Below are 60,948 nucleotides of genomic sequence, written 5' to 3' on the forward strand. Positions count from 1 at the left end.
CACCACAATACTGTAATACTGGTGAATTAAAGGAATTGATCCTCTCAGCTTGCTTTACAGCTCTATGGTCCATCCACACTATGATGTTTCTTCGTGTATCACCACTCCAGGAAACAGTAACAGGTGAGCCATCAGAATCCACAGCAACTGCACACAAAATTCAATTCGTGTGCATTATAATTGGCTACATGTTCCATGCTAAATTGTTTAAGCAACCAAAGTGATAAAGTTCCCCTAGTAGAGTAATGCTTGTAAAGATGGGAGAAATTTCGAACCAAGGGAACAAGTAGCTGCAAATCCCAAACCCTTTACTTCTTCGCCAGAAACATTTGCAATGGAGCATGCTGCCTTAACAGCAGCACAGATTGCATGCCAAATATCGGTTGAAGATTGCTGGATTGGGGGGGGGGGGGGGGGGGGGGGGGGAAGGGAATTTAAGAACAAAATCAAACGATATGTCAATAATCATCAAAACAAAATTTTCAAACAGCTTTTCTTGCTTGACAACTATAACGTATGACGCATGCTATAAGCATGTTAGATGCCAAAGGTTCCCGTAGCGTAAGAATAATGTAATTTTATGAGGCATGGCCACCAAACAATAGATTTTACTGCCTAAGTTAATATTTGAAGGCCAAAATATTTAGATTGCCCTTTGATGATGTAATTTTAGCACTAACAATGTTCTAATTTTTTCACCTCAACACAGTCACCTTCCTTCCAAATCTGTATTGGGCTACTGGCAGAACCTACAAGTTTCCCATTCTCATCAAAAAGACCTGCATAAAGCAGCAATATGTAAGGACAATTTGCAGCATCTAATGAGTTTGTATGAACATGGGTGCGGATATCTGTACATGCAAGTAAAGAACAATCCAAATAACCAAATGCAAGTGCGTGAACATAGCAAGTGTTAATTGCAGTATCTTTGAAATACTATATTTAGGAAAACTGATGCAAAAAATTGAACCAGATTCACATACAGTACTGACAAAACACTTCCAATGAGTTACAGATTGACTCTCTAGGTGCACTTAACAGAGAAAAATAACGGCCAATTTAGCAAAAACTCTCATTCAATATTAGAGGAATAAAAATAAAAACACATATTTAGGAAAAATTAAAAATAAAAACACATAGCAACGCATGCTGGAGAGTGGAGAAATTAAAAAAAAACTGAGCAATTTACATAAAGAAAATAAGATAAATAGAACAGAGGGAAATTCCTTCTCACTGTTTTGGAGTCGAGTATTGTCATTACCGTTCTTCTGCTGAAATGAATTGATATTTCAAACTTACAAGGCGTTATATACAGCATATGAAACATAATGCATAAGCACAATGAACTAAACCGAAAAAATCTTGAAAAAAAAAAAAAGAACGAAAAACTAAGAAAAGCAATAATAACCTCTCAAAAATGTAACAGCAACACCATCCAGAAACACAAAACAGTGTCATCGACGTACATCAATCAATCAATCATTTCGATAAAATCAATAGCAGACCAACAGAAAAAATCGAAGTCATGAATCACACTGGCATAGCAAAAACCCTTATTCATGTACAAAAAAACATACTCATATAGATATATATAGAGAGAGGGGAGGATAAAATTGACCGAACCTGCACGAGCGCTGCCAGTGCCAACATCGACGCCGAGAAAAACAGAACGGAGGGAGGCCGGGGCGGTCGTCATTTCGACGGACGAGAGTCGATTGGAGTCTAGCGAAAAGCGGTGTGGTGGTTGTTGGTGGTGGTGGGCCAGGAGTGGTGTTGTATCGGACCACGGTCTTTGGACGCCAGACATTCTCTCTTCCAAAATCTCTTTTTGGCTGATCCAATAATGATTATACATACAGTAATCAGTTTTATTTGTGCTAATAACTATATTATGCTCTGATTTTGAGTCTTTGACACCTCATTAATAAAGCATGATGACTGTCTGCTCCAATTAGGCCTGTTTGGCTGGGCATTACGTCGTCTCAAAACAGGCTTCTAAGTTTAGAAAGTCTTTTTAAGCTTAGAAAGCCCTTTGCCACTAATAAAGAGCAGATAAATTTTTTAAAAACGGACTTTTAAAAAGTCTTATGTGGTGTTTGGGGGAGCTTTTTAACACCAAAAGCCTTTTCATTGATAATTCCTTCCTACAAGCAATTTTGTCAAAAGGAATTTAGCACAAAAGATGTTTGGTACTTTCTAAAAGTCATTTAACTATTTAGTAATTTTTTATTTGACAATATTATCCATCTCCTTTGTAACCATTTTCATTCAAACCATCTCCTTTATACCCCATTCAAACCCATTTCCGTCATGACCGTGTGCAACTTGAAGTATCAATCTCCATCAACACTGTTAGCCACGCCATACCAAATAAAAAATTTTTGAAAAAAATTATACTCCTCCCTCTCCTTACCCATTAATCGGCTGATTTCCTCCAAATTCTGTGTCTTTCTAAACCAATAACGGCTGCATATCTATATATATATAATTATAGATTGGTGTTTATTTTTCATCAACTAGAAGCTCCAAGATAGTCCACTGCTACAGTTCCGGCGAACGTTGTTGTAGTTGTTAGGCCAGAAAATTTGTCAAATTCGTTGTCTTCCTCCTCCGCCTACAAATTTTCATCCCCACCCAAGATATAAATTTCATCTTAAACACATGTGCAAATAGATTCACCATTACTACCCAATGAAGGGACACATTTGAAGCCCCTTCCCACTCTCTCCTCTCCCCTCTTTTCTCTTCTAATTTTTAGATCTATCGCACTTTTGAAGAACAAATCAAAAGCAAAAACACCGTACACAATTGATATTGGGGGTTTATGCAGTTGCGTTGCCAGCAATGAGGCAACGGAGGAAGGAGTGGTGGCGGTGGCCATCTGGTGGTGCTGGGTCGCTGGTGGGTAGTGATAGGGAAAAATAACCCTAACTTATCTTGACCTAATGACAGAGGTAATTAAGTATTGACTAGCCGCCAGACCTCTTCAACTTTCAAGCGAATATCTCGTTATCAAAGATAACCATTTCTATTGGATGAGAATGATGACAAATCGTATCAAGGATAAGATTTGTCATGGGGTAAGTTCAAATTTTATCAAGGATAAGATTTCTATGGGATAAACTCTATGGGCTAAGGACGATGAAATTCCCTTATCAAGAATAAGGTAAGTGGCTATAAATACGAAGACGACTCGGGAATAAGGTACATATAAAAAGATCTCCCTACTAGGGAAATTACGATAAAAAATTATTTCTCTCCTACTAACTTGATCGTCGGAGGGTCAACGGTCGGCACCACACCGGTGTTTGACTTTACCGTTTTGGTTTTGCAGAAAACGGTGTCGTACCGGGTCGCGGCGAATTTCAGTCTCAACAGTTGGTGCCGTCTATGGGAACGACAATTCCCTTATATTAATACTTAGTTGGGTAAATACGTTTGCGATCCGGTATAGTCACCGAAGGAACATCGTTACAGGGATCTGGTCAAAGGGAAGAGTCGGGTGAAAACCTAGACATCCCAAATGACTAGGAGCGGCTTGCAACGTTGGAACAACAGGTCCTAACTCTTAATCAGGGTATGTACCAGTTGATCCAGCAAAATGCTGCAATCCTGCAACACCTTGTTCCACCGGTTCAACAGAATTTGCCACGACAAGATCTTTCGAACTCGAATAGAGGTAATGGGAATCCTGAAGGGTAGGATAATCATCCTCCTCGACATGAGACCGAAGTGGAACAAAGCCAGGTAGGGAACCGACATAGAGAAGTGATCCACCCATCTCTTCCACAGAGTTCCCGACCTCATGAAAACACAACTGTCGTTGAAAAGATAGAGGAGATTTCCCATGTTGACCCAGAGATACAAGATCTCATGGCAAAGATGGAGGATATGATGCAGGCCATATTACAGTCATAGATAGTTTGGTGCAGAAGACCAACTTGCCGTTCAGCCCCTCGGTTATGAAATGCCCCTTGCCGAGCAAATTTAGAATGCTCTCAATTGAGAGTTTCGACGGAACTAAAGATCCCATCGACAACTTGGAAACTTTTCAAATGCTAATGCATTTGCACGCGATGCCAGATGAGATCATGTGCAGGGCTTTCCCAACAACTCTTAAAGGATCAGCACGAGTGTGGTTTAACAAGCTGAAGCCAGGGACCATCGAAACCTTTTAAGAATTAAGTAAGCATTTCGTGGGACACTTCATTACTGGCCAGAAGCATAGAAGGCCGGCTACCTACCTTCTTACTGTAAAGCAGCAGAAAGGAGAGTCACCGCGAGACTACATTAGTTGTTTCAATACGGAAATATTGCAGGTGGAGGAAGCGGATGACAAGGTGGCTTTAGCCGCTTTTATGGGAAGACTCCAAACCTCGAGATTTCTCTTCTCTTTATCAGAAGAACCCCCTACCAGTATGGCCGAGTTACTGGTTCGAGCTAAAAACATATGAATGCTGAAGATGCAATGATGGCAAGAAAGGGGAAAGAAGGGGATAATAAGAAGGCAGACAAGAAAAGGCCGGCTCTGATAACCAAAGATGAAAAGGAAACCAAGTATAAGAAACCTATGATCAACCAGAATGAAAGGGCGTCTCGCTATGATCAAGTTTTTCTGCAGATCCAGGATGAACCATATCTAAAGTGGCCACCAAAATTGAAGTCAGACCCGGCAAGGAGACCTCGTGATAAGTACTGTAGGTTCCATAAAGACTATGGGCATGCCACAGAGGATTGTTTTGACCTCAAGGATCAGATTAAGACTTTGATCCGAAAGGGGCACATGCGAAAATTTATTGTGGGGAATGACAGAACCGACGTTAAGCTACCAAGAGCAGGCCAAGATAACCGCCTCCCTGATCAACAACCAAGAGGAGAAATCAGGGTCATAGTCGGGGGATGCTGTGATAACCCTCGATTCTAGAGCCACGGGTGATCAAGTCCGAGCACAGATTTGAAGGATATCAAACAATTAATATTTAATCGAACACAGAATACAAAATGAATTTAAAAAATAATAATAAGCTGAAGGAATACTAAATTAAAAATCCTCAAATATAAATATTTAAACTCTGACAATCCAAACTTCATAAGTTTACAACTCGGGAATCCATCTCCAGTGGACCCCTAATAAAAATCCAAACCGAGCGAAAATAAATAACTGAAGATAAAAGCCCAAATCGAATATCAGGAAAGAAGTCCTACATCGTCGGTAGAATGAAAGTTCGTCTCTGCTCAGCTCGAACAAGCTCTAAGACCTCAACCATCCAACACTTGAAAATTAATAAGTGGGTCAGGCCAACTAGCAAGTTCTATACTACTACTACCCAAGCAGAGACCCGATACGCATGTACATCCTAACCAATCCAACAATAGCTAGTAGTCCGTAGATAAATATATATATATATATAATCACACTACAGGACTCTCACTGGACTACAGGCCTGTCTCAACCTGACTAGTAGGCACCATGCGAAAACGCACCCAATGGTAGGCATGACTACCTAGCCCTAGCAGGGTACACATCCAACCATCATAGCCAGTTATGCATCCCAATGCATATACGCTCCCTAACCAACGACTCTGAGTCTCAGGCTCATATCGTGGCATCATAAAAATATATTTAAATTCCATTCCAAACCAAAGTGTCACTCAACTATTCATTGATTTGACACAGAAGACAGGTAGGACTTAACTTTTGTAGTTAATCCATCCCTTAATCCAGAGTAGGTAGCACTTAGCATTTTTTTGAGCTAATCCCCCTAGTATGACACCGTCCCATACCGGTGCATACAAACCATCCATCCAGTATTGAAAATATATATATAATGGCATAGCATATCAATATCAACATATCCAATCACAAGCTTAACAAGAATGTTTAACTAGCATGCTTGTTCAATACATCCAATACCTGATTCTCTAACAAGTTTTAAATACAGAGAATAAATATAATCACCCTGTAACTCACAACAAGCATAATAATAATAACAGAATTAACATGCTTATTGATACCAACTCCACAACATCCAATAAGTTGATATAAAGAACTCTTTGTAAACATCAACTAACTTCTGATTATATGATAACAGAATTTATATAAACTGACCTGTTTAAACCCATACCATTGTTACATGATTTAACCATAAACCCCTAATTCAATTGCTAACTTAGAATTTAACAACTTGAATCGTCTGCAAAATCTTAACCATGTAAACTTCTTTAAAAGTGACTTACTGACACTTATTCCGATTATAATCATTCTGTAATCTAATATGCTTAATTTAAATCACAGAAACATGCTTAAACAATATTCTCATTCCCAGACAAAATTGCAACTCATAGGGTTATGCACTTAAAATCCTCTGCCTCCAAAACAGTCCACAAGTTCACTTGAAAATACAACGGTTTAAAACTACCGACCTCTTTGTAATTTATTATGTATTAACACACCCTCAAAATTTTAATAGGACTTAGATGCTACTGGAACATCCCTGCATAGTTCCTAATAGCATCTGAAAACACCAAATTCTGAAACCTGTAGCCAAAACCACCACTGAAAAGGCCAAAAACTGAAAACCGTTGAAGGAGCCGGCTCCACACAAAGTGGAGCCGCCTCCACTACCAAGTAGAGCCGGCTCTACTACAAAGTAGAGCCTGCTCCACTTTTTAGTTGAGCCTGCTCTACTTGAAATAGAGCAAGCTCCTTCCCCTGTGCGTCGTTTTTCCAATCCCGGCGGTGTCCGGCTGTGTTGATCCTCCAAACCAAATTTCTTGCTGATTAAAATTAAGTCCTTGGGTGTTCAAAAGTTAATTAACTTCCCTGATTAAGAATCACATTCAGTGGAAACAAGAATTAAACAAAATAATCTAAAAACGCTTAACATGTACCTAAAAGAAAACATACTGTTCAACTTCTTCTCCAACTCCGGCAACTTGGTTCCTCCAACCCACGTTTCCTATGGATTAAAACTAAGTCCCAAAGGGCTCTAAAGTTGTTTAAGTTCATTACTTATTATTCAAAACCATATGAAACAAGAATTTCGCAAAACCGTTTCTAAGTGGATTAAAACCCCTACAAGAACACATACTGTTCAAATTTGTTTAATCTTTCAAACCCACTTTCTTTCCAGTTTAAAACTAAAACCCAAGATGCTCCCGAGTAATTTCAATTCATTATTCATTAATTAAATTCAATTTGAAATAAGAATTAAACACAAACAATTTAAAAACGAACAAAACACACATACAGGAAAACATACTGTTATGAAGCAATTTACGTGTAAAGCAATTTAATTTAATCTTGATTTCATCCTGAGACTGTATTAGGGATGCAAAGAACACAGGTCAAAGAGATAGAGTTAGTTATAGAACTTGCCTTACACCGACGGTTCTTCACAAGTTCTCCGGTAACCTCTCTGTTTGCTCTTTCTTTCTCTGTCCCTCTATGCCTCCTTACGTTTTTGTTTAATTGTTTCTCTAAACCCTAAACTACCGTAATGAGCCTATTTATAAACTTAAACTTTAAACCCTAATCCATGTATAATACAGCCCATAAGCAAACCCAGGTTATACACTGTCGGCTGTCAATGCAAACTATAAACCCCGTGAAACTATATTCACGTGAAAACCAATTTAAATTTAATTTAACTTAAAACAATTTAATTACACCACATTAATTCCTCATTTATATTAAATGTCATAAATTCAAAGTAACATAAACAAAGAAGTAAATTAAGTCAAATTATCATAAGCAAAGAAGTAAGTAAATTAAAACCATTAGAGAAAATAGAACAATTAACTTAAAGTAAATCCCTAATTAAATAAAGTAAATCAATTAAACTTAAAAATGCAATTAAATAAATTCCAAAACTATCCTTCTAAAAATTAGGGGTATTACATTCTTCCCCCCTAACAAAAGGAATTCCGTCCTCGGAATTCACTCTTATTTTCTTCCAAAAATTCAGGAAACTGCGAGCGAATGACGTCCCCTTGTTCCCATGTAGACTCAGCCTCATTGTGACGGCTCTATTATTATGAAAGATTTAATCCCGACAATCGACGATACGACACAATAGCTCCAAATAAGTTGCATCCGGCTGCAACTCAGCCTCCCCAACATCGATATACTGATACCGATCTGTATCTCGCAGGAATTTCCACAACATGGAAACATGAAACACGTTGTGCACACGATCCAAATTATCTGGAAGTGCCAACCGATAAGCATCAGCTCCAACTCGATCCAGAATCATGAATGGACCGATAAATCACGGAGATAACTTCACTTCCTTCCAAAAACGCATTACTCCCCTCATAGGAGACACTTTGAGTATAACTTGATCCCCAACCTAAAACCCCAAAGCACGAGTGCGACGATCCGCATAAGTCTGCTACCTACTCTAGGCAATACGCATGCGATCCCTATTAAGAGTGATCTTCTCAGAAGTATCCTTGATGAACTCTAGACCCAAGAATCTTCTCGCACCAACCTCCATCCAACAAATAGATGATTGACACGGTCGGCCGTAAAAAGCCGCAAATGGTGCCATTCCAATAGTCTTCTAGAAACTCTCGTTATAAGTAACTCCACAAGCGGTAAGTAATCCTCCCAGTAGCCCTTGAAATCAAGAACACACGACCGAGGCATGTCCTCCATGATCTGAATCACCCGCTCAGTCTGTCCATCAGTCTGAGGATGATAAGCAGTATTATGGTGTAATTCTGTTCCCAAAGCCTGCTGAAAACTCTTCTAGAACCCTAACACAAAGCTTGAATCCTTGTCCGATATAATAAACAAAGGAATGCCACGCAACTCACCAACTGCTCCGAAGTGTAATCAGTGCGAATAGGCAAAAAAAAAAAAATGAGCTGATTTCGTCAATCTGTCCACGATAACCAAAATGGAATTGTGATCCTTGAAGGAATTTAGCAATCCTTCCACAAAATCCATAGAAAGGTTCTCCTATTTCCACTCCGGTATCGGTAGTGGCTGTAAATCTCCTGGCGGCCTCTGACGATCACTGAATAATCTGAATAACTCACCCAACAAATAATGCCTCCATATGCGCAAGGCAAAGACCACAGCTGCCAATTCCAAATCATGTGTTAGATAATTAAGCTCATGAGGCTTAAGCTTCTTGGATCTATATAAAATCGGTCGCTCCTCCTGCATCAAAACACATCCAAGACCCTGCAAAGAAGTATCTGTATAGACTAGATACTCTATCCCGCTCTATGTAGTAGCCAGAACCGGTGCAGAAGTCAACCTAGTCTTCAGCTCATCAAAAGCTCACTAATAGTGTTCATCCTACACGAACGGTACACCCTTTTTAGTTAGGTACGTGAGTGGTCCAGCTATCTTAGAGAAACCCCTGGATGAACCTCCGATAATATCCCACCAAACCGAGGAAACTCCGAATCTCGGTAGGTGAAATAGGCTGTCCCCACTCAACCACGGCCGAAACTTTGGCTGGATCTACTGCTATCCCCTTTTCTGACACCGCGTAACCAAGAAACTTCAATTCCCGCTGCCAAAATTCACACTTCTCGAATTTGGCATACAGTTGGTGCTCACGAAACATCTACAAGACTATCCGAAGATGTCTAACATGATCATCCTCGGATCCCGAGTAAATCAAAATGCCATCTATGAAGACAATGACAAATTGACCCAAGTAAGCCCTGAAGACTCCGTTCATCAGGTCCATGAACACTGCGGGTGCATTAGTCGTCCCAAACGGTATGACACGAAACTCATAAGATCTATATCTTGTAAGAAATGTGGTCTTAGGAACATTTTGCTCCCTAACCTTTAACTGATGATATCCAGAATGCAGATCAATCTTGGAGAAGTATGTGGCTCCCCTTAACTGATCAAACAAGTCATCAATCCTGACAAAGGATACTCGTTACGAATCGTAACCTTGTTCAATACCCTGTAATCTCTACACAAGCGGAGCGAACCATCCTTCTTCTTCAAAAATAACACTAGTGCTCCCCAGGTTGAAGTACTCCTGCGAATGAAACCCTGGCTGAGTAGCTGCTGAATCTAATCCCTCAACTCGCGCATCTCCACTGGTGCCATCCAGTATGGTGCTCTAGCAACAGACGTAATGCCTGAAGTTAAGTCAATCCCAAAGTCAATCTCGCGACTCGGCGGCAACCTTGGAATCCCCTAGAATACATCCGGGAAATCCTGTATAATCGGTATACTATCCAATGATACAGTAGTCCCCTTCTCCACATGAACAAATATGTACTAATGACTCCGCTAGAACGCGGCATACGACAATGTAAATATCCTGGCCATGTATGGTGAACACAATAGACCTTCCCAAAACGAATAACTTGAGCATGGCAGTGGTAACCAATCCATCCCAAGTATCCCGTCCTAAGTGTACATATCTAGGATAAAAGATTGGCTAGAAATCTGAGTCTACCAATATCTAGCGTCACAGGCACATCACTCTCATGAAAAATGGCAGTATTGCCCAACCATGTAGAAATATCCTGAGGTCTACTGCATACGCGTGTCACCCACCAATCCATAAAAATCCCATGTTTCTAAATACTTCAAAGAGCAAAACACATAAGGTAAAACGAAATGCTCCATAATCATCCCAATTTAGATTATTATTCTATCCTGGGAATTCCTCCTTTTAAACCAAACCTACCATATTGATTTACACAAGTTCTCTTATAAACTTCTTGGTAATCAACCTGTCTCCACACCATGTATTTACAAGCAACTATTTGCTTGCCTGTTCTACAAACCCCAATCACTCCACTGGGATAATCATCTATTAATACAACATAATCATCCCACTATAGTTTAATAAAAACCATATATACCACAAAACATACTATCACACAGCATAATTCAAAAATAGCTAAAACTGCTAGTTTACTTTATTAAGAACTTTCCAAATCATAAACTGTCAAACGAATAATTGTAAATAATCTTTAACATACAACTAGTGTATGTGTTTAAATCCATACCACACTTTCATTAAAATCTCCTCCACTATCAATAACCAAAAATCACTCTTAAAAGAGCCATCCTCCTTGCGGTTTAGTACCTTCCTGCTGGGATGGCCAGATACCTCCTCGCCTAGGACACTGCCTAGCAGTGTGACCGTACTCTCCACAAGTATAGCAAGTACCCCTAAAAGTACCAAACGGCCTCCTCTGCTGGTTAGACCGTAATTGATCCCGTTCTGCCTGTGGTACCCCATTCTGCTGTCTCTGGACTAACTCAGGACATTGGTTGGATGTATGCCCATCTTCTCCGCAACCAAAACAATGATCTTTAACCACATTCTGCATCACTGGTACTGCTTCAAGTGTTTGTTGTACATGTAGCTGACTCTGAAGTGCCGCTGCTACGCCTGCAGCTACAGCCTGAGCAATGATGTAAACTAACTGAGGAGAATCCTCTGGATCCCTGCCCTGATTGTAGGCCTGTTGCTGAGACTCCTAAGTATGTTGAATTTCCTCATGCTCTATCTGCAACTGACCATCTTCCTCCTGAAACCTAGGCATTTGATGCTCTTCCCCCATTTGCCGACGTCGCAGGCGTTCTTGCTGCCTACGTGCCAGTCTCCTCTGTCGACTGTTCATGTTCTGTCCTCTTCTAGCGCTAACCATACTGTTAACATAGAAAGACAAACATCAATACGATTGTAAACGGACCGTAAAGGAATTCAACGAATCCTAATCTTAAAGCTCTAAACAAGAGAGAACGCTACGCGGAAGACTTATTCAATAGAATCGTAGAGACACTTGAACCTGGAGTGCTCTGATACCAACTGTGATACCCCTCGATTCTAGAGCCACGGGTGATCAAGTCCGAGCACAGATCCGAAGGATATCAAACAATTAATATTTAATCGAACACAGAATACAAAATGAATTTAAGAAATAATAATAAGCTAAAGGAATACTAAATTAAAAATCCTCAAATATAAATATTTAAACTCTGACAATCCAAACTTCATAAGTTTACAACTCGGGAATCCATCTCCAGTGGACCCCTAATAAAAATCCAAACCGAGCGAAAATAAATAACTGAAGATAAAAGCCCAAATCGAATATCAGGAAAGAAGTCCTACATCGTCGGTAGAATGAAAGATCGTCTCTGCTCAGCTCGAACAAGCTCTAAGACCTCAACCATCCAACACCTGAAAAATAATAAGTGGGTCAGGCCCACTAGCAAGTTCTATACTACTACTACCCAAGCAGAGACCCGATACGCATGTACATCCTAACCAATCCAACAATAGCTAGTAGTCCGTAGATAAATATATATATATATATATAATCACACTACAGGACTCTCACTGGACTACAGGCCTGTCTCAACCTGACTAGTAGGCACCATGCGAAAACGCACCCAAAGGTGGGCATGACTACCTAGCCCTAGCAGGGTACACATCCAACCATCATAGCCAGTTATGCATCCCAATGCATATACGCTCCCTAACCAACGACTCTGAGTCTCAGGCTCATATCGTGGCATCATAAAAATATATTTAAATTCCATTCCAAACCAAAGTGTCACTCAACTATTTATTGATTTGACACAGAAGACAGGTAAGACTTAACTTTTGTAGTTAATCCATCCCTTAATCCAGAGTAGGTAGGACTTAGCATTTTTGAGCATTTTTTTGAGCTAATCCCCCTAGTATGACACCGTCCCATACCGGTGCATACAAACCATCCATCTAGTATTGAAAATATATATATAATGGCATAGCATATCAATATCAACATATCCAATCACAAGCTTAACAAGAATGTTTAACTAGCATGCTTGTTCAATACATCCAGTACTAATTCTCTAACAAGTTTTAAATGCAGAGAATAAATATAATCACCCTGTAACTCACAACAAGCATAATAATAATAACAGAATTAACATGCTTATTGATACCAACTCCACAACATCCAATAAGTTGATATAAAGAACTCTTTGTAAACATCAACTAACTTCTGATTATATGATAACAGAATTTATATAAACTGACCTGTTTAAACCCATACCATTGTTACATGATTTAACCATAAACCCCTAATTCAATTGCTAACTTAGAATTTAACAACTTGAATCGTCTGCAAAATCTTAACCATGTAAACTTCCTTAAAAGTGACTTACTGACACTTATTCCGATTATAATCATTCTGTAATCTAATATGCTTAATTTAAATCACAAAAACATGCTTAAACAATATTCTCATTCCCAGACAAAATTGCAACTCATAGGGTTATGCACTTAAAATCCTCTGCCTCCAAAACAGTCCACAAGTTCACTTGAAAATACAACGGTTTAAAACTACCGACCTCTTTGTAATTTATTATGTATTAACACACCCTCAAAATTTTAATAGGACTTAGATGCTACTGGAACATCCCTGCATAGTTCCTAATAGCATCTGAAAACACCAAATTCTGAAACCCGTAGCCAAAACCACCACTGAAAAGGCCAAAAACTGAAAACCGTTGAAGGAGCCGGCTCCACACAAAGTGGAGCCGCCTCCACTACCAAGTAGAGCCGGCTCTACTACAAAGTAGAGCCTGCTCCACTTTTTAGTTGAGCCTGCTCTACTTGAAATAGAGCAGGCTCCTTCCCCTGTGCGTCGTTTTTCCAATCCCGGCGGTGTCTGGCTGTGTTGATCCTCCAAACCAAATTTCTTGCTGATTAAAATTAAGTCCTTGGGTGTTCAAAAGTTAATTAACTTCCCTGATTAAGAATCACATTCAGTGGAAACAAGAATTAAACAAAATAATCTAAAAACGCTTAACATGTACCTAAAAGAAAACATACTGTTCAACTTCTTCTCCAACTCCGGCAACTTGGTTCCTCCAACCCACGTTTCCTATGGATTAAAACTAAGTCCCAAAGGGCTCTAAAGTTGTTTAAGTTCATTACTTATTATTCAAAACCATATGAAACAAGAATTTCGCAAAACCGTTTCTAAGTGGATTAAAACCCCTACAAGAACACATACTGTTCAAATTTGTTTAATCTTTCAAACCCACTTTCTTTCCAGTTTAAAACTAAAACCCAAGATGCTCCCGAGTAATTTCAATTCATTATTCATTAATTAAATTCAATTTGAAATAAGAATTAAACACAAACAATTTAAAAACGAACAAAACACACATACAGGAAAACATACTGTTATGAAGCAATTTACGTGTAAAGCAATTTAATTTAATCTTTATTTCATCCTGAGACTGTATTAGGGATGCAAAGAACACAGGTCAAAGAGATAGAGTTAGTTATAGAACTTGCCTTACACCGACGGTTCTTCACAAGTTCTCCGGTAACCTCTCTGTTTGCTCTTTCTTTCTCTGTCCCTCTATGCCTCCTTACGTTTTTGTTTAATTGTTTCTCTAAACCCTAAACCACCGTAATGAGCCTATTTATAAACTTAAACTTTAAACCCTAATCCATGTATAATACAGCCCATAAGCAAACCCAGGTTATACACTGTTGGCTGTCAATGCAAACTATAAACCCCGTGAAACTATATTCACGTGAAAACCAATTTAAATTTAATTTAACTTAAAACAATTTAATTACACCACATTAATTCCTCATTTATATTAAATGTCATAAATTCAAAGTAACATAAACAAAGAAGTAAATTAAGTCAAATTATCATAAGCAAAGAAGTAAGTAAATTAAAACCATTAGAGAAAATAGAACAATTAACTTAAAGTAAATCCCTAATTAAATAAAGTAAATCAATTAAACTTAAAAATGCAATTAAATAAATTCCAAAACTATCCTTCTAAAAATTAGGGGTATTACAGATGTGCAGGTGGTGGAGAATCAAGCTCAGCCCGTAAGGCCTATGCCAGGAGAATGCGAAACTCATTTGAAGTTTGCGAAGTTGGAATACAGAATCCACACCGAAAAATGCCACGTCTAGGTGATCCTGTTATCACATTCTCAGATGAAGATATTAAGGACGTGCAATAACCCCATGACGACCCTCTCGTTGTCACCATGATGATCGCTAATTATACTAATCGACGAACCTTGGTGGATAATGGAAGTTCGGCTGATATCATTTTCCTTGATGCATTCAGCAAAATGAATATTGGTAAGGAGAAACTTAGACCTACTAGATCACCATTGGTAGGATTCACGGGAGATAAGGTCTATCCTCTAGGAGCGGTCATTCTTCCTGTCACTGCAGGAACCAGCCCGAAACAAGTTACTGTCATGGTAGACTTACTAGTGGTGGATTACCCATCTGCTTACAATGTTATCCTAGAAAGAACTACCTTAAACTCGATGAGGGCAATCACTTCGACTTATCACCTCTTGATGCGTTTCCCTACAGAGCAGGGTGTAGGCGAACTAAGAGAAGATCAGACCACTGCCAGAGAATGCTATGTTGCGTCTCTGAGAGAAAAGAAGTAGCAAAAGGATTTGGTTGTCGAATAAATTGAAGAACAGGAGAGAGATCGAGCCAAGTCAATTGAGGACCTGGTGGAGATATGCTTAAATGACAATGACGTAACAAAAAAGGTGAAGATAGGGTCTCTACTCCCCTTAGACTTCATGAATACTTTTGTACAGTTCCTCGGACAGAATCAAAATGTGTTTGCATGGTCACATGAAGACATGTTTGGTATTGATCCAGCTACGATCGAGCATCGATTAAACACGGATCCCACAGTCAAACCTATCAGGCAAAAAAGAAGAACATTTGTCGCGGAGAGGAACATGGCTATATCAGAAGAGGTGAACAAGCTTCTGAAAGCTGATTTCATCCAAGAGGTCAATTATCCTTACTGATTGGCCAATGTAGTTTTGGTAAAAAAGACCAATGGAAAATAGAGGTTGTGCATAGACTTTACCGATTTGAATAAGGCGTGCCCCAAATATAGCTTCCCTCTGCCAAGAATCGACATGTTAATAGAAGGAACGGCTGGCCATGAGTTGCTCAGTTTCATGGATGTATATTCAGGATATAACCAAATCTGAATGCATCCACCATATAGAGGAAAAACCTCTTTTGTCACGGACAGAGGTTTGTATTGCTACAAGGTGATGCCTTTTGGGCTTAAAAATGCTGGTGCAACATACCAGCGGCTAGTCAACTTGATGTTCAAGAATCAAATCGGAAGGAATATGGAAGTATATGTGGATGACATGTTGGTAAAAAGCTTGAGACTCAAGACCACCTAACTGAGCCATAGGAGACATTCCAAGTCCTCAGGAAACACCAAATGAAACTCAACCCAGACAAATGTGCCTTTGGTGTCTCCTCAGGGAAATTCCTTGGTTACATGGTAAGCAAGAGAGGGATAGAGGCCAACCCCGAGAAAATTCAGGCAATTCTCAATATGCAGTCTCCAGCATCGACTAAGAAACTTCAAAGATTGACAGGAAGAATCGCCGCTCTGAACAGGTTGATTTCCAGGGCAACGGATAGATGCCTGCCTTTTTTTCGTGTGCTCAGGAAAGCTTTTTCATGGACACCTGAGTGTGAGCAAGCTTTTACAGAACTGGAGGAGTATCTCACTTCACCACTGTTACTATCACGGGCAATACAAGGAGAGCAGTTGTATTTGTACTTGGCGGTTTCTCCATCGGCAGTAAGTTCAGCCTTAGTCCGCGAAGAGGATGGAATCCAGAAGCCAGTATATTATACTAGCCGTGCATTCAGAGGGGCAGAAGAGAGGTACCCAAGGATAGAAAAGTTGGCCCTTGCCCTAGTTGTCTCTGCAAGGAAACTCAGGCCTTACTTCCAAGCACATACCATAATAGTATTGACAGACCAGCCACTTAGGCAAGTCCTCCGCAAACCTGATACTTCAGGGCGACTCATAATGTGGTCAGTAGAACTTGGAGAGTTTGATATCCAATACAAACCCAGAACGGCCTTAAAAGCTCAGGTACTGGTATATGTTATAGTAGAATTCACACCAGAAGATAGGCACGAGCACGGCGTAGATGAACAAGAAGAAACTGAATCTACTTGGACATTGTATGTGGATGAATCGGTCAACGCCCATGCAAGTAGGGCGGGGCTAGTACTTGTTTCCCCAGAGGGGGAATGCATCAAATATGCCCTCAGGTTTGGGTTTAGAGCAACCAACAATGAGGCGGAATATGAAGCCCTCCTGGCAGGCCTCAGGATGGCTAAAGCCCTAGAAGTTGAGCGACTAATAGCGTATACTGATTCTCAACTAATAACTGGACAAGTCCAGGGGGAATATGAAGCAAAGGATGAGAAGATGAAGACCTATCTGCATAAGATAGAAGATATCAAAGGCTTCTTTAAGAAGTTTTCCATTCATCAGATTCCCCGAGAAGATAATGGTTAAGCAGACGCCTTAGCCCGACTAGCAACCGCAGCAGAGGAGGATAAAGCTATACCCGTGGAACGTTTGGATGAGCCTAGCATAGTTTCGGATTGGCCACAGAAAATACACCAGGTGATCCAAGGTATGGAATGGGCAGAACCCATTATCAGGTACATAGAGAACAAAGAGCTACCCCAGGATCGCATGGAAGCACGAAAGATCAGGATGTGTGCGGCAAAATATTGCCTCATTGAAGGGGTTCTCTATAAGAAGGGATTTTATCTACCCTACTTGCATTGTGTCTCCATAGATGAGGCGAATTACATTATAAAGGATATACATGAAAGCCTTTGTGGAAATCATGCTGGGGGCAGATCATTAGCGCATAAAGCTATCCGACAAGGATACTTTTAGCCTATTATGAGGAAAGATGCGCTTGAGTTTGTGAAGAAATATGACAAGTGCCAGAGATTCGCCAACGTCCCGAAACGACCAGCAGAAGAGTTAACCCCTCTTATAGGGCCGTGGCCTTTTGCCCAATGGGGAACGGACCTCATCAGCCCCTTACCCTAAGGGAAGGGACAAACTAAATACACAATTGTGGCTATCGATTATTTCACCAAATGGGTGGAGGCTAAGCCGTTAGCTCATATTGGAGCGAATGAAGTAAAAAAGTTTTTCTGGAAGACAATAATCTGCAGGTTCGGAGCACCAAGGGTAATTGTGACCGATAATGGGAAGCAGTTTGAAAGTGAGCAGTTCCTTGATTTTTGTAATGAACTTGGGGTCAAAGTTCATTTCTCTTCTTCTGCCTATCCCCAAGCCAATGGGCAAGTTGAGGTCACGAATAGGATAATACTAAAGATGATCAAGACACGCCTAAAAAAGGCCAAGGGCTTGTGGCCTGAACAACTACTCGGAATTTTATGAGCATATCGCACTACTGTAAGAACCCCCACTAGGGAGACCCCTTTTAGGTTAGCCTTTGGAAGTGAAGCTGTGATCCCGGTAGAAACAAAGGTTGCTACCCTCAGAACCAAGTATTTTGAACCTCAACAGAACAAGATGGAACTACGGTTAAACTTGGACTTCACAGAAGAAAAAAGAGAGCAGACCCAAATTAAGGTTGCAGCTTACCAACGGATGGTATCCAAGTACTACAACGCCCGGGTCAAGCTAAGGCGGTTCGAGGCAGAGGACCTGGTGCTTCGCGAGGTTACCCCGGCTACTATGGTGAAGGGGGAAGGAAAGTTAGCTCCCAACTGGGAGGGCCCCTATCCAGTGACCCAGTGCAACAGACCGGGGGCATATTGGTTAGAGACACTTGGTGGGAGCCAACTTCTCCGCCCATGGAATGTAGAACATTTGAGGAAATATTACCAGTAGGTACAGGCTATGTCTTATTATCTCACTTTTAAAAGTGATAGTATGTTTTTAGCTTCAATAAAGCAGACCAGTGTTTAATGGATGCTGATGCTCGACTATCGAATATTGTTTTCGATAAGTCTTTAATAAAATTCGTATTTATTTCACGTGTTTCTACTGTTGATTACGTTATTACTAAATTTAATAAGTCACGAAATGACTAGTAAAGCATTAAGTCCATTTCTTTATTAAAATAAATATTCCCTTACTAAAAGGATGAGCTGGGTGAAGCTCGTAAAAAGACATTCCTTCAGAAGAAGGACAGGCTGAGTGAAGCCTGAAAAAGTAAAAGAAATTCTGCATATGGAAGTAACGGGTATGAAGCAATATCATGAAAGACAAAATGTCAAAAGAAAAGCAACTATTCTCTGAGTTGAGAGATGTTAAAAGAAGAGCAACTATTCTCTGAGTTGAGAGATATTCTGAACAGTTCTAAGGGATCGACATGCTAAAAAAAAAAAAAAAACCCCCCTAATATATATATATATATGACTGTTACTATGGAGTTCAATCTTCCTCTTCACTCTCAGCCATAATATCATATATAGAAAAATCTATGTCTGGATGATCTTTGCTAACAAGAGCTTTGAACTGGTCAAAACCATCACAACAAGCTTTGGCTATGAGCACTTTGAACTCGTTAGAATTTTTAAAGCTTTCCACGGCAGCGAACTTCTCAAGTTCCAGTTTATCGAAGTATTCTTTGGTAAGTCTCACTTTCTCATCTTGAAAGTTTAATTTCGCATTAGCCAAATCATCTTCTTTATTTTTAAGCATAGAAGTAACATCTTCGTATTTAGCCTTGAGGGAAGCCATCTCTAGGGAAAGCTTTTCATATTCTTTTGCAATAACAACAGAGTATGTAGTGCTCTATAAATCAATACATAAATAAATAAATAGTGGTAAATAGTTGAAAAAGAAAGAGATGCACATGATAAGGGTAAAATCTCACCTGGCTAATTAGATGAAGAAATTTCTCTGAAAGCTCAGATGCTGGCAGGATCTGCAATCTGGCAGCATCGTCTCTTACTACCATTTTATATAGCCTATCATACGCGACATTAACGTTACCGAGAATCGACCCCCCTTAGGAAAATGCTTGGTTGGTTGATACCAAACTAAAACTCTCGAAACTTATAGGAACCCCGCCAAATCCACTGAAACCTAGAGATATAGGAGTGGGACCTGGTAACAAACTAGGGTTTGAAGATCCACCAATGTTTTGCTCTCCTACCCTTCTTAATTTCTTAGAAACAGGAGTAGAGGGAAGATTACTTGACTGGACTTGGGCTAGGAGCCTTTTACTGAGTTTCTGGCCTACATAAAGAGTAGTAAAGAAAATATTTAATAAAATATTAACTAAAATTCGTAAGTTTACGTAGAAGTACCTTTGTTTTTCTTACCTTTCTCTGAATGGGTGAGGGATTCAGTTGAGCTAGTAGCTCGTACATACAATTCTAGAGCTTCCTCCGTCATAAGATCACTAAAAGTCTTCACTGGGTGTGTAAGGGCGTTATCAACATATTCTTTTTCTTGGGCTGAGAGAGCTGGTTTCGCCTTAAAGTCTGGAAAACGGAATTGTAAGTCGCAATTCTCTTTTATATATATATATATATATATATATATATTTTGTGAGTACTATTCACATGAATAGTACCCGTGGGAATAGTACCCACGGGTACTGTTCACAGTTAAAAAAAATAAAATTGTGAGTACTATTCAAATGAATAGTACCCGCAGGTACTGTTCACAGTAAAAAAAATAAATAAATAAATTATGAGTACTATTCACATGAATAGTACCCGCGGGTACTGTTCACAGTAAAAAAATAATAATAATAAAAAATAAAATAAAAAATATATACATTGTTATATATCATACCTGCAGGGTTTGAATTACTCCAAACACTGGGAAATTTCCCATATGCACCAGAAATAAAAAAGAAACGACTCTTCCAGCCTTTATTATTTTCAGGAGCTGCAATAAGGAGGAATATCTTCCTTGATCGACACTGAAAGTACCAGAAGTTATCCTTTTTCTTCTTGGGATAATAAAAATTCAAGAATTGATTTACGGTTAGACGACCATTGCCACACCTTCCCCAAACAATCAAATAGCCTATAATAATTCTCCAGGAATTAGGGGCAATTTGAGAGGGAGCTATCTTCAGATAAGAAAGAATTTATTTTACAAATGGATGAATCGGAAAACCTAAGCCCGCAGCAAAAGTCGACTCGAAAAAGCATACCTCGCCCAAACGAATAGAAGAACATCTTTCTTCTGGCTTGGGTTTGTGAAGGTGAATAGATGAAGGAATGGAATATTTGAATCTACAATTCTGTAAATTCTCATCATTAATTAAGGATTCTCCTTCGCGTGGAGGTTGCTTGGAAAAAGCAATCCTTGGTCTTGAGGAATAATCAACACCAGATTCGTCAGCATAATCAGGATCAAGTTCTTCAACACTTTCAGAGGTTGAGTCTTCAGATTTGGATTCAATATTCAAGTTATTTTCCTGTACGGACATGATGAGATATTGGATATCGCGAAAATAGCGAAACCACCGTGGAATTACACCGATAACCCGGTAGAGACGACTTAACCCAATTATGTGTCTACAACTATCCACAAGAAACTCACAGTTAGGATCCAGTTTAAAGGATTTCAGACAAAAAAAAAGGGAGGTAAATAAATAAATAAATATATTTATTTATTTATAGGAAAATTCTTTTTCAAGTAACAGTGAAGTTCTTGTAAAGGAGTCCTACTACAATATGGAAGGAGCTTGTAGTAAAAAGGAAAAAATAAAATATAGATAGTATTTCCTTGGTCTAAAATGTACCCGAAAATAGGGGGCAACTGATAAGGAAAAATAACCCTAACCTATCTTGACCTAATGACAGAGGTAATTAAGTATTGACTAGCCGCCAAACCTCTTCAACTTTCAAGCGATAATATCTCGTTATTAAGGATAACCATTTCTATTGGATGAGAATGATGACAAATCGTATCAAGGATAAGATTTGTTATGGGGTAGGTTCAAATTTTATCAAGGATAAGATTTCTACGGGATAAACTCCATGGGTTAAAGACGATGAAATTCCCTTATCAAGAATAAGGGAAGTGACTATAAATACGAAAACGACTTGGGAATAAGGTATACACAAAAGATCTCCTACTAGGGAAATTACGAAAAAAAATTATTTCTCTCCTACTAACTTAATCGTTGGAGGGTCAACGGCCGGCACCACACCGGTGTTTGACTTTACCGTTTTGGTTTTGCAGGAAACGGTGTCATACCAGGTCACGGCGAATTTCAGCCTCAACAGGTAGCTTGTTCTGTCTCCATACGTCACTGGCGAACATAGAAGTATTAGAATTTTGGTACAAGAAGAGAGAACTTTTAAAGAGACAAGGATAAAATGGTATTTTATAATCGCAATGATTCCCATTGGGGAAGGGGGTTTTAAAAGCAACTCTAAATTGCTTCGGTTGAACGGGCTTTTAAGGAGTCAGAATTTTTTAAAAGTCTATTTCAAAGTTTTACCAAACAAAAGATTTTTGGTGATACATAAGTTTTGAGGTTAGAAGCCCATTTCGGGGGATTAGAAAGCCCAACGAAACGAGGCCTAAGGTTTAGAAGCCTGATTGACTAAAGCTAATAAAACATATTTTTTTATCTACTTCTAGCAAGCTACACACTTTTTTAAGTAATAAATATAAAATTCTTATATTGTACATTATTTAACATATTTCTATTTATGAATTTCATTGCAAACTTTTATCTTTTGCTTTCTGTATTATATTCTTCATTCATTCTCTAACAAAAAAATAAAAAAATAATGCTGAGCAAAATTCCAAACTTTATTGAAAAAATATATTATTGAAAAACGATACAACAAAGGAAGAACAAAGAGATTAAGGAGTTGCAGGAAAAATTACTATTGACTCCTATTTGACTTCAAAGTCGGAAGAGTTCCAAAATTTATAATCTCTCGTCCAAAATTCAACCCTATATAAAATTTTAAATAACTTTTATTTCTCTGAAATATATATACATATATATACATACATACAGTGGCATTCAATTACTCCCTAGCATAGAGTAATATACTCTTTTTTAATCCTGACCATATAATATAATCGTACGGTAATTAATTAATCAATGCTTCCTTTTTATATTTAAGGCAATTGCTTCTGTTTTTTATTACCATTATATATTATTAATATGAAATGACAAAACTAGACAATATATATATATGTATATATAATTTTTTTTTTCTTTTTTGAAGGCTACTCGTTTCGTTGTTAAAGTGATTTATAATTATAAATAAGAATAAAAATGGGATATTTTTGTTGCCATCTCTCTCTTTCGTTTTATTATGCCAATTAATCGTTGCTGCATCATTGGTAATTTCACTCCATCACTTTAATTATGTTTTTTTTTTTTTTTTTTTTTTTTTTTTTTTTTTTTCCTTAGTTGTAGATTCCAATTCACTCTTTTCTATTATTCATGATTTATTAAGGATATATTTGTCAAGTTAAATTATGTTAATAGTTAAAAGAGCTTCAAAAATACCTATTAAACAATTTTTTTGTTTTAAATTCTTTTCATCAAAATACATTATTCAAAGTCAATTAGTGAAAGTAATTTTAGAAATTGAAAGCTCTACAAAATAGGGTGTAAGTTGCTGGTTAAAATAGGAATTGTAAATATATAAGCACTTATTTCACGTCAAAATAAAATTTTCAAAATGTTTTTTGCAGTAATTTTTTTTTTTGGAAAAATTCTTAATGCGGAAACTAAATTTTCCATTAGGTTTTTCTTTCTATGTATCCAAACCTAAGTTAGGTAATTAATGTATATATTGAGTAATAATGTAAGTAGGTGTTTTAGCTATATAAAGTAAATTAGTATGAAAATCGCGAATTAGGCGTATTACAAAAATTGAATTCGCAAATTTTGTGTGAATGTGCTCCCAAATCACAAATTTGCGTGCAGAGTTCGGGTCTATTAAGACGAATTGTGTGACTAAGAACCAAACTCTTAAAAAAATTAAAAAAATTTCTCTTTCCTTTCATTTCTATCTGTATCTAGCTAACCAAAGAAAGCAAAAAATTTAAAAATTTCCTATGTTTTTTAGGGGTCAGTGTGAACTAGCAAGAAAGGAAAATAAACAGAAAATTTTTAAATTTTTTAACAATTTGGTTAGTGTGAAAATTTTTCAGGAAAGTAATATTCTCGTAACTAGTTAATTTTCTTAAAAATGTTTCCTCCAAAAAATCACGAGAAAATTATAGTTCCCGTGAAAGTTGTATAATTATATTTTTATTTTCTATTATACCCTTATTAATTTTTTATTCATTCATCTCTTGCTTCATCCATTATATTAGAATTCTGTTATTACGTTACAACTTTATGATTCTTAAAATTAGGACTTCCCTCCACACTCACCAAAAACAAAGTGAACTAATATAATAATAGAGTCCTAATATATATTGCAGCTTTAAAATAAAAAATAAAAATAAAAAATTTTAAAAAATTATTCAATTACCAAATTTGTATTTGGACACACACATATATATAGATATATTTTTTTATTCATGACCCAATCTTATATATTTTTTTTATGCTATGTATATTATTTATATTATACAAAATCATTTTCTTTTCACTTTTCTCCCATTTTCTTTTCACTCGTCTCCTCGCTGACTCTTAATGTGAAAGAGAGAGTTGGTCAATACTAGAGTTGTCACTACAAAAAAAAAAACGAACCCTATGTTCTTGATCATCCGAGGTTTCGCATAGTTTTCTCAGGTTTCTCCCACTAGCTCGCAATTCTTGTCACTTTCCTGTTTATTTAGTTAGGGTTTGGTAGTATTCAATTAATTTAAGTGAAATCCGTAGACCCATAAACGGTAATGGTAGTGTTATTGTTAGGGTTTTTGAGTGAATTTTGTGGGTTTTAGTTTTACAGATCTGCGAATTATAGGTTTTTGGAAGTGGAAGTAAATGCAGACAAGGTATATGGAGAAAATTAATTCCATGAGCAGAGGGAAACGGAGTTTGGAGAATGAAGATGATCAGCCGGAGCGTAAGCGACCAGCTTTGGCTAGGTATATTAGTGTTTCTTCTGTTGATTGGGTGCTTGTTTGTTATGTCCTTTTTGTCATTTATTTTATATTTGGTGGAAGATGAGATACAACAATGAGAAGCCTCCAATATTATAAAACCAAGTTGGTACACTTGAACTTGACCATAGAGAAGCACCGCACCCTACATGTCAAAATGTGATTTAACACACTTAGATTTCCAGTTTAAGTATTCAAAATAGGAGGAAAGGAAGAGGATATGAACCGAAAAAATTACCCTGCTTAACACCCTTAATATGCAGCCATCAGAATACGAAGAAAACCTCGTGACTTTTGCATTTTGTTCTCAAGGATTCGTTTGGTTAAATGGAATCAAGTAAATGACATGCTTAGGGCCTGTTTGGCTAGTGCTTTTGCTTTGTGTTTTTTGCTTTTGCTAGTGTATTTTAGCGAAGCAAAAGTATGAAACATGTTTGGTAATATTTGATGTGCTTTTGAATAGTACCGAAGCGCTTTCAAAATTGAGGCCAAAATCGGAAGCATCAAAATGAAGCTTTTGCTTGCTTCCGCACAGTAAAAAAAAATAAGTAAAAAAAAATAAAATCTTTCTAAAATAACATTTTTAACTAACCATTCAAATTTTGAAACTTGTAACACTTTTTACCAAACATGCTTTCATGTTTTTGCTTCTAAAAATCTTGTAACAAATTTGCGTAACCAAACAAGCTTCTAAATAGCGTTGAACACACTCTAAAAGCAAAAACATTGCTTCTGTTTCGGGTCAAAGCAAAAGCACAAAGCAACTGTGGTTGCCAAACGGGCCTTTAGTAATTGTAAAATTCTTAAATCCCTTATTCATAAGACTGTTTCAAAGAATGTTCATGCCGGTATCTATCATTTTTATAAATTTTTCCTCAACATGTGAAGAAGTTTTGGTCTATGGCAGTTACATGGACGGTTCATGTATCAGGTGTGGGTATGAGCCTATGTGTCAGACCATTATCTCAAATCTTAGGATACACGGAATCTCAGGATACATGGGCTCAATTTAAAACATGTCCAAAAGTTGTATAAAGATACGTGGACACGTCTTAAGCGATGGATAAATAATATGTTATGTTAATAGTGTGACATGTAATGCTATGTACTCATCTTTAAAGACATACTCAATTTTAATTTTAACTAAAAGAGGTTAAGAGGACAGGATTCTATCCATCTCAGAAGTAGAATTCCTTTCTTTGCTATCACAATTAAGCTTTTCTTCTTCAATCATCACATCTAAAGAATCTGAGTATGTTTGTTGGACACACATCCTGTACCCATACCCATGTCATGTTGACAGCCATATGCATGCTGTGTCGTGTCTACATGGTTGCGTTAAGGTAGATAAGAGAGTCCATGTAACATAGATTTTGGTCAATATTTCCCCTAGTTTTGTTGTAAAACCTGAATTAGCAGCTGCTCCAACTATTAATCCTTGAATTATGAAAGCCAATAAAGAGCAACTCCTTGTCCACTTCTCACACTCTGGCAGAAATTTGAGAGGGATCTGAGCCTGCTCTCATATTTTTGAAGTCACTGAGTGAATATTAATTGTTAACCATACATCTAATTCTTAAAAATGATCATTTAACTTTAACTTATGATAGTCCAAATATTCTTATGTTAAATGATTTATTTGGTGACATGTACAGTTGTAAATGCATATCTAGAACAAATAAAATGATCAATTGTGTAACTAAGCTCCCTAAAGGCATTCTTTCCCTAGGTATATGCAAATTGCTGCTGTTACGCTCTTGTTTTTGCATTAGCCCTACTTACTTACATCTGCCCTCGGCATATTCTCTTGGATTGATTTACTATCGTCCTACTGTATTGGTGTATGTACTACCTGCAATATGCTCTGTTCGTATCTTTTTACATCTGTTTCATGTTCAAATGCTGTGTTGCTTTTTCTAGCTTTAGGTTGTATGGATTGGCCTCCAGTGTGCTCAATTATCCTAATTTGGGTTTTATTGTTGCATCCAAATAGATTCACACTGTCATAAAGCATTTTTGTTAATCATTTATATTTGAAAATTTTCAGCAATTTATTTTTCTAGTGTTGCATAGAAATACTACTATCTTTTTGTTTCTAAATTTTTTTAACCATGAAGCCAGCAGCCACTCATTTCATTCTCCAATTGGGGATTGTTATTATTAATTTTTTGGGCAAATGTAGTTGGAAATTATTGTTGACAATTGGAAACTGCAAATTTTGGGTTTTCATCGGATTTGATTATATTGATATAAATGTTGTTGTTTTTTATATAATATTTTCTGGTTGTTTCCCCTTTTTATTTTGGGTGGGGTGCGGTGGGTGGACGGTTAATTTAAGTTCTATGGGTTGTGCATGTCCTTGGCAAATTGTTCATGGCTGAATTTACTTCTGCCAGGTGGTGTTCTGCTGATACAGTGTTACTGATTTGAGATGCATGCTGGTGTTTCTATCTTAAACATTATTGATGATTTCAAAATAAATTCACCAAAAAAGTTGCTCACTGTTGGATGGGAAGAATATTTATGGTTGTTAGGACATATGTTAGGTCTTACAATGCAGCTATGTACTTGGGAAATCTTCTTTGGTTCGAGCATGTGCTTTGTAACTTAACTGCTAGTTTCTTTATTGTTCTATATTAATTTGTATTTCTATTCACTTATAGTCAACTGTGAGAAAAATATCTTCAATTTTTCTTTAAAAAAACAGTTATTTTATGCAGTGTAATTGTTGAAGCTCTGAAGGTGGATGGTCTGCAGAAGCTTTGCTCTTCCTTGGAACCTATTCTTTGCAGAGTTGTAAGACAGATTATACATTTTAGTGCTTTATTAACTGTGTTTATTGTAGAGAATTTATAGTGACTGCCTTTGTATATTTCATCTGCTTTATCATTAAATTGGGAAGTATGGCCTGTCTTGACTTTTGTGTTCTATGATACTTTCACATTTTATGTGACAGCTAGTTAATTTTGTTTGGAAGCTGATATACTTTCCATAGTTGTGATACTTTATTATTATATATCTTCGCTAGTTAACTCTAATTGAAAACTGGAGTGCTTCCTTTGTTCCTCATCATTGTTCTAATATCATGATTGTAACTCTACCTAGATTTTTCATAAAGTTGTTGTGGAGTAATAAGTTTTTTTCGATACCAGTGTTGAAATTATACTTCTTATATTTACTTATCAAAATAATAAAATAAAAATTATACTTCTTATATTTAAAAATAAATGTTCTTAGGCTGAATGTAATACTCTTTTATTTTTGATGGTATACTCCCTCTTCATTCATCAGCTACATAAAAGTGGTGGGAATAGTTATTTTGATTCAAGGCATGCTTCTTCCTTTCTATTGATTTTTCTTGAATACAAAAATACAATCTGATACAAAATCGACCGGAGCTTCAAAAGATCATACAAGCTCTATGAAAACATAGCCAACAGAAAAGAATGCAAAAAGAACATAACAAAATCAGAACATGGATTCCAAATCTTCAAGCTTAAGGCCCACTGATTGGTGACCTTCCAAGCAAGCATCCAAAGCTAATTGCTCAGCAGTTCTCCTCTTGCCCCCATGTAATCTGCAAATTTTCTCCTCCCAAATACACCATAAAATGACAGAGAAAAGGCATCTGACAAACTTCATTCTCACTTGTGATCCCTTTGTATGAGCTATAAACCACTGTAAAACCTCTTCAAAATTCCCAGCATGCAATAGACTGTCCCAGTGGCATAAATCAATGAACCATCCCCACACTTCCTTTGCAAAACCACATGTCCAGAAAACATGGTCTCTAGTGTCCTCTCCACCATAACAATTATGGCAGATACAAGTAAGGACTATCCATCTTCTTCTCAGGTTGCAGAAGGAAGGAGCAGCCTCATGAATAATTAAGAGAGCAGCACATGACACTTTAGGCCTGCAGGAAGACCACACCAAATCATACCTAGCAATTTCAGCACCTGATTCTCTGCACCTATTCCAAGATGACTTGAAAGAGAAGCTTCCATGAAACCAAGCTTGCAATCATCCATCAATGATTTTTAAACTGAGATAGAAATAAAGAGGCAATCCACAAAGCTTCTTTGCCTTGAATGGAATCCCAAGCTCAGACCAACTTGGAAGCCAAAGTAATACTCTTAAGAGTTCTAGTACCCAATCCACCCTCAGCCTTTGGAAGACTAATGACCTTCCGACCTTCTGATTAAGCAAATGAAATGATTTTTTGTCCTGTTTATAGCCCAAATAAAATATCTTCCTTACTATTTCTCTCCTCCTCCATTTTCTTTTCTTCCTTTATAAATTTATTCTATTATATTTTCAAATGTGAATGGTTCCGGAAAAGCTATTCTGATATCCATTCAACTTTATTTATTTATTTTTATTATTATTACAATTATTTTTGTAACTCTATTTCAATATATGCCGTCATGTTATGGAAAAGTTAATGGGCTCAGAATATGGCAGATTGTTCTCTTACTTCATTGTTACCATCCTTAACAAGTAGTGGAGTTGACTAGTGAGTCCTCAATGACACATTTTAATATGGTTAATAATAGCTATGATTTTGCTGAGGTGTGAAATGAGCCTTCTCTTTTTTCTTAAAGGAGTGACATTTGTTTGCAAGAAAGGGAAAGAAGACAGTTATAAACATGATATATTCAAAAGTAATCAAAACTATACATGATAAATTTTAAAAAAGAATAGTGTCTTTTGTTTCGTGGGTAGTGGTGGAATAGAAACGTCACATGTATCAGCTTCCTTGACATTATGTGATAAAGGGTGAAAGGCATCTCTGAGAGCTGAATTAGGCACCCATGACCCAACTGTTGTGGTTAGTATCCATCAGTCAGTTTAGAAGAAACATAGTTCCACCATTCAATCTGAAGCAACATATATCAAACATAGATTAACTGGATCAACGTGTGCTGTATTTCAGTACTGACAGGGTGTTTCTGTGTTGGCTAATACGCACATCTGCTTTTGGTTCACTTTGTATTATTATACTTTAATACATTCTGCTTAAAGATGAGAAAACATAATATTCTGATATCTTATTTAGTTTTCATGCAAATAATTAGGTTGTCTTTTCTGATACCAAATTCCTTTTCTATTGAAGTCAAAGTTTACTTGCAAGTAGAATGACTTGAAATTATGATTTCTTGGTAGAGTTACATTCTTTAGTTGAGCAATCAATAGTACAGTCAACCCAGCTAAGTTGCAAATTTTGGTTTACAAATCCTTTAGTTGCTTTAATTTTATGTACATTATTTCTTAAATATATTTAGCAGACAACTAATAATTTCTGTTTCCACTTTCTCATTATTATAATTAAAGTGAAATTCTATTTGTGAAAAATATTGAGAAAAGTAAATCCTCAAATATCTGTTGTGAATAAGGGATCATCATGCAATTTTTTTTCTATTAATAGAATTCCGTGCCTTTACTTTTGGTCTTTTATTGTCTCATACTGCAAATGTTGGGCAGGTGAGTGAAGAAGTGGAACGTGCTTTGGCAAAGTTAGGCCCTGCTAGACTTGATAAAAGGTTTGGAACACCTTGAATATAGAAATGGCAGTAGATTTTGCAAAATATCAATAATTGTTTCCCAATTATATTGTTACATTACGTTATATCTATGTTGGCATGTTAATTATGACATTTTAAAAATACCAATCAAACATCATAGGCCGACATTTGTATAGCTCTTGGGACGTGTTCCGCTATTGAACGCTTTCTAATACAATTTTACTTATAAATTTTTTTTTTGATAAGTAAAAATTTTATAAAAGGCGCTCAAAAGGGGAGCGTATCCCTAAGAAACACACAAGGCCAAGAAACGCCTCAAGCTTTCAAAGAGGGCCAAAAAACAACAATCTCCTCTACAGATCTATAATCTCTCCCTGAAAACCAACAAAAAAGAGTGGAAATAATAGAGAACTTAAGCATAGAAATAGGCTTCCCCTTTTCATCGAAATATTTCCGATTTCTCTCGAGCTAAATGCACCACCAAATACAAAGAGGCGTAGCCCTCCAAGTATCCCGAATGAGAGCCCCCAGTGAAAAACCTCTCCAAACCTCAATCAGCCCTCTAGAGGATCTAGGCATGACCCATGGAATCCCAAATAACCCAAGCATCAAATCCCAACAGTCCCTAACTCTACTGTAATGTAAAAGAAGGTGATCCACCGTCTCCTCATCACACAGGCACAAGTAACAGCGATTAACCACCACTTGATTCCTCCTCCTCAAATTATCATGGGTCAAAATCCTACCCAAGACAGAAGTACAAGCAAAGAAAGCCACCTTGAGGGGAGCCTTAGATCGCCAAACAGACTTCCAAGGGAAAGGGCCTCCAGAATCAGCCGTAAGACACCTAAAGAAGGACCAGACCTCAAAACGACCCTGAGAGTTAGGATCCCAAAGCCAACAATCAGAATCCCTAACCGTAATCACCTAACGATATAACAACTCCAAAAGACGAGTGACCTCCTCTTGAAAGTGCCTCATAAATTGAACATCCTAAGACAGTCTCCCGTTATCAAGATGATAACAGTTAACCACCATGGCCTGTCTATCAGAAGCAATCCTGTATAACTGTGGGAAAGCGAGAGCAAGAGGAAGCTCCCCACACCAAGGGTCCTCCCAAAATTTGATCCTCCTACCATCCCTGATCCAAAAGCGAACATGTTTGGAAAAATCATCCAACCCCTTCCGAATGAACTTCCAGACCCCCACCCCCCTAGGACCACGCACCTCCAAAGAGCTCCACCCTCCACTACTCTCCCCAAAGCTGTTCGCGACAATCCTCCTCCACAACCAATGCCTCTCCACCCCAAACCTCCATAACCATTTCCCAAGGAGAGCCTTATTGAAGGGCATCAACCTCCTAATCCCTAACCCCCCCCCCCCCCCCCCCCCCCCCCCAAAAAAAAAAAAAAGAAAGAAAATTGCGCTGCAACCTCTCAATCCTCTCAGCCACAGAAGCAGGAATCTGAAAGAGAGAGATGAAATAAGTGGGAAGGCATGAAAGGGTGCTTTTAATCAGAGTGACTTTCCCCTCCTTGGAAAGGTATTGCTTTTTCCAACCCGCCAGCCTCTTCTTAAATCTATCCACAACCGGATCCCAGTTTCTTACACCCCTCGAAGAAGCTCCCAGGGGCAAACCTAAGTAAGAAATGGGAAAAGAGCTGGTGCGACATCCAAGAATCTGAGCAAACATCTCAATCTCTGGAACCTCCCTAACCGGCACCAAAACGCTATTTCCAACGTTCACTTTAAGGCCAGAGACAACTTGGAACCAAACCAAAACGCATCTCAAATACATTAGCTGTGACACATTCGAATCACAAAGTACTAAAGTATCATCAGCAAGATCTCCAATTGACTAGTAGCATCCCTGCCCACCCTAAAACCTCTCAAAAAACCCAACTCGACCGCCCTCTTCATCAATCTACGTAGAGCCTCTATCACAACAAGGAACAACAAAGGGGAAAGCGGATCCCCTTGTCTCAATCCCCTCGAACTAGAGAAAAACCCCGTCAGAGCTCCATTCATAAGGACGGAGAAGCGAGCACTAGAAACACAAAAAGAATCTGTCTCCTCCAGCGCACTCCAAACCCCATCCTTTCCATCAAGTAGAGGATGAAGCTCCAACTCACATGGTTACGCCTTTTTATTGTCTAACTTGCACAACACACTCGGAACCCCACTGCTCAATCTGGAATTCACACATTCACTAGCAATAAGAACTAAATTCAGAATTTGACGACCTCCTACAAAAGCATTGTGAGAGTCCGAAATAATGCCATCCGAAACTTTCCTCAATCGAGAAGCCAGGACTTTAGCAATCAGCTTGTAAATGCACCCCACCAAACTAATAGGGCGAAAATCCCTAATATCCAGCGCCCCTTCCTTTTTTGGAATGAGAGCAATGAAAGTGGCATTCAAGCTCTTCTCAAAAGAGCCTACAGTATGAAAAGCATGAAAAGTGCCCATCACCTCCTCTCGAACCACCTCCCAGCACTCCAAAAGGAATCTCATGGAAAAACCATCTGGACCTGGGACTTTATCCCCGTTAAAACTCCTTAAAGCAATCAAAACTTCCTCTTCAGAAAAAAGGCTCTTCCAGAATAGAGCACTCCTCACTTGAGATAACGTCAAAATGAAGCCCTGCAAGCAAGGGCCTCCATCCAGCAGATTATGTGAACAACATAGAATAAAAATCAGCAATACCCTTGCAAATATCCTCCTCCTTACTCAACACCTCCCCATCCACCCGGATCCTCCCAATGTGATTGCCCTTTCTATGAGCATTGGCAAGTCTATGAAAAAATTTCGTGTTATTGTCGCCTTCCTTGAGCCACAAAGCTCTAGACTTTTGCTTCCACGAAATCTCTTCCATGACAACAATCTCAGCAAATTCCGCCTGACACTCCACCCTCCTACCTCTCAAGGAATCCACCAAGTTGCCTTGGCCCTCCATCCGATTAATATCAGCAATCTCAGAAAGGGCCCGATTCTTCCTCCATACCAGATTCCCAAAAACCTCTTTGTTCCAAACTTTTAAATCATTCTTCAAAAGGCGCAGCTTACTTGCAAGAGAATGACTTGGGGTGCCAACCACTTCATACCCTACCTACCAGGATTGGATTCTCTAGAAATCCCTCATCCTGAAGCCACATATTCTCAAATCTGAAAGGGGATCTTCTACTACGTAACCCACCACAATCCAACATCAACGGAACATGGTCGGATAAAGGGCGAGCCAAAGTGGCTTGGACAACATCAAAAAACTTCTCCTCCCAATCACTTGACACAAGGAATCTGTCAAAACGAGAGAGAGTAGGAGGAGAGCGTCCACTAGACCAAGTGAATGGACCACCCACCAAAGGCAAGTCAAACAACCTAGAGACGTCAATGAACACCGAGAAAGATTCCATGTCTGTCGTCCACCTACCCCCCGTCGACCTCTCGAAAGGAGAACGAACAACATTGAAATCCCCTCCAATACACCAAGGCAAAGACCATCTCCTTTGAACCTCTCCTAGCTCATCCCAAAGCAAATGGTGCACACTATCCTCTATAGGACCATAGACACCAGAAAAAACCCAACGAAATCTATCCTCCACCAGGGAGAGAACACAAGAAGCAGAGAAAGACCCAACCTGAGAATCAACTAGAGAAACCCATCGGTTATCCCACATAATAAGAATGCCACCCGAAGAACCAATTGCATCCAACGCAATCCACTCCACAAATTCCCCCCCCCCCCCCCCCCCCCCCCAAAGAAAAAACCACCTAAATAAGCTTCGAACAATCAAGTCTGTCATCGTTGCAATCTTAGTTTCCTGCAGACACACAACATGACCACCACCTTTACGAATAACCGACTTCATAACTTTTCTTTTAACCAAGTTGTTGAGACCTCGGACATTCCATGAAAGAATTCATAGCTTCATAGGGAAACAATTGAGTTTGCAGTCTCTCTCCTCCTCCCACCGTCCCTCTCCCTGGACCCCTTACTCCCCCTTTCATACATGACAAAAGCTCCCCCCCTCCTTTTCTCCCTCACCCCTACCTGCAAACATCCTCTACCACCCCTACTTCCCAACCTTTCAGCCTGCTGAGAATTAATAACATCAAGAAACATACTTGTCGCCTCCTCCATCCTGCCTTCGAAGGAAACACCCAAAAGAGATCACCTCGACTCCCTTTTCCCCCACCCAATCCTCCTCCACATCAGCCACATCAACAACATAACTAACCACATCCATAAACTCCCCTTCCGGTCTCACGACAGCCTAAAGAACAACAAAATCAACATCTGGCTCATCACCATTCCACTGAACCAACCCCAAATCCCAGTAAAAGAGGAACCCCACATACCCTCCCCATTCTCGAGGACAGAGGATGGTGAGCAACAAGCCAACGGAGTCCCAAACTCCTCATCAGACAAAGAACCTCTCGGCTCACTTTGAAAGTCTTTCAAGGCCAAATGAGCCTGTAATTCATTCAACAAAACAATAGCAGAAGAATCATCAAGGCATACCCGCACATCCCGCCCCACACAAACTGTGACCCTCTCACCCTTCTGATCAGTAGACTGTGAGGATCCCAATCCATCAACCTGGCATCCCCCGTGCACCTCCTCCAACCTAAGCTCCAAATCATTCTCAAGATCCGGAGAGAGATTTCTGGAGATAGAGAACATCAACCCCTTCACCACCCCCGCACACTTCCTCAACACCTCAGAAGAAGGAGCAGAAGAAAGGACAGGAGGAGAAAACCTTTGCAGAGAGAAAACCTTACCTGGAACCGAATCGGATGACGCACATGGAACCCATTTCTGCTTCTCCTTGCGTGTCCATCTTCTACGAAAAGTAGGAAGGAGCAACTGCTTCTTAGCTCGCAGGCGGTGCCCCTGCGATGGCATCTTTGCTCGCCATCCAAGTCTGTGACTAGGCAAGCCCAGCTGCTAAGAATAAGGGCCATCAACAGAAGAAACCAGCAGCCTAAACCGATTTTCCACAACAGGTCCAGAACAAGAAGGCTCATAGCAAATAGGTTTGGATCTCGTCCTAGGCCTAAGCCCACAGCCCAAACCATCCGAAAAAACCACCTCAGCACCCAGCCTCCATCAACTGGCCCGCCTCTCCTCTATCCTTGGCCCCAATCACTGGCCTATTAACAAGCCCACCAACACCTGGATCCTTCTTATCCGTTATATTTTGCGTAAGACAAAGGCCCAGAGACCGGCCCACAAGAAAAAGAATTATTATAACTAGCAACCATGGCCCCATTCTTTGGCCCATTAGCAGGCCCACCTACACCTGGAACCTTCTTATCCTTCCAAGCCCAAGAATTTGAACTCAAATTGGATACAGCTGTATCCTAGCTTGAACGTGCCTTTCCTCTGCGCCAACCACGTGTAAAGTCCCCTTTTCTCCCCCACCCACATGCTAGATGCACGTGTTCCCCACCACGATGAAAAATCCGTTCCCATCTCTGCAAAAACGACTGCCGGCCAAAGCTTACTCTTCCCCCCCTCAACAAATCCTGGCGAGCTGTGTTCCGGCCACAATCCGTCGAAGAGGAAGAACTTTCCCTCCTTCGTTGAGTAAAAATCCGCCTAAAACACGCTGTGTTGCGCTCCCACATCTCATCCCTCCACTCCTTCCATCTCTGAAACCCAGCCATCCCCATCTTACCCATGGATTCCCATCTCGTCCACTCCACCTCCTTCAGCAAGTGTGAGCCATCACCTCCTTCCAAATTGTCCGTCATCGGAACAAGCTGAGGATGTGACTCCTCCCCAACAGCCACCTTATAGCAAAAATGGTCATCATGGATGAAAATGAACGGCGGGCAAGCGCGGCCATCAGACATAGTGAGGCGTACCCTTTCAGCATGAAGGGATTCGTCTGCATCTACCCAGATAAAACCTCCACACAAATCCCCAACCGTCACAAGTAGAGCATGGCTCCAAAGGTGAAGAGGGAGGCCGTACAACGTTACCTTCTTCAACCCTTTCTCTTTCAAAACCTCATAGCATCCCACCCTAAAGCTCTAAGCATCCACACGAAGGGTGGCCTAACCCCAATCACGGCGACCCTCCTTAAGCACTTGCGTTGCCTCTGCCGGAGAGGGGAGTCGAAAAAGGAACAAAGAGTCCGGCAAAGGCGAGACAGTCACATCTGGAGAAACCTTCCAAGCACGTGACGCCCAAGCAGCGATTTGTGCCATATCTCCCACTTCCTTGTCAAATTTCCATACCAAACAAGACCACAAATCCTCTCTTCTCCTACCAACCAAGTCATCATCCAAAAAAATCGAAGTTCCTCTATAAGTTGAGGCAGATCTTGCAAATCCACCCTGAAACAGACGAGGCAGTCGAGCAACCTCCAAGTATGAATGCATAACCAAAGAGAGAAACAAAGAAGATCAAAAGAAGAAAAAGAAGGGGAACAACGGGCGTTCACCGAAGTAGATGACTCTGATGAACTAAGGGCCTAAACATGAGAGAGAGAGAGAGAGAGACCTAAATCTTACCTACTAAAATGTTATCAAGGACCTTGGAAAAAGAAATAAAAAAAAAAAAATTTGTTTCCCAATTATATTGTCACAATATTTTGCAAAATATCAATAATTGTTTCCCAATTATATTGTCACATTATGTTACTGTCTATGTTGGTATGTTAATTGTTTTGAGATTTTTAATATCATGGTTGATTGGCTAACTGAGTTTTGGCACATCGCTTATGTGATGAAAGGATAAATTAGGCCCTGTTAGAAAAGATTGAGATATTTCTCTCTTGGATTCCTCGGACAGAAATTCGGAGTCAAACTTCTTAGCTCAGAAAGGGGTATCATTTCTGGAGAATGTCTTTTAGGATACGTTACACGTAATATGAAATTTTTTATTATGAGGACATCTGCTTTTTGCATATATTCTTATTTTATTTTCTGTGAATTTTTTGTTCTATACCAAAAGGGGGAAAAATAATAGATATTATAATCACTCACAAGTTTCTTAAACATTAGTGGAAAACTTAAGTTAAGTTGGGGCTTGGGTTGAAAGTGGTAACTACAGGAACCCAACTCGAACTCAAATATTAATCTCACTTATTATACATTTATAATTTAAATTTATATGTTTATAATTGTGATTGATTTAACGTTAATCCATTGAAGAACTAATTTCTTGAGAATTTTTTTAGAATGTTTTATAGACTAGCATTCAGTTTTTAGTTCTATTGTGCGTATGAGTAACCAATCCGAACCTCAACCTGATTTTCTAACTTTAGCTCAACCCGAGTTCAAAATTTCAATGCTGGTTGGGCTTTTGGGTTGAAGGACGGGTGAGTTCTAAAATTTCAATGTTGGTTGGGCTTTTGGGTTGAAGGTTGGGTTGGGTTGAACGTTATTTATACCATGGTTGAGTTTGGGTTGACTCAAGTTGCCTGAGTTGTAGGTTGACTTGAAATGGTAGGGGTGCAACTTGGGTGGGCCAACCCGAGCCCAACCAGATTTTTCATGGGTTTGGAAAGCTATTTTTACATGTAGAGATGGGTTTGGGTTGAGAATCTCACCTAAATTTAATTAGGGTTGGGTTTGGTTGAGGTGTCACCTCATTTGATCCGCCAATCTGTGAATCCGATCTAATATGTGCGTATCAGATCGGTTTTTTAATCAACGGTTTGGCTATAAATTTATAAAGTTGAAATCCGTTGGAATTGGTTCGGTTAACGGATTAGGCCTAAAAAAACCGACCTGATCCGTATCCAATCCGTTAGTTATATTTGTAATAATATATTATATATATGTACACACTATTTCTGACTTCTGTAATTCTTTTAAATTTTAACCCTAAAGGGATAAACCTATTCACTTTAATAAGTCTTTACTCTTCACTTCACAATACACACAAGAGATACAGTGCCACAACTCACAAGGCCTCATCCCATCAGCCAAACCCTTCGTCGAGTCGACCGCCATCTTATATTTTCCTCTTCAGTCTGGTAAATATATATAAGTTAAGGTATGTACAGTGGTCCAAGAGCATTAATTCTGTTTAGTTTGTGTGCGAATTTACTGACAGATCTGTGAGTTCAAACCATCTTCTTCTCTGCATCTCATTCTCCACCATCTTCGGCGAGTTGACCACCTTCTCACCTCATCCATCTGTGAGTTCAACCATCTTCCGTTAGTCGACCACCATTTCTTACCGATAGACCACTAGATCTGTGAGTTCAACCATTTCTCCCCAATTTGATCCAATCCGATTTTTTACGGATCGGATCAGATTGGTTCAGATTAAGTCTTCTCATGAATTGGATTGGATTCTATTCTCACCAATCCTTTGACCATCGGATCGGATCGGTTCAATCCTTAAACCGATCCGGTCTGTGGTCATTGGTCACCCCTAGTGTCACCTACCTGAACTTAACCTGCATCCGGAATCTAACACAAATTCTTATATTTTTATATTTCAAAAATATTATATATATTTGGTAAAGGACAGTGGCATTAGGCTTTTAAAGTATATAAAAGGCGTGGCAAGGAGGGTTCTAAGGCTTAAACCTTAATTTAGCACATGCTAGACGATGGGTGGTCCACTTGGAGTCTTACCTAATTAGGGGGTTTGGTTAAATTGCATTATTTTGGTAATTGCATTAATTATGGTAAATCTGCATTGCTTTGGTAAATTGCATAATTAGATTAAATTGCATCAATTAAGTTATTTGTTACTTTAATTAGATTAAATTGCATCAATTAAGTTATTTGTTACTTTATTAAGCTAGAGTCAACTTTTGATTACCTTTATTGTAGGGTAATCCAAGGGTCATCTTTTTTTTTTTTTTTTGATAAGTAATAATAACATAAAAAAGGTTATTTGTTACTTTAATTAGATTAAATTGCATCAATTAAGTTATTTGTTACTTTATTAAGCTAGAGTCAACTTGTGATTACCTTTATTGTAGGGTAATCCAAGGGTCATCCTTTTTTTTTTTTGATAAGTAGTAATAACATAAAAAAGGCATTCAAAAGGGGAATGCGTCCCTTATACAAAATGGAACCGGGGCTAAGGCCCTAAATAATCCAGAAAAATAATTAAATCATCAGAAGAAGAGCAAGAACTCCTCTTCACATAATTGAAGAGAGAACAAAGAATGTGATGTTGCACCATTGCCGTAGACGACTCTTTATCTTCAAACATTCTACTATTTTTCTCTTTCCAAATGCACCACCAAACACAATGTGGGTTAACTCTCCAGAAATCTCGTACATCCTTTCTCAAGCGACATCCTCTCCATACATGAATCAATTCCTTAGTAGATCGTGGCATTACCCAGCACATGCAAAACAATCCAAAAATAAGATTCCAACAGTCATTCACCACAGGGCAATGCATAAGGAGGTGATCAACAGACTCCCCATCTTTCTTGCATAGACAACACCGATTAATAATACAATTGCCCCTTTTCCTTAAATTATCAATTGTCAAAATCTTTCCCCAAACAGCGGTCCAAACAAAGAAAGCCACCCTAATTGGAGCCATGGATCGCCAAATAGTTTTCCACGGGAAGACATAATTAACAAAATGAGACAGACATAAAAACAGGGATCTTACTTCGAAACGACCGTGGGAAGAAGGAATCCAAATCAAATCATCATTTTCTCTGCCAACACCCTCCTGCCGATACAGAAGATCCAGAAAAACACATACCTCATCTATTTCCCAATCCTGAAAAAAGCGCCGAAAGTGCACATCCCACGTAATCCCACTGCTATCAAGACGATAACAATCAGCTACAAAGGCGTGTTTATCAACTGCAATACTAAATCATCTAGGAAATGAACGAGATAGTGGCTGATCACCACACCAAAGATCTTCCCAAAACCGAACGCGACGTCCATCACGAACTTTGAATCTGATATGAGCAGAAAAGGCGTCCCAACCCTTCCGAATAGACTTCCACATCCCTACTCCTCCCGCAAGAGTGATCGGACGTGTAGACTAGCCTCCAATTTCTTCCCCAAACCGACAGGAAACTAACCTGCGCCAAGGATGGTGTCTTTTCCTTCCATATCTCCATAACCATTTACCCAGGAGGGCTTGATTGAAAGGAACAATTCGTCTTATGCCAAGTCCACCCAATTCACAGGCTTGCAAACGTGCTCCCATCTGACAAGGTGATACTTGAACTCATCGCCCCTTCCTCCCCATAGGAAATCCCTTTGAATTTTTTCAATCCTATCCGCTACGTAACAAGGGATTTGGAACATAGAAAGAAAATAAGTGGGAAGGCTCGATAACGTACTCTTAATAAGAGTAACTTTACCCTGCTTGGACAAATATTTCTTTTTCCATCTTGCCAATCTCTTCGTATACCTGTCAATCATTGAATCCCAACTCCCCACTATCCTTGAAGTGACCCCTAAGGGCAACCCCAAATAAGGAATAGGAAAAGAACCCACCCTGCATCCAAGAACTGCAGCTAAGTAGGAGATATCTTGAACATTCCCAGTTCCCTACTGGGACAAGCACACTCTTAGCCACATTGACCTTTAGCCAGGAGACCGCTCGAAAACAAGTTAGGATGCACCTCAAATAACGAAGTTGAGACACATTAGCATCACAGAAAACCAGGGTATCGTTTGCAAAAGGTAAATGAGAAATCTCCATTTGATGGGCTAAATCTTTACCCACTTTAAAACCCTTAATAAAGCCAAGGTCCTCTGCCGTGCGCATAAGTCTGCTTAATCCCTCCATAACAACAAGAAAGAGGAAAGATGACAAAGGATCAACTTGTCTTATGCCCCGAGTGCAACCAAAGAAACCAGCGGGTGAGCCATTCATAAGAATAGAAAACTTGAAAGATGAAAGACAAGTTTTGATCCACTTCCTCCATTTGCTTCCAAACCCCATTCTTTGTAACAAATAGAGTAGGAAATTCCAATTCACATGATCGTATGCTTTCTCAATATCAAGTTTGCATAAAACTCCAGGAATACCGCTTCGCAATCTGGAATCCACACATTTGCCATCAATAAGAACAGAATCAAGAATTTGTCGTCCTCCAACAAAGGCGTTCTGGGAGTCCGAAATAATCCCATCCATTACTTCCCTCATCCTTAGGGCAAGCACCTTAGCAATAAGTTTGTAAATACAACCTACTAAACTAATTGGACGGAAATCCTTTATGTCAGAAGCGCCTCCCTTCTTGGGGATAAGGGCAATAAATGAAGCATTAAGCGACTTCTCAAAGACGTCAGAAGAATGAAATTCCTGAAAAGTACCCATTACCTCATATTTTACTATCGCCCAACTTTCCAACAAAAAGCACACAGTAAAACCATCAGGCCCTGGAGCTTTGTCCTCATTACAACTTGATAAGGCCTTTAGAACTACTTCTTCAATAAAAAGATTCTCAATCCTATCTCTATCCAGCTCAGATATAGCCTCAAAATGGAGACCATCAAGTTTAGGTCTCCAAACTAAAGGCTCGGTGTAAAGTTTTTGATAAAAAGAAGCAATCCCATTACGCACCTCCTCCTCTCTCCACAGCTCCACACCTTCCACCCGAATTCTTCCAATATGATTACTCCTCCTATGAGTGCTAGCTAATCTGTGGAAGAATTTTGTGTTCCTATCCCCTTCTTTTAGTCAAAGAGCTCAAGATTTTTGTCTCCACGAGATCTTTTCCGTACAAGCAATCTCAGCAAGAACCGCCTGACAGGAGACTCTCCTAGAGCGTAGAGACTCCACATCTCCACCTGCCTCCTTAAGACTATCAATCTCGGAAAAATCAGCAAGGATTCTGTTCTTCCTCCATTCCAGATTCCCGAAAACATCCTTGTTCCACTGCTTAAGAGCAAATTTGACAGCTCTTAACTTCTTTGTAATTATGAAACTGGACGATCCTAAAACAATGATTCCCTCCCACCAAGATCTGACTTGCTCTTGGAAATCCTCAGCACGTAGCCACATATTCTCAAATCTAAACGAGGTTCTTCTAGTACACAAGCCCCCACAATCCAAGACCAAAGGAACATGATCAAAGATGACCCTTGCTAACACCGCCTGAATGACATCCGGGAATTTCTCTTCCCACTTCCCAGAAATTAGAAATCTATCCAGCCTTGAAAGAGTGATTGGATCCCGTCCATTCGACCAAGTATAGACTGCACCTTCCATTGGTAAATCAACTAGAAGATGCTCATCAATAAAATTAGAAAATTGATCCATTTCCAGTAATCTTCTTCTCCCTGTAGACCTCTCTGACGGGGACCTGACAGAGTTGAAATCTCCTCCCAAACACCAAGGGAGAGACCACAGTCCTTGGACATGACTAAGCTCTTCCCAAAAGATGGGTCACTCATCATCAATAACCGGTCCATACTGAAATTGTCCTCTTCCGTATTAAACAGACAAGACACAGAAAATCTCCCCATCCACACGTCCGTTCTAGATAACCATCTACTGTCTCACATGATTAAGATCCCACCCGAAGTACCTATGGCATTCAAAGCCTCCCATTCCACAAACCTTCCTCCCCACAAACTCCTAACCACTCCGTCAGAAATGGATGCCAGCTTGGTTTCTTGTAAGCAAACAACCTGGGCACCCCACTTCCTAAAAGCTACCTTCACCACTCTTCTCTTGCTCGGATCATTGAGACCTCGAACATTCCATGTAATGATTCGTAGCTTCATTAAAAACCTAATAAAATTATCTCCCCTCCACCCTTCTTACGACTCGTACTCCTGGTCCTACCCCTTTTCTTCACCACTCCTCTTTTCCCTTCATAGTTGACTTAAGAAATAAGATTCTTTATCTCCTTTGCCCCTTTCCAAGACGATAAAGGCCTCGTGTTCATAACTTCATCGGTCACTGCGACCTCTTTCCCTTCCACAATTGCTTGAAGGATAGATAACGTGTGATCTACATTACCTTCTGAAGAGACTCCCAACAGCTCACTAGTGACTCCAATGTTGTCAACAACCCAATCTTTCCTCGAATCAGCAACCTCTTCATCAGGTCGCACCATGGCCAGTGGTTCCTCCTCTAGAATTTCAGAACCATTCTTCATCCAGGGTGCAAGCTCTTTGGAACTAACCTGTTGGAGAAGTCCGGAATCATCAACCGCCTCCTCTACAAACTCTCTGCCATTCTCATAAAAAGAATCTGAATCTGTAGCAAAATCATTCCCCTCAACCGCTGCAGAAGGCATGCAGTTAAGGCCTTTCAAAGCTGCATTTAATCGAAGCTCATTGAACAGAGCTACAGCCTCATCATTGGATAACTGAAAATGCAAATCTCTGCCCACACAGACTGAAACTCCTTCATAAAACTTCTTGGTTGCACAATCAGTGATTTCCATCTGCCTAGAAGCATCAGAAACACTATCTTCTTTTCCTTCTGGATTCATCCCATGCATAAGGCCATTTCCACTATCCGTTACCAATAGCCCACACCTCTTTTCCACTTCATTCACAACGCCGACACTCCTCAATACCTCACTAGAAGGGGTAGAAGAAGAGGATGGAATATTAAAGCTCTGAGAATGTGAAACTGAAGGCATACCTGGAACAAGAGAAGAAGTCCACTTCTGCTTTTCTTTTCAGAGAGGGATGATGATGAGATACTTGCACAACACTGAGAGTGACGCGATCCCTTCTCAACAGGACCACCACCAGACGCGGCAACAGATAAATCCCTCCATCTCTTCTTCTCCGGTGAATTCCAGAAAGTTGCAGAGGTTTCGTTGGAACGACGGCTCTGTGAATGGCTTATTTCAGTGGAAGTAAGTGGGCTGGGCTTGGAGTTAATAAGAGAAATTGAGATTTTATTATTGGGCCCCCGTAAAACCTTTCTCGTCAAGTTGCTTAAAGAATGTGGGCTGGGCTTACTTTGAAAGGAGACAGGCCCCTGATGAACAGCCCTCTTAAACTCCTTTGGGCCATGATTAACTAGCGGCCCACTTGTCATGTTTGGCCCATAGATCTTTGTAGATCCATGTTTTGGCCCAGCTGAATCCGCAACATAAAAATCATCACCAATGCCACGATTCTGGCCACGTGGTTGGTATCCGTTAGCGCGGATATTACAAGGGAACAAAAGGCGATGACTGAGGGCTTGATTGACACGAGTCTTGGCTCTGTCTCGTCTATGAGCTTCTGGTGCGTGAGAAGGCAGTTGCCTCTTTCCTTCAACGCCTTGGTGGTTCTGTGGTTTCCGGCGACTACCTGCTGTTGCAACAGCCAGGATGTGAGGGCTTTCTCCAAGACCATAGTAGGATTTTGGAAGGATGCGAGGTGTGATCTCCTCTAACAGATTAACCCTGAAGGCCACACGTTGGTCCTCAACAAAAACATACTCAGGTATCACTTTTCTGACGGAAACATAGAGGAGGATTCTCTGTCCATTCGCCGAGACGTTTGCCTCGGCACCTCGAAATCCACCACATAAATTCCCAATTGCTTCAAATGGCTTGTTACACTAGAGATGGAGAGGCAAACCAAACACGATCACCCTTCGTATTATTCTCTTTTTTATAGCAGAACATCCAGCCGCAAAGTACCAAATGTCGATGGATAACGAAGCTTTGCCCCATCTCTTTTACCCTTCATCCAATACCCTTAAGGACTCAGCTTCCGATGGAAACCTAAATAATAGCAAATCGTCGGGCAAAGGAGAAACTTTCACCCCGCTTGATACCTTCCAAGTTTTCGACGCCCAAGCCTCAATCCCGTCAGTACTCCCCACGTCTCTATCAAAGCAACCTACCAGGCATGATCGCAAGGCAGATTCTCGCTCCTTGATGCTTTGATGATCAACCCTAAAAACCAGATTGTTGCCTATAGAGCAGCTTTTGATTTCTCCATGAAGGTTGAGACGTGGTAAAGTCGCAACACTGAGATAGGATCGATGCATATCACGGTTCCTTACCAACAAATTTGTATTATAGACATGTCATCTTTTATTATAAAAGGATACTGTGTAACTTTGAATACTGGGCGAATGATTGAATAAAATTATCCTTTGAGATTTTTTTTTTTGATAAGTAAGATTATCCTTTGAGATTTCTTTGTGAATGATTCACAAATTCTGAGGGTGTGAGGCCTTCTCTAGGTGTGATACCTAGGCCCTATTGGAGTGATTCCAATAGGCTTTTCTTTGTTATTTTCAATCCTTCTTCTCTACTAACAACCCTTAAATCTTAGCTTTGTTTCTGAATTTCGAGCCCATAACTCTTATTTGTTTTCTTCTATTTGAGCCTGTTCTTTGTCCTACATCAGTTTTTGGTATTAGAGCTTGAGTTGACATCATGTCAACAGAATCAGGAAATGAAAGATCGGGTCGTAATCAGCAAGATGAGCTGATATCTAAGCTTGTGGAGCAGCTCAATGGGTTGAATGTCTGATTCAATGAGTTAGAAGCTCGAATGTGTTGGCCTATTAACAATTTTGCTCCTGTTGAAAAGTAACTGCATCCAGTACAAATGATGGCAGTGGTCGAGAGCAACAACATCCTTTAAATGTGCAGCAAAGGCAAAATGTGAGGGCTGATCCACCACCACACCCAATGTTTGAGTTTCCGAGAAATCTGCTGGGAATGAATTATCATGTGCCAGTTGCCACATGATAACGCTGGGGATATCACAAAGAAAATTAAAATGGAGGTGCCAGATTTTGAAGGTAAGATTGATCCTATTGTATTTTCGAATTGGCTTGCTTCGATTGAAGAATATTTTGATTGGTATGATATGAGTGATGATTGTAGGGTGAGATTTGCTAGAATGAATTTTGTGGGCCTAGCAAAAATATGGTGGACTGGTGTTGAAGGGGATATTAGGAGGTTGGGACAACCACTAATCAGCACATGGCAAGAAATGAAGGCAAAGCTTCGAGAGAAATACATGCCGGCCAATTACCATGACAAACTGTGTGATCAACTTATCAATCTAAAGCAGGGCAGCATGTCAGTCACGGAATATATGCAAAAGATTTGATGAGTTAAAGACTAGAAGTCAAGTTGTGGATGACCCGCGGCAAACACTTACAAGATTCAAGGCTGGTCTAAGGTCTGATGATATCAGACCTGGGAGGCAACACCCAAGAAGTCCGGTGATGGAAATCGCAGCACACGATTAGTAGCAGCGCAGCCGAATGGTGGAAATGCTGGATCAAAACTGTCCTTTTCTAACATGGCTGATCCTAAAGGGAAGAGTATTGTGGCCAGCAAAGGTAGTGGAAGGGATAACAAGTGCTTCAAATGTGGAGAAACAGGTCACATGGCATATACCAATGTCCAAAGAAAAATTTACACATTGGGATAATGCATGAAGAAGAGCCAGAAGAACAAGGGGGAGAGGACAATGGGAACATGTTTGACTACAGGATCTATAACCCTGATGATCTAGAAAAGGATGAAGATGTTCCATCAATCTCCGTAGCAAGGCACATCCTTGCAGCCCCTAAAGTTGAAGATGAAGATTGGCGACACACATCTATTTTTCAAATGCTAGTTCGTTGTGGGAATCAAGCTCGAAAGGTTTTTATTGATGGCGGAAGTTGCATGAATGTTGTGTCTGCAGCCACGGTTGAGCGCCTCAACCTTTCAGTCCAACCACATCCACAACCATTCAAAGTGGCGTGGATAGATAGTACTTCTATTCTGGTAACTCAACGTTGTCTCGTTTCTTTCTCTTGTGGAGCTTATAATGAGTCTGTTTGGTGTGATGTAATTCCCATGAAAGTGACACATATTTTCCTTGGGCGGCCTTGGATTTATGATTGAGATGTGCATTGTGGGAAGGAGAATAAATACACTTTCTTGTTTAACAACAAACATATTATTTTTAATCCTATGTCTTCAGCTGAAATGGAGAAATATAAAGGTGGACAGGCTGTAAATGATGCGAAAAGCAAGAAAAAGTCCCTCAATCTTCTTTCCAAGAAGAGGTTTCAATTGGAAAGTAAAGAGACGGGTGTTATATATGCTGTTGTAGCAAGGGAAATCAAAGAAACTGCTGCTGTTCATGAAGAAAAGAATGACTGCAGCTCCTATTTTGCACCTTCCAGACTTCTCAAAAATGTTTCAAGTTGCTTGTGATGCTTCACAGGTTGGAATTGGAGGCGTGCTCAGTCAAAAAGGACATCCAATTGCATATTTTAGTGAGAAACTTAGTGAAGCAAAACAAAGGTATTCCACTTGTGACAAAGAATTTTACGCTGTGATTCAAGCACTTCACTATTGGCGTCATTTACTTCTTTTTAAGGAGTTAGTGTTGTATTCTGACCACGAGGCCCTCAAATATATTAACTCTCAAAAGAAGTTAAGCCACCGACATGGGAAGTGGGTTTCATTCTTGCAAGAGTACTCATTCGTCATCAAACATAAAGCTGGTGTTGAGAATAAGGTAGCCGATGCACTTAGCCGAGTTGTTCTGTTCAAGTTCTTGGTTTCGATATGCTTAAAAGAGACTACTTATCTTGCACAGACTTTAGCATTATACATGCTGATTTGATAGCTGGACAATAGGGTACATATCCTGATTATTCGGTGCATGATGGTTATCTCTTCAAAGGAACTCGACTTTGCTTGCCTAAGACGTCTCTTCGTGAACATGTGATATGGGAGTTGCATGCTGGTGGGGCAGCATGTCATTTTGGAAGAGATAAAATCATTGCCATGGTGGAAGATCGTGTTTTTTTTTGCCAAGTTTGAAATGGGATGTGTCCAAAATTGTTTCTCATTGCAGAACTTGTCAAATATCCAAGGGAAGAAAGACAAATACAGGTTTATATACGCCGCTCCCAGTCCCTCATGAGGCGTGGCAAGATTTAAGCATGGACTTTGTTATGGGGTTACCTAAAACAAGTCAAAGTCATGCTGCTATATTTGTTGTTGTAGATTGTTTTTAAAAAATGGCCCACTTCGTTCCTTGTTCCAAGAAATCCGATGCTGTCCACATTGCCAAGCTTTTCTTTCAAGAAGTTGTTCGGCTTCATGGATTGCCAAATACCATTGTTTCTGATCGAGATACAAAGTTTATGAGTTATTTTTGGTGCAAATTATGGAAGATGTTGAATACAAGGCTGAAGTTTTCCTCTTCTTTTCATCCCCAAACTGACAGCTAACCTGAGGTTATTAACTGCAGCTTGGGTGATTTGCTTAGTTGTCTTGTTGGTGACCATATTAGTAGCTGGGACCAGATTCTTTCTATGGTTGAATTTGCGTACAACAGTTCTGTAAACATATCCACAAGGCGCAACCCCTTTGAGATTGTGACGGATTTATGTCCTCGGAATCCAATTGACTTAGTGCGTTTACCAATTGTGGCACGCCCTAGTGCTGAAGCTGATGCTTTTAGTAAGCATATTAGAGACATCCATACAGAAGTTCGAAGAAAGATTGCAATGAGCAATGAAACTTACAAAACACAAGCTGATTTGCGGAGGAAGTTTGCTGAATTTGATGAAGGAGATATGGTTATGGTGCGAATAAGACCGGAACGCTATCCTAAAGGTGCTTATAAGAAGCTTCACGCAAAGAGTGCTGGCTATACAAAGTTCTCAAGAAAATTAGCTCCAATGCTTATCTTCTTGACCTACCAGAAGAGATGGGTATCAGTAAAGTCTTCAACATTGAAGATCTCACCTTGCATTCAGGCCATTTTGTTGATCCATTTCTTGTTGATCCTATCACTCGCCTTCCCCCAGCCCCACGTTTAAAAGAGGAAATAGAAGATGTTGATCACCAACTTGTTTCAACAAGAGCAGGCGGTTATCAAAAGTTCCTCGTTAAGTGGAAAGGACGGCCACTTTCTGATTGTACGTGGATTGGTGACGGTGAATTCCAACACCTAGCTCCAGACCTCTATGAACACTTTCATGCGGGGTCGAGTTTTTCCAAGCCGGGGAGAATTGGTAGAGAACAGTGGCAGCAGCCTTTTAAAGTATATAAAAGGCGTGGCAAGGAGGGTTCTAAGGCTCAAACCTTAAATTGGCACATGCTAGACGATGGGGGGTCCACTTGGAGTCTTACCTAATTAGGGGGTTTGGTCAAATTGCATTATTTTGGTAATTGCATTAATTATGGTAAATGTGCATTGTTTTGGTAAATTGCATCAATCAAGTTATTTGTTACGTTATTAAGCTAGAGTCAACTTTTGATTACCTCCATTGTAGGGTAATCCAAGGGTCATCCAAAAATCATGATGAACATTTTCTTATTTAAATATTTTCTTATTGTATATAAATCATCATTTAGAGAATTGATCTCTCTCCCTCTCTCTCTTTAATTTTTTCTAATTTTATTTTAGTTTAGAATTTGTTTATGCATCAGAGTAATCCAACCTCTTTTTTTAACCCGAGATCAGCCCAATTTCTTTAACCCAAGTTCAAAAATTTGAGCATTGGTTGGGGAGCTTGGATTGAAGGTAATGTTGTGTTATATTTGGTTGAAACTTTGGGTTTGGATTAGCCCCTCAACCCGATGAAGAATATTCTGAATGGTGCTTTATACAGTTCTTTGTGGTCAAATGTGGGTTACATCAGATGCTGAAGTCCTCTCTTTAGACATTTTGGACACGTGAACATGTGTGGGAAATGGCTAGAAGTGTACTAGAATTTGAATATTTTATTTTTTGGTTGGATACGGCTGGGATACAACATGGATATGGCAGGGACACTTTCAGAACACGAGAATGCGGTTTTGTAATTATTTTTTTTTAGGTGAATGGGACTCAATGCAATTCAAAGCTTCTTATGTTTTTGAGATTTTCCGTACTGCCGTGCTGTATCGTGTCATATCCATGTTCTGTGTTCGTATCCGTGCTTTCTAGCCCAACATAAGTATCAGCCTAAATATTGGTTATTGCATTTCAAAGCTTCCTGAATTGGTCATGCATGTATTCCTGTAAACGATATGTTTTGCCTCAATTTTTGTGTTTTATTCTTCCTTTCATTTGATATTTCAGGTGTTCTACTAAGCTAATTGAAGAGCCAGATGGAAGAAATTTACAACTGCACTTTAGGTCCAGGTTGTCTCTTCCACTTTTCACAGGTGGGAAAGTAGAAGGGGAGCAGGGTGCTGCAATTCATATTGTCTTGGTTGATGCAAACACTGGTCATGTTTTAACATCCGGGTCTGAATCCTCCATAAAACTCGATGTTGTTGTGCTGGAAGGTGATTTCAACAATGAAGATGAAGACTGGACCCAAGAGGAATTTGAAAGCCATGTTGTGAAAGAGCGTGAGGGAAAGAGACCACTTTTGACTGGAGACTTGTAAGTTACACTCAAGGAAGATGTCGGAACACTTGCGGAGCTTACATTTACAGACAACTCCAGTTGGATAAGGAGCAGGAAGTTCAGGCTTGGCCTGAAGGTTGCCTCAGGATTTTGTGAGGGGACACGCGTACGTGAGGCAAAGACGAAAGCTTTCACAGTTAAAGATCACAGGGGCGAATGTACTGCTTAGTGTCTAATTTATATGAATTGTCACTTGCCTTGAAATACGTTACTGAAGCATTTTCTTTTTCTTAACAGTATACAAGAAACACTATCCACCTGCATTTAATGATGAGGTGTGGAGATTGGAGAAGATAGGTAAGGATGGGTCATTCCACAAGAGGCTAAATAACGCAGGGATATTCACGGTTGAAGACTTTCTTCGACTTGTAGTCAGAGACTCTCAAAAGTTACGAAATGTAAGTGTACGATTTGGTTGTGTAATTAGGGAGTCCTTTCTTTGTAATTGTCTTCTGATATACTTTTCTGGTGGTTGTAGATCGTTGGTAATGGTATGTCGAATAAGATGTGGGATGTTCTCATAGAGCATGCAAAGACTTGTGCCTTGAGTGGGAAACTTTGTATATTACCCTGACGATACAAGAAACATTGGTGTTGTATTTAACAATATCCACGAGCTCAGTGGTCTTATATCGGGTGAACAATACTCCTCGGCTGATGTTCTTTCTGATAACCAAAAGGTTTGTATGATGTACACCTTTGTGTGGCAATGCTGATCTTAGATTATTTAACAGGTTCCAATATTTGTTCTGAGTCTACGCCTTCCTTTAGATGTTTAAGCTGCATGACATTGCTCTGCCAGCTTTCCTATATTTTTGAAACTACTAATGTCATTTCATTGCTATTGTTCCTGATTGCTATTATTTTATTTTCTACATCTTAGGCATATTTGATTGCAAGTTGACTTCTGTGTATGATTTACAAACATGTGGGCTGTATATTTTTTATCATAATGATGACCATTAACTTGATGTTTGATGGTCCAACTTGTTGTTTCATAATGTGCAGTCAGAAAATTCCATTGCTATTATTGGAAGTCGACTTCTGAACGTGGTTTTTAAAGACAAGGGATGTATATTTGTGTATATGTATTATAATTACTTTTTTCCAGGTTTTGTATGAACATAAAGGTCTGATGCTAGATAATGAACTTTATGGTTAAGGTTTATAACTAGAAAGGTGATGCTTATGAAACCTTTAAAACACTTGTTGCTGCAGGTATATGTTGATACCTTGGTGAAGAAATCATATGACAATTGGAACCAAGTTGTAGAGTATGATGGCAAGTCACTATTGAGCTTCAGGCAAACTAGAAGGTCAGGTGCATCTCAAGATGAGGTTCCAATGGGTCTAACTGATTAATCTAATCCTTTGGATAATCAACCTCCAATGGCTTCAAGCCTTCTAACTAGAGGTAAGAATTGCTGCCCAATAAAAAAAAATTGTTCATAATCTTAGATTAATTAATGATTATGGCTAGAATAGTAGCAAGCTTTGAAGAAGTCATTTAATTGCGGGTAAAGTGCATAAAACCCCCCTGAACTTTCAGCTAATTGCACAAAACCCCCCTGAATTAACAAGTGCCCCCCTAAACTATGATAAAGTTGCTTTTAAGGACAGCAGGTTAGTTGCCGGTACTGGAAATAGAAGATTACGAATTTTGTAACGACTCACTCCACCACAAAAAAGCACTTCACTTTTCCCTTACCCATGCGATGTGGGATTGTGCACCCTTAGCTCGCCCAGTGTGGTAGTCTGCTAGTGTCTTGCAACCACCCACGGCACACCCGCCCATAAGGTCACCACAATCACCCCACCTTTGAGGCCCAACTGCCTCGTTGGCCTCACTTCCGGCTGGTCAGGCTCCGATACCATTTGTAACGACTCACTCCACCACATGGTATGATATCTCTTGTTGTACTTTATGATGTACCCCTTTAGATGGGTACAATTACAACCCCGAATATCTTTTGACTGTTCCATTCTTATTTTTATAAGTGGATTTACAATTATATGTTGAAAAATGGGTTTGGAAAGCATCAATGTTCCATTAACCCGGGTTACCTTGAGGGCTAAAGACAAACATAAAGTTTGACATTATTTTACACAAAGTGACTTCTGCCACACTCGAAACTGTGACCCTCCACCTTTGTTAGTTCGAGTTTTTATCGTTGCTCCAGGGAACAAAAAACAAGTTGTAAATATTAAGATAAAAAAAATGTGTGATTTTGAGTTCCACAATTTTATTCTAAGACTACTATCAAATTGCTTCAGGTTTGTAATTGAAGCCATGTTAGGTGTAGAAACTGCCTAAAAATGTGAAAGCTCATGTCTAATATTGTTTTTATTTTATTATTTTTGGTCTATTGGTCTGGGCTACTCAAAGGTGGGCAGTTGTCTCTTTAGCGGTCTAGCCTATAGCCCCTGCTATTAGTTTCCCCTTTATTGGGACTTCAACCATGCCTTCACTCAGGCTCCGTTTGGTTAGATGAAAATAGCAGGAAAATGAATGAAATGGATTTTTTTTGAACATATTAAAAGTTTAGATAGCAGAAAAAGGAAAATTTTGTGGGAAGTAACTTTAACCAGCTAACTTTTCAATAAATGGTTCCTACAAAAAATACTAGACAATTTTGCTTTCTTATGAAAGTTATATAAAATCACAATTATACCCCCTGTTTATTCTCTAATATAAAATGTGTTTATGTATAACTTGATAAGAATAATATAATAGTTTATATCACTTTATTTAGATTCTTAGCGCTAGTTTGGTGTGATTGAATAAAATAAAGTGGGAATGGAATGAATCAGAGAATGGAATGGGAATGGAATGGGAATGGAATGACCATTCTCATTCTCATGTTTAGTTGCACAGAAAAACATTCTATTTTTGTAAAACATATATATATAAATGTATATAAATGTAGCTGACATTTCATTAAATGTTTTTTAATTCATTTATTTATTATTATTATTATTAAAGTGGAAATGGAATGGTTATTTCTTTAGTTGGAAAGTGGAATGAATTAGTGGGAATCACCATTATCGGAGAATGGGTAAGAATCATCATTCCAACTTTAAAGTAAGTTACCAAACTAAAGAATGGAAACAAAAGTATTCCATTCCCACTTCATTTGATTCCATTCACTCACACCAAACATGGCCTTATAGTACTTTTATTTTTTAAAAAAGACAAAAATAAGGAGAATTTATGTAACTGTCATACTATCCAAACCATGAAATGGTACTTTCTCACAACTTACCTAAAAAAATTGATGCTTAACAAATGAATCGTAAGAATTTTATTTTCCTTTCCTTCACTTCTCTTTTCATCACCATTGATTTTCATCTAACCAAACGGATCCTTGAGGAAAGAGCAAGAGATACCTAAATATTTTCATTGAACTATTTAGATTAGTGCATGTATATTTTTGTGTTTCTTTGAAATATTGTTTGTTATCCTTTTTAATCAGGTGATATGGTTATCCTATTTACAACCAATAGCGGAAATGATGTTTAATGACTGAAGTATATTGCAGACATTAATAACAGATTGTCTTTCTTCCCTATGACAGCTTCAGGTTATAACGACAATCAATCAACTAGGTATCCAAATCAGTCTCGGCCTGTGAATTCCAATTCCCATACCCAGTTTGACAGCATTCCGTTTGTTCAGCATGACCAGCAAATTAGCAATTCCCACCCAATTCAAAGTAAAAGACATGACAGCAGGATTGGGCTGGTCCTTGGTCCTCCACAGCCATCAACGTCATTCCAGACAACAAGTACATCTGTTCAGCAGTCCAATTTTAACCCTTTTGAGGTCTGGCCCCACAACCAAGACAAGGGTGCGGAGGAAATTTTGTCAGAGGAGGAGATTCGCATTAGAAGTCATGAGATGCTAGAGAATGAAGATATGCAGAATTTGCTTCGACTCTTCAGCATGGGAGGTCATGCCTCTGTTAATTTGCCTGAAGATTGGTACAATTTCCCATCATACATGCCATCACCATCGCCCAACTTCAGCTATGATGAGGATCGCACCCGTTCTGGCAAAGCTGTTGTGGGTTGGCTGAAAATCAGGGCAGCTATGAGGTGGGGCTTCTTTATTAGGAAGAAGGCAGCTGAGAGGCGGGCACAGATTGTAGAGTTGGAGGATGAATAGAATTTGTTCTGAAGAGGGTTTTTTTTTTTTATTTTTTATTTTTATTTTTTATTTTAAGGGTAAGCTTATTTGTTCTGAAGATGTTGTTTGGCCTCGGATGAATTTATTCCTCACGCTGCAATTACCATTCTGACGCTGGCTGGAACTCGTCGTCATTGCAAGTTACATGGATATTGCTATAACCTACCAAAAATAGAACGTGCAAATTGTTATTTCAGAAGTCTTGAAGACCTCTGTTGATTGTGATCCAGAGAATTTCGTCTTGTACAGTTGCCCGTACAGTAAGTTGTTCAGTTTAAAGCCAGTTTATTTTACTTGGTGCTTCTTAGCCTCTGAAGAATGTTTTCTTTACAATTTGATCTGCTTTCATGAGAGTCCCTGTAACTACCCTAAACCGATACCATTAAAAAAAAAAAATTCGGCATGACCTTTGCTAAAAGGGATCCTACAACCACCTATTTAAACACAAAAAAATGCAATATCCTCTCCTGGGCATTCAAAATTTATCTAACCTGTCCCAACACCATGCAAATAATACATTCCAGCATCCATTTCATCAATTCATCATGCCTCAACATAGTTCATCACATGGTGGAACTTCCACATGACATATCATCCAGAAATCATAATTACAGTCCCAAAATACAAGATTAAGATCAAATGTTTATACTATACAACATTTAGACAGCTTATATAAAAGTTACAGTCCATAAGTATAATTATAATATTAAAAGTCCATAAGTTGTTGTACAAAATACATTATGCTTAGTCTTACAAAAATAGTGAGACCCCAATACAAAAACAAAAAAATAAGCTCCTAATCCATACTAAGTCTGTGATAGAACGTCATCCGCCATTTCTTTCCTGCTTCTTGAAAAAAAATGTTAAATAAAAGGGGTGAGCAAAATTGCTCAGTAGGTGGTGCCTAAGACACACCTCTTGTGTCCTCGTGAATCCAAACAAGGAATAAGACAATAGGAATCGGGGTCATACTATGCCGGGAAAGTACAACATTAAATCCAATTTCAGAATATACAATATGATGCTATGAAATGCAATGTATGCCGATCTCGCTCCCCATTTTCAACATTCAAATCCATCACTTTCAAACTGTTAACATAACCTGCCCTTTGGTGACCCCGCAGCGACACGAGAGAAGGATTGGCTAGTGTCCCTGACCCTTAGTACCTCCGCGGCGTCATTTTGGGCCCAGCTGGCTCAACCACGTCAAGGCAATCTCCCTAATTCCATCTAGGCTATATTAACACTCCGGCTTTTTGGTACCCTCTCGGCGATCGGGTTTTCACAAAACACTTTAAACAAAACTTCTTCCCAATATTCCTCTTTTTTCATTTCAAAACAAATTTTCCCATTTTCATGCCCAATGTTAGTGCATGGATGCGTCTATGCCATGTCCATGTTCATTATCCTACAACTAGCTCAATTTTAATTAACAAAGCATAATTCACAAGAATTTCTAAGGAAATTACAACATGCTTTCACACAATAAAAATTTAGCATGATAGGCATATGAAAATCACACTTAGGCATGCTCTTCACATAGATTATTTAATACACATAATTACACAATTAACATATATGCACAACAACCAAACAATTTACTATATTCTATACAAATTAATCATGCTAAACAACAATTCAAGAGGAGTTAACTCATTAAAGCACAAGATTGTATGGATTAAGAACCCCTACCTCAAATGTGATACAAAACCTCCAAATGGGTCTCAAATTTTGAAAATAGTAGGGAGCACCAAAACTAAAATTGCTGGTATGGATTCGAAGGCCTCGTCGTGGGCTTCGATTTGCCGCAAACGGCTTCCAAAAACTCCAAGTATTGTGGGAGAAATCTAGACTTGAAGTTTGGTACAAAATGAAAAAGAAAATGCACAAGAAAAGGGAGGCAGAGAGAGTTATGGAGAGTGAGAGAGATTTGAGAGACCAAGTGGTCTCTAGACCACACTTGTAAGTGGGTGGTGGGTCCCACCACCATTTTTGACTTTTCCTTTTTCTTTGACTAACAATATATACATATATTTGAAACATTACATTTTCCCCAACTTAAAAAGATTTCGTTCCCGAAATCAAGCCATACATGAGGAAGAAAACAATGCTGGGTACTTGGAGCGAACCTCTTGTTCAAGCTCTCAAGTAGCCTCCTTAATTCCGTGGTATCTCCAAAGAACTTTCACCATTGGTATTGTCTTGTTCCTCAACACCTTCTGTTGTGTGTCAAGGATCTGAATTGGTCCTTCCTCGTAGGAATTATCTTCATCAATGTCCACATCAACCCAACTCAAAATGTGAGATGGATCCGGCTCGTACTTCCATAGTATCGACACATGGAAGACATTGTGTACTCTGTCCATCTGTGGTGGCAAAACAAGTCTGTAGGCAACCTTTCCTACATGGTCCAAAATCTCAAAAGGTCCTATGAATCGTGGTGATAACTTGCCACTCTTCCCGAACCTCAACAACCCCTTCTGTGGAGAAACCCGAAGAAAAACGTGGTCTCCCACCTCAAAGGATAACGGCCGTCTCCGCTTATCCGCATAACTCTTCTGTCGGCTCTGAGCTGTAAGTAACCTCTGTCTGATCAGCTTAATCTTCTCAGTAGTCTCGAGTACTATGTCGGGTCCTAAGGTGGCGGTCTCACCCACCTCAGTCCAACAAACAGGAGACCTACAAAGTCTACCATACAACGCCTCAAATGGAGCCATCTGAATACTCGCTTGATAACTGTTGTTGTAGGCAAACTCAATAAGCAGTAGATGATCTTCCCAACTACCACCCAAGTCAAGCACACATGCCCGAAGCATATCCTCCAAGATCTGGATAGTACGCTCCGACTGCCCGTCTATCTGTGGATGGAATGCCGTACTAAGATACAACGCTGAACCAAACACTACTTGAAGTCCTTCTCAGAACTTCAAAGTGAACTTGGCATCCCTATCTAAGACAATGGTTACTGGAACTCCATGCAACCTTACAATCTCCTTTACATAAAGTACACCAAGCTTCTCTGCATCGTCTGTTGCCTTAATAGGTAAAAAGTGAGCCGTCTTGGTCAATCTGTCAACGATGACCCATACGGCTTCATTGCCCCTCCGTGACCTTAGAAGACTTGTCACAAAATCTATAGCAATATGTTCCTATTTCCACTACGCTACAGGTAATGGTTGCAACAAACCAGCTGGTCTCTGATGCTCGGCCTTCACCTGCTGACAGGTAAGGCACTTAGTCATAAACTGAACAACATCTTTCTTCATCCCGTTCCACCAATACTGACGTCTCAAATTGTGATACATCTTGGTACCACTTGGATGAACTACAAAGCAGGAAGTATGAAACTCCCGTAAGACATCCTCACGATAAATGGTGGGAACCACCAACAAACCCCTGAACCGTAGACCCCCATCTGCATGCAAGGTCCAATCTTTCACTGTCTCACCATTGGAGATCAAAGCGTGAATGACATCTAAATCTGGGTCCTGTCTCTGTGACTCAATCACTCGTACAACAAGAGTAAGCTGAGCCACAAGACTAAACAAGAATACTGGCTCACTGTCAACATCATCATCAAAACAATACAATCCCATCTCTGCCAAATCCTTAAGCATCTTCCACTTCTGAATAGCCAAACAAGCCAGAGTCCCACGAGATTTCTGGCTTAAGGCATCTACTATCACATTTGCCTTGCCCAGATGATACTGCAAGTCAAAATTGTAATCTTCCAAGAACTCAACCCATCGCCTCTGTCTGTTGTTCAAGTCTTTTTAGGAGAAAATGTACTTGAGACTTTTATGATCCGAGTCCACCTCGAATCTCTCACCATACAAGTAGTGTCTCCAACACTTCAAGGCAAATACAACTGCCGCTAACTCTACCATCCTGCATCAACATACATCCCAAACCATCATATGAGGCGTCACAATAAATCACATAACCCAAGCCACGCTCAGGTATCACCAACACCGGAGTTGTAGTCAATCTTGTCTTCAACTCCTAAAAAGATGTCTCACAGGCTTTATTTCAGTTAAACTTGATCCTTTTCCGGGTCAAACGGGTCATAGGCGCTGCCAAACGGGAGAAATCCTTCCACAAATCTCCGATAGTAACCCGCTAGGCCAAGGAAACTCTGAATCTCAAAAACATTCTTGGGTTGCTACCGATTCAAAACTGCTTCAACCTTTGATGGATCTACTGACACTCCACCTTCTGAAACAACATGCCCCAAAAATTTCACCTCCTGTAGCCAAAACTCACATTTCTCATATTTGGCATACAATTGATGCTCCTGTAAAATCTGTAAAACAATACTCAAATGGACCTCGTACTCCTCCCGAGATCGTGAATACACGAGAATGTCATCCACAAAAACTACCACAAACTAGTCCAAGTAATCATGAAAGACGCGGTTCATCAAGTCCATGAATGCCGCTGGCGCATTAGTCAAGCCAAAAGGTATAACAAGGAACTCATAGTGTCCATATCGTGTACAGAACACTGTCTTTGGGATATCCTCATCCCTAAACCGTAACTGATAGTAGCCTGACCTTAAGGCAATCTTCGAAAAACAACTGGCTCCTCTTAACTGATCAAACAAATCATTTATCCTTGATAAATGATACTTATTCTTGATGGTGGCATGATTCAACTTCCGGTAATCAATGCACAACCTCAAAGAATCATCTTTCTTCTTAGCAAACAAGACTGGTGCGCCCCATGGTGACACACTCGGTCGGATGAAACCTTTCATTCTCAAATCATCAAGCTGCCTCTTTAATTCTTCCAATTCAACTGGTGCCATACGATATGGTGCCATAGAAATCGGTGCGGTACCTGGTATTAACTCAAATAGTGAACTCCACTTCTCAATGTGGAGGCAACTCTGTCAAATCATCTGAAAACACATCTAAAAAATCACGAACAACTGCAGGATAATTTTCTTCCACAACATCATCTTCTTCAGCTATAAGGCTAGCCAAGAAGTAATCACCACGACTCCATCCACGAATTCCATAAAACGATGAAATGTGGGAATCACTCCAATCTCCCACGAAAAAGAAACAGTCTCCCTCGGGAGTGCAAACTGTAACCCTTCTTCTGTAATAGTCGATCGTGGTATAAAAGGAAGTTAACCAATCTATCCTGAGAATGATATCAAAGCTAGTCATCTCCAGGAGGATAAGGTCAAACACAAAGGTCCTCCCGGTTATCATAATGGAACAATCCCACACAACTTGGCTCAATGACACTGAAACCCCAACTGGCGTATCAACACACAACGCCTGATCTATGAAACTGACCTCTAACCCCGATGCAAGTGTAAATGATGATGAAATGAAGGAATGAGATGCACTAGAATCAAATAAAACACGGGCCCAAGAACTAAACACTGGAAATATACCTCGGAGAACTGAAGATCTAGGAGATGCATCAGTCGGTGCAAGTGTAAAGATACGTCCCTGCGGTGCCTATGCCTGAGAACTACCAATTTGAACACCAGACTGCTGTGCTGACACAGTAGGAGTATCCCTCCTAGCTGGTCGTGAACCTTGAGAAGACATGGCAGGCTGTGGTGGTGGCGGTAGTCTGAAACCTGACTGAACTGTAGCCGATTGTGACGGCCTCTGCCGTGACCCTCTGCCACTAGTGGTACCTGCTCCCTGACTAGGACAGTCTCAAAGCAAGTGGCCCTACTGGCCACACCCATAACAAGCCCTCGGAGCTGAAGAAACTGAAGTCAATCTCATAGGACAATTGGACTTGTAATGTCCAGGCTGCTGACACTGAAAGCAAATGACTCCATTCCTATCAGACCCTACTGGTAAAGGACTGGTAGGAGCAGATCGTGCAGACGGCTGCCCTTGAAACTGAGATGAACCACCCCTGTTCCTCTTCTCTGAAGGTCCCTCTGAAAATGACCCTGCATTCCTCTTTTGCTTCCACTGTTCCCTTCTTGTATCTTTATCTTTGGACTCCGCCTCAAGCATCAATGCTCTTTCCACTGCCTCAGAATAAACCTTGATGCCCTGTGCTATTAACAACTGCCTCATC

The 60,948-nt window shown here is 39.5% G+C and overlaps 1 protein-coding gene and 1 pseudogene across 2 annotated transcripts in view; one reads left to right on the forward strand and one right to left on the reverse strand.

The window, feature by feature from the left end:
- LOC132278493 (uncharacterized) overlaps positions 1 to 1,846 on the reverse strand; it is a 22,610-nt gene extending 20,764 nt beyond the window's left edge. For both annotated transcript variants that reach the window (XM_059780288.1, XM_059780287.1), the window contains exons 1-4: positions 1,624 to 1,846; positions 700 to 779; positions 276 to 393; positions 1 to 147 (exon numbers count right to left, since the gene is read on the reverse strand). The exon at positions 1 to 147 is cut by the window's left edge. In XM_059780288.1, the coding sequence (XP_059636271.1) occupies positions 1 to 147; positions 276 to 393; positions 700 to 779; positions 1,624 to 1,807 (529 nt within the window). In that variant the 5' untranslated portion in view covers positions 1,808 to 1,846. The remainder of the gene's footprint in view (positions 148 to 275; positions 394 to 699; positions 780 to 1,623) is intronic.
- A 22,574-nt stretch (positions 1,847 to 24,420) lies between these two features.
- Positions 24,421 to 55,184, forward strand: LOC132278494 (calmodulin-binding protein 60 B-like; annotated as a pseudogene).
- The last annotated feature ends 5,764 nt before the right edge of the window (positions 55,185 to 60,948 follow it).

Source organism: Cornus florida, unplaced genomic scaffold (genome assembly GCF_030987335.1).
Source record: "Cornus florida cultivar Cherokee Brave unplaced genomic scaffold, ASM3098733v1 CherokeeBrave_3.0.0_Hap2_Chr10, whole genome shotgun sequence".
Taxonomy (NCBI): domain Eukaryota; kingdom Viridiplantae; phylum Streptophyta; class Magnoliopsida; order Cornales; family Cornaceae; genus Cornus; species Cornus florida.